General features: G+C 37.0%; 2 protein-coding genes across 8 annotated transcripts; both read left to right on the top strand.

Annotated features, from left to right (window-relative positions):
• Positions 1–39688: 39688 nt before the first annotated feature.
• Positions 39689–45714, top strand: LOC127809978 (uncharacterized). 4 transcript variants are annotated; one of them, XM_052349190.1, is made up of 3 exons: positions 39689–39917; positions 40151–40210; positions 40542–42936. In XM_052349190.1, the coding sequence occupies exon 3, from the start codon at positions 40586–40588 to the stop codon at positions 42518–42520; it is 1935 nt and encodes a 644-aa protein (XP_052205150.1). In that variant the 5' UTR covers positions 39689–39917; positions 40151–40210; positions 40542–40585; the 3' UTR covers positions 42521–42936. The 4 variants fall into 4 exon arrangements, 3 of the variants coding, with proteins under 3 accessions (XP_052205150.1, XP_052205151.1, XP_052205149.1); XR_008025319.1 differs by lacking the exon at positions 40151–40210 and adding an exon at positions 45071–45714 and having other exon boundaries at positions 39691–39917; positions 40542–42682; XM_052349191.1 differs by lacking the exon at positions 40151–40210 and having other exon boundaries at positions 39689–39966.
• A 4147-nt stretch (positions 45715–49861) lies between these two features.
• LOC127810439 (uncharacterized) lies at positions 49862–54920 on the top strand. 4 transcript variants are annotated; one of them, XR_008025449.1, is made up of 4 exons: positions 49875–50018; positions 50191–50333; positions 50668–52808; positions 54269–54920. XR_008025449.1 is itself a non-coding variant. In XM_052349929.1 (2 exons), the coding sequence occupies exon 2, from the start codon at positions 50714–50716 to the stop codon at positions 52643–52645; it is 1932 nt and encodes a 643-aa protein (XP_052205889.1). In that variant the 5' UTR covers positions 49862–50018; positions 50668–50713; the 3' UTR covers positions 52646–54253. The 4 variants fall into 4 exon arrangements, 1 of the variants encoding a protein (XP_052205889.1); XR_008025448.1 differs by lacking the exon at positions 50191–50333 and having other exon boundaries at positions 49862–50018; XR_008025450.1 differs by lacking the exon at positions 50191–50333 and having other exon boundaries at positions 49902–50018; positions 50574–52808.
• The last annotated feature ends 17169 nt before the right edge of the window (positions 54921–72089 follow it).

The following is a 72089-nucleotide window of genomic DNA, read 5'->3' as shown; positions in this document are numbered from 1 at the left end:
TTACTACCTCGCATGGCTGCCACCACCCTAGCCCGAAATAACGTCGCTTCGGGCTGGCCTTGCTGATAAAATCAGCAATTCTTCCCCTCGCGCACGCCTACTCTCCCTCAGTCTCGATCCCGTACTAGCCACCTGCACACGCGCACACATTACCGCTCGCGCTAGTTACTCCCTCGATTATATAATGCCTCCCATTAATTTTAAACCAACCCCCATCTCACTTTCCGAATTCGCACAACCCCCAAACTTCCAAAATTTACGCACACACCCCTACGTTATAAAAATTGCCTATTTCACTTATATCCATAACTTTTCAGAAATCACCCCAATCTAATTTAATTTTCACATTTATTATTATTATCCTTGCTATTATTATTAGTTCCATTATTATTATTATTAAATGAAACGAACTAGCGTTTATATTACTTACACTCTGAAACTTAGCGTGTAGGAATTAATGCCAAAATGACTGGACCCATTATCGGGTCGTTACACATACATTTGTCATTCTCTTGTCAGAAGGAGCCATTTTTTCTTTTCCTTTAGACATTAGATTGACCTCTTCTTTTGCCTAACAAATATAAATAAAATATTCAAAAGATTAAAAAAATCTTATATAATCTTATATAAATAAAATAAATACAATGTTTGATTTGATTTTGTACTTACCGCATAAACACGGATAACATTAAGGTCGTGCTCATCACGGATGACCACACCAACATTTCTAGATAGGGTTGTAGGAGTAGGCTTATAGAAATGGATTGTGAACAAATTAAAATCTATATAATAAAGTGGTAATAATAAGAGTATATATTTCAAGTATTAAACATAGTTGTTTACCAATTTCGTGTTAAAGAAGATTGTCTTGGGTTAATATATTCCTTTGATCTTTCTCGTTCTTGTCCCAATTGGTATGAAAAACATGACTTCTATTTTTTTTCACACTCTCGTCGTGCATGTTGGGCCAATGCAGCTTTTGATAACACATTATCATTGTGTGCCTAAAATGAGAATATTATATAAATAGGTGCATAAAATGTGAAGATTATCCCATTTCTTACTTCCCTTTCATCATGTATTTTTTCTTCATTTTAACTAACTTTTCCTCTTCTCTCGATTGAGTTGTTAGTCACATAAGAACTAATACATGTATTGATGAAATTTAAAAAGAGAGGAAAAAATAATTTAAAAATACATTAAGCACACAGAATTATAAACTCACTATGCACTTATTGGTTTAAAGACACTATTCATTTCTTTAACGTGTAATGTTTTCTATTTTTCTTATTCTTTTCTTAAGAACTTCTTATAAGAAAATTAAAAATTTTAAAAAATTATATTATGTAGTTTCCTTCTGATCACATATTCGTTTTCTTCTCTTATATTTTTATAATACTATGTTGTAAATGCAATATGTGTTTTTCTTTTATTTGTTTTCTTCTCTATTTAATAGACAAACATATAAAAAATTTAAATTAATGTTTACTTTATCATGCTTCAAAAAAATATTTCACATTAAATAAAAAGAATTTTGAATAAATATCTGAAAAAGAAACTTTTTAAAAATGTACATAAAAAAGAATACATGACACAATGCAATTCCTAAAAAAATCTATATGACAATATTTGAAAAAGAAACTTTTAAAAATTGTTGAGAAATCATACCACGAGATGTACATTTTTCTTTTCTTTGCCAGAAAGGATAGCATTTTCTGTTTCCTTTGATATTGCTTTATTTTTTTCCTTTACCTTTGCCTATAATAAAAAATAAGTAGAATATATTTATAAATTATTTTTAAATGATAAGAAAATACATATCCAATGTTCAAGTGACTTTTAGGTTTACCTCACGAATGCGAATAGTATTAAGGTCATGCTCATCGCAAATAATAACATTAACATTTCTTTTTGAAGAAATCAAACCTATACATACAAACACTTTAGAGTGATGAATAAAACCTTATATACATAAATAAAAAAAAATAGTAAACAGAGCTGATATTACGGTTCAGTGTAAGTCTCAACCCACCGATAAGGTATGAGAAAAAAAACATTTTATTAGAAGAAAATTAGATATGATAAGTTTTTTTTTTTAAAAAAAAAAAAATAAGCCTTACATTATAAGAGAGGTACTTAAATTTGTATGAAGAAAAAAAAAAAACTTACTTCACAAAAAATAGTGATATTGTCCATAACTGTTGTACTTCAATCTAAAAATGTTTGGTTATATAATTTTAGACATCAAAAAATAAAAAATTAGCAATAATAAGAGTTAACATGGATTTCATTGGCAATAAAATGTTATTTCCAAATCAATTGCTACCAAATCAGACGATAAAAGTCAATATTTTATTTAAATAAATAATTGACATGGATAGAAAATATTTAATAGGTTACAATCAAAAGGAAAAGAAAAAAAAATATAAACCAAAATAATAAAAGGCCAACCCAATGTTTAGAATAGATGTATTTTAACAATCACATTAAAATGATAAAATTTAAATCAGAGTACAATTTTATAGAAATGAAATTAAAACCAAAATAAAAATCTGATATGAATAATTATGTAATATCCCGGTGGTAATTTGGGAATAATAAGTGATTATTAATTTAATCGAGAGTAGTTAATGATTATTAATTTACTTTGGGAGCAGTTGGTAATTAATAATTCTTGTATTTATGGTGACTATCGGTTATTTGTGAGTTTAAAAAAAATATTAAGTTATTTGGAGATAAATAATAATTTATGTTGTTTTGAGGAAATAGGAAATTAAGGGTAATTAATTAAATTATTTGGGATTATTTATGGAAATAGTAAAATAAATTAATTTAGTGAAATTTCTAAAAATTAGGGGTGTAACTGTAATAAGAGAAAAATTGGATGTGGGGTGCAAGTGCCAATGTATGGAAGTTCGGGGCGTAAGGGAAATTATTAAGGGGACACGTGTGTGATTAATGGAAAGCTGTGGGTGCTGGTGTAAAAGTTGAAAAGTGGTTGGAAGTCACTTTAAATTTAATTGAAGGCGTATATATGTTGAAAGTGGCGTGTGGCCCAAGCGGTCGTTTGTGAGGGAGGTGTGCAGTAGGTCGCGAGATTGATTCCACATGGGTGCGCGCGAGTCTGGGGGTTTTGCCCATTTTATTAGGCTAGAAGAGGGCCGAAACGTCGTTTCGGCCCAAGGCGGTGGCAATGTGCGCGGTTGCTGGCTGCGCCACGTGGCAAGCTCTCAGCCACCGATTCCTTTTGCTCAGGAAGCCTTTGTTTTGCTTCGTTTTTAAGCTTGATTTCAGCCATTCTGTGAGCTGGAAACGAGGAAGAAATGGGAGAAAGGAATAGCGGTCGCAAGCAGTGAAGAATGAAGGGAGAAAATAGAGAAAAATTCAAGATTAAATGAGATTTAATCAAGGTTTAATTATCCAGGTAAGTAAAGAAATATGTGATAATCATTTTGTACGGTTGAAATTTCGTTTTAGACCCGATTTTATTAATTTTGGGGGTTTATGCGAATTTGCAGTGTGTATTAATTTGGTTGCGTGGGAGCATAAAAACGTTGTAATCTACTAAAACGAGGCAAGCTCTTTATTCCCTTTTTAATTCTCATTCGATTTATAAAATTTATCTCCTCCCTTAACTCGACTTAGTCCCATAAATTAATTACGTTCATTATAAATGGTTATTGTGCGAATTTTGCTTAATTAATTTAATTTATTTTTTAAACCCACGCCTTCCCTTAATTCGTTTCAACTTCGCGTATTAATTATACGAAATGGAGATTTAACGGGGATTTAATTAGCATGATTTAATTTAAATTAAATATGAGACTTGTTTGGAATTTATTTGTTGTGTGCCTGCGGGGGTTTGTACCGCCCCTATTCCTTTCAGAACGATATTGAACCCAACTTAGGGACTCGGTTCCTAGATGTGCAGGTTTGATTATGGATTTCTTGGGTATGAGTAGGCTAGAGCTATCGAGTAATGGGGTAAAGGTCGGTTGTTTGGTGACGTTGGAATAGACTATCGTACGGCTCTAAGGTGGACTATCGGACGAACACTCCTAGTCACTAACCTTTGACCGGTGCCAGACACTGCTGACTAGCTCTGTCATTATGTGATTTACTGCATGATTCGTTATATTGTATTATTGTTCATGGTTTGATATGCATATGGGTACGGGATGCATGTTGGGGTATTCATTTATTGAGTATGCTTGGACACAAACATTCTAGAGTGGTTAGATTGCATCTGGCACGGGCATATGCATCGCGTGTGATTTACTATGTGGGATGAGCATGGCCTGATGCCTGGATGTATGGGCGCCAGTGTATCTAGTTGATGCTCACTATGCCATTGCATGTTATGTGCATTGCATGGTTACTGGCAGTTCATAGATCTTAGATAGGAGGACCGTTCCGATGGAGCTTATGGCTCGGTTATTCTACAGCTCGGGTGTCGGGAGGACCGACACAAGCATTCGGGTGACGGGAGCAATGACCCGGGACGGCGCGCACAGGTTTGTTGGAGATATTTGTTGCTTTTCAGGGCAGCGGCAGGTTGGTATGGAACTTGGGTGTCTTGTGTCTTGTGTGAGCCCCAAGGACCGATACGTGCTTTTATTTACGCTTTTATACTGTGTTAGGCGTCTCATGGCTTATGTGTGCTTAGGGGTTGGTGTCTTGGGGAGAGTTTACTGGATATATTCAGCCTACTGTCTTTCTTTCTTTATGATTGCTGAGTCTCTCGACTCACTTTGCTTTCTATTATTCCAGGTAGTGACAGCGTGGGTTAAGGGTAAGAGAGATAGCATCTAGCGTCAGAGTCAGTATGGTGTACAGACAGTTCCTTCAGTCCCCGTCAACTCTGATATTTGAGTAGAATTTACTCCATCATGTTTGATTGTGCTAGGTCATTTCTCGTGTCTTATGTATGTCGGCACAGGAGTCTATATGCATTTATTTACCATATGACCGCTGTGTTAGCGGGGTACCTATAGTGCATGCATGTGTGTAGCTTAGCTTCCGTTGCTTTAATTCTTGTGTATGCATGCTAGGGTAGTTCATGTCTTGTGTTTTATTCTTTCTCCTTCCTCAGGCGCTTCCGTTTGGGTAGTCCGGGTGGTTGGGATATTCGGGCGGGGGTGCTTACAAGTTATCACTTGAAAAGTTCAAACATAAATTTATGCAAAAAAAAACAAAAAACAAAAACAAATTTCAACAGATAACAAAGTCATTTTATAAGCAATAATGAATAATTATTTCATGAAGGCAACTAAAGTAATACACACACATATACATTCACCAAAATTTTTTAAAATACAACATAGAATATTATACTCCCTTAAAAAGGTGCAAAAATAAATAAATAAATAAACTCTCTTGCTATATTATACATAAATGTTAAAACAATCAATTTCTTATTAGAATCACACAACAAATATATTACATTTGAATGGTACAATTTTTTTTAAGTGTGTGAGTTTATTTTTTTGTTGCAGGAAGATTAGCTAAACAAATCACCCCCACTCTCACTTTCTTTTTAAACAATTCCTAAAAAACATTTGGTGCAATGGAAGTATGAAGGAAGAGACTTTGGAGATTTGAGCACAGTTAAATGGCAAAAGTATTTAAATTTTTAACTGTCGTAACTACCATTGACTACAACACATGGGTAAGAACAGTTTAAGTAAGACGACATAATGTGAAAAATTGACATATGATAATTAATATGTTTTATAAAATTAAAAATAAAATAACATTTATTATTTTCTAGTGCCATGTATTCACAATTTAGTTATATAATAATATATGATTAGATAATGTGAAATTACCATTAGATTGAATATTTTTCCAATTTGATTCACCATTAATCTTGGGTTAAGTGGGCTTTTGGGCAAATTGGGTCTTGATAAAGGATTTGCTTGGTTTTAGGCTTGATGTTTTTAAGGTATAATAATAATAATAATAATAATAATAATAATAATAATAATTATTATTATTATTATTATTATTATTATTATTATTACTATTTTATTTTTAACATAAAAAGTGATATTTTAAATTTGAAATCAAAAAATAGAGAAATCGTCCTACATTAAAAATAATTTTATTTTTATTTCATGAAGTGACTGTTTTTAATTGTTTACAATTAAGAGCATCAACATGAAAATTTAATTTTTTATTAAAATTAATATCAAAAAAATTCTCAATTAAAACTAAAACTATATTACATGGAATAAAGGTGAAAAATAAAATCCAACATTAAAATTGTAAATTAAATATAAAAAAATTTAGCAGCTCTGTAAATCATAGCTGTACATCAGTGTCATACTCAAATAAGAAACACGGTGTAAATAACTTCACAAGTGACTAGATCACAGATTCACAATCCTAGAAAGCTTTGACAGCTACAACAATTGTGCCATTTGTTATGTTATAAGTTTTAAGGACATAATAGTGGAGCTACATGAATATAACTTTGCCTATCCCACCTATAATATGATTTGTTCATGAACAATGTTTTTAAACTGTCATTGAGACTAAAAGTTAATTTCAGCAGTGAACTGATTGTTGCACAGGACATATAAGTGAATATCTTAAACCCATATTGCAGCCCCCATAAATCATCATTTCTTTATATCCGCATAACTCAAATGCAATTCACAATCACAAAGATATCCCAAAAAATTCCTTTACAAAAAATAAGAAACAGAAAATCATGTCCAATTGAGAAATTTTTTTAAATAGATATCCAAAAAATATGTTCTTCAAATTTACACTTATACTGAAAAATGAATAATGCTATTGGTACATCTTTGTGTACTTCTTGGACTATAAAAATGTATATCAATGATAAAAAAAAGTCTCCCATGAGAGGCACATGAAGGTGAGGGGTATTTTGATCATAATACACTTTTGTGTAACTTAAGATGTACAAAAGTGATGTACATGTAACATGATTCCTGAAAAATATCTTTGGTTTGTTTTTTTTACTGTTTTCTTTAACAAAAAAGTGGCATCCCTTATTTTTCATATGAAAATGAGATTTTCACCCTAATCAAAATCAAAACTAATTATATTTGTATTAATATTAACAAATATAATATGTCATTTTTTTGTTAAAGAAAACAGTAAAAAATCACTATATTATAATTTTTCCATTAACAAATCACTATATTAAGATTAAAATCACTATATGTATTATATTAACAAATATTATATTTGTATTTACATTAACATATTCCCCCATCATTTTAATCTTAAAGCCTCAAACTAAAGAAACTATATACACGAAATACATAAAATACACACACACACTGAGTGATGCAACAAGGAGCTTCAGGCAATGGCGGCATAGAGGCAGCTTGAGGTGTCAACGACTTTGAGCAACTTGAGGCCGTGGCGGCTTTGAGCAGCGAGGAGGCCGCGATGGAACTTCAGGTGGTGACAACTTTGACTAGCGAGGAGCCACGATGGAGCTTTAGGCGGTGAAAACTATGAGGCAACAGACAGCTTCGGTGGATAGTTGAGGAAGTGGGAGAGAGGGGTGGGTGGTCTGTGAGAGAGAGAAAGAGAAAGAAAGAGTGGGAGATAGTGAGTGAGGGAGTGGGAGAGAGAGAAAGAGAGATGGAGAGTGGGAGGCAGTAAGTGAGAGAGAGAGAAAGAGAGAGGCAATGGGTGATCATTGAGTAATGTGAGCTCTTTTCATTGCGCTGCAAAACTGTGTCTATCAATCATATTATACATTAATTCTCCATCAAATGAATCTCATCCATACATTTCATTTGTGTGTCTCTAATATTGGGCAGGAAGTGAAATTCATCCCAACCATTGACCAACATTCAAAACTCATCTTAGCCATAGGATCAAAATGTATCTCTGATACATTTTAGACATTTTCAAAAATCGTTCCGCTTTATTATATAGATATTATAAAAGAAAAGAGCAAATGAGCAATTCAAATAATATATATGATATATTATATTGAAAGAAAAATACACTTTCATTATATATAATATGTGATGTATTATATTGAAAAGAAATTGACAATCTCCTCATATATAAATATGTCATCATGGAGAGAATTTGAAGTGTGTGAGAAACATTTGGCCATTTGCAAGTTGTTGCTACATTTTCTCTTGGCCATAAACTCTCTTCCATCTTATTCTAGTTGGAATTCTCTATGCTATTACTCCTATTTTTGTTTTTTATTCCATTGTTGCTAGTGTAACGAGTTTAACCCATAAAGAGTCTATTAGTTTTTGGAATCCATTTTAACTTTCATCTCTTGCATTTAGCTTGGCTAGCACATAAGATAAGTTGTAGGATTCATTTCTTACCCGGAATGTGAACTAACTAAATCCCTCGTGTTTTTGAGGGACGGTTCGATCTAACCAACTATTTATTCGAGAGCTGTTTGTGTATAACCATTGCTACCTCGAAGAAGATTTCAGCCTCTACACTGAACTTCAAACCATCATGAGGTATATATGCTAAACCCCCTATGGCATGGTTTGATGTTGTATTACATATGGTCATGGAAAACCGAGTCTAGCAAGGTGGTTTTGAACTTATTTCCCACTATGTTCTTATTTATGTTTTTGAAAAGTTTTGAAAACGATAAAACCCTTATATTTATACACCAAGAGATGGCGTTTCCTTTCAAGTGTGATAAAAGAAATCATTGGCCAAGGCATGAATGATTGAAAAAGAGTTTTTTGATATGTCATCTAATCACACTAATTATGATCAAAGTAATTGAGTTTGCGATTTTATGATTCCATGACTTTCACTTAGTTGAGATTTTATGTGATGGAAGGATTGCATTACATGTTAATAGACTTCATTGCCACTTAGATTATCCTAATATGTTACTAGACGTCACTCAAGATCGTCAGAATGTCTTAAAAAGATGGAAAGATTCTTAAGACATATCGAAGTGTTCAATTGATATAAAAGGTGTTTGATGTCTACTTGGCAATGAACTTAAAAGTCACACACCAAAAAATAAAGAGTCCAAAATTGAATCTATGTCACTTATAATATTCTCAATGCCATTAATAGTTAATGGTGGGTCTTGTAAAGTCTTTAAGAGTTAATGGCGAGATTCATTAAGTGTTAATAGATCACATGCAATATATGAAGGACCATATAACATACAAACAAAATTGTCAACTACTTTTACAATCGGTCCAATTTCTCTAAAGTTGGGAAAATTGTTAATCACTTGATAGAAAATGTCGATTGGTTCTATTTTTGTCAGATTGTGTGCGTAAGTTTCGAGAAAAACTGGTTTTGCCACTACCCTACTTCCAGCTATCACCCATTTGAAGGCATGTTGTGAAGAGGTGTTACACTATAATTGGCTCTTTTAGTTCAGCTGATGAGAAGTGATTAGAAGAAAGAAATAAAAGATTAAGTTGTTTTGACATATTAGACTCTCGACTTTCTTTCTTGAACTACTTGTTTCTTCTTACTGTTTATTTTCTTCTACTTTCAGCATCATAGTTGTAGATTTTGCTTAAGTGTTGAGCACACTTTAAAGACCAAAAGAGAACTAACAAGTACTGGTAGCTTGGGGTCTTTTAGCTAGTGCTTAACAAAGATTTCAAGTTGGTTTCAAAAGAATAACTTGGTGTGGACTAACTAGGCCCTCCATGGCTTGAAGAGGATAAGCTCTTCACGTAGAAATGAAACACCTTCTCGGTATCTTCTAACCAAGTATGTACTGAACCATTCAGTTTATTGCATGTGATATGATAATGCATTGCTTAAACATCTAAGTATTCATATGGTTTGCATATCGATTTCAGGAGATGAACATTTTAAAATACACACATCCATATGAGTTCACTAACAATTAGATCTTCAAATCATTTTTTGAGCTTAATTGTTTCAATCTTTTACCATTTAAGACTTGTTCTTATTTTGTAAAATATATTTCAACCTTATTGTAACAAGATCTCATGTTGAGATTCTTGTGTTTAGTTGTATATTTTTAATTCTACCTTGAAAAAAATTTTCCTAGCCAAGAGAGCTAAGACGCTAGCAGTTGTATTAGACTGTGATTTGAAATTCTATTTTTGAGTTAGTGGGTTTGGAAATCTCTAGCGAGAAGCTAGAGTAATAGATGTAGGCTAATGATAGTTGAACTACTCTAAAATCTTATTACCTCTTATGCTTTTACATTTTTTCAAAACCTTTTATTACATTACACTTCAATTACAAAATTTTCAACCTTCATTTTACTCATTGTTTTAGAAAAACACTCTTCAAAATAGAATTTTTAAAATGCTCAATTCACCCCTCTTGGTTGTATGGTGTCATATAAGTAAAGTTTGTCTAACATATATTACTACCCAATCTTTGACTCATTAGTGTCAACCCCTCAAACTTATTCAAACTAGTTCTTGCCATTACCTTGGAATTATTTAGTGCAAATTCAAATCTTGTTGACCGTGTGCAGAAGGCATTTTCTAGTTGGATTATTAGGGGTGGGGTAGTTCAAATTCTGGTATGCCCAAATGAACTAGCCAATCTTCTGTTCAATCGAAAACTGGTTGGGCCTAGTGGATATTATTAAGTTTAATTTTATATTTTGAAAATGTTAAAAATATTTAAATGTTATATTTTGTTATTGTTTTGTTTTATAAGTTTAATATTAAAATAAATTTTGAATTTAATGATTGTTTAATTTATATAGAGTTAATGTTAAATAACTTAATTTAGAATGTTGTATTATACTGATTGTTGAATGTTGATTCTTATTTAATTTTTTTTTAAAAAAATATTTGGATGATATATATAAGTATATGCTTTTTTAAATTTTATATTTAAAAACTAAAAATAGGAATATATATATTAATTGGTTCAAATCAAACCTATCTAGTCCTTACTTTGCTTGACTTTGCTAATTCGATTTGGACTAGATGAACACTCCTAATTGGGAGACCATGCCTGCCACGATGTGTGTGGGATCTTTGTGGGTTGTGCACCGCATGGGATTGATGCAATGCTATGCCCACCATGTTATGCAGTAGGGTTTATGCAAACACTATGTGTCATTTGTGGCTTGTGTAAGACTCCACCTACCACGTATGCAGCTTTGTCTAGTTTATGTAAATGAGACAATTTGTATAGATTCATGAAGATTAGTTGTGTCAAAGATTTGGATATCTCATATTGTAAAAAAAAAGAAAGAAACTCTTTGATGTCAGACCTAGACAATTATTTCTTTAAATGTTAAACAAAAACGATAATTTTTCAAGCAATGCTATGTTAAAATCTCATCACCCAAGTATTTTACTATTCATTATAACTCCCCTAGTACCCTACCCTTACTTTGGTCGCATAAAGGTTTTCACCCCATACCCAGCCCTAACGAGATGTGAGATAGGGTTAAACGCCTTAAACCTAATGCTTTTTGCTATAAAAAAATTCAACCAACTTGATGATGTGCAATAAAAGTTTTTAGTGTAAAAAAAATTCAATCCTTTTGGCAGTCCACTATCAGATCTAATTTTTTAGTGTAAAAAAAATTTAATAAAAGTTTAGTAAAAAAAAAATTACAACTCACTCCAAAATCTGTGATGTGCAATTCTCTGCTCCTAGTCATAACCCATTTATAAGTAAAAATTGTAAGCTCAAGACCAAATCCACCCAAATCCTATCATTAATTTCAAACAAGCTCAAGCAATAGCTTCCTCCCTTATAATCGATACCCTTATCTTTCTATTTTGAAGTTTAAACCCTAGAGATTGAACCCAAGTTATCTCCCTTTTTGAATCCTTTCCCTACTGATGTTGTTCTTCGTGACTCCCTCATCGTCCTCCTCCTCAATTTTTCAGTCGTTGTCATTGGCATCTATCTGCTTCTCCTCAATCCAACCAACTTGACAACTACTCGCCTTCTCTTCAGTGGTGCCATTTTCCTCCTCATCCTCCCCTTGTGTGACCTAAGAGGTACGTCTCACTTTTTTGTCACACTATTTTTTTTTAATTTTTTGTATGAATGAATAATTGATGAATGGTGGCTCTCAATTTTTTTTTTGTCCCTAAATTATCAATTAATTTTGTGTTTATATTTCAATATTCTTTTATCTCTCTGTTGTTATTATTATTATTATTATTATTATTATTATTTGGAAACAACCTCTCTATTTTTCTTGTGTTTTCCCAAATTATCAATTGATTTTGTGTATATTTCAATATTTGTGAAGCCTTTGGTGATCTTAAGGGAATTGTGTTTAATAGGTTATGGGATTCCTTTAGTTTCTTTTTTGGTTAATTGGAATTGGACATAGGGTGTCGGCTTGCTGTTTTGAATTATAATATATTTGTGAGTTATGTTTTTCATTTACTTGATGATTTCAATTTGTAATTTACATTACAAAAAATCTAGAAAGAGGGTCGCGAGCGGGAAAAGAGGGAATTGAAAGAGGGGGTGGGGAATTCGGGGGGGTTAACAATAGGCAAATGATCGTCGCTATTTTTTTAAAAAAATTCAAAAAATTAAAAAAAATTCAAATATTATTAAAAAAATCATAAAATATAAATAATATGTATGGAGAAAAATATATTTTATACTCAATAATAAACATAAAATAATATACATAAATAATAAACAAAATACTGAATTTGGAGTATCTTACTTTTATGTAATTCACACGGTTCAACAAGTAATTAAATTAAATTTTAATTTAAAGGATTTAAATTTTTTTCCCATTTAGCAACTAAATTATTCCATCACTAAATTATTTTAAATTAAATTTTAATTTTATTTTCTTTTAGTGACGGAATTATTTCGTCGATAAAAGATTTAAATTTTTTTCCATTTAGTGACTGATTTGTTCTGTAGCTAAATAATTTTAAATTAAATTTATATTTTCTTTTCTTTTAGCGATGAAATAATTCCATCACTAAAAGATTTTAATTTTAATTTTTTTTTCATTTAGAGACGAAATTATTCTAACACTAAATTATCTTAAATTAAGTTTTAATTTTATTTTTTTTTAGCGACGAAATGATTCCATGGCTAAAAGATTTTAATTTTCATTTTATTTTTTTTATTTAGTTATGAAAATATTCCGTCACTAAATTATTTTCAATTAAGTTATAATTTTTCGTCGCTAAATTAACAAATTTATTAAAAATTTTAAATTAAAAATTATATTTTAAAATTAAAATCATGAAAATTATTTAGAAATGGCCTATTCGTCACTAAATTTTAAAAATATTAAAAACTTTTAAAAATATTAAAAATTATTTAGTAACAGGTCTTTTCGTCGCTAATTCTATCACTAAATTAAAAAAATATTAAAAAAATTTAGTGACGGAATAAACTGTCGCTAATCCATCGCAAAAATTTAGCGACGACTATTCCGTCGCTAACTTGTCGCTAATTAGCGCCGACAAAATTATATCGCTAAATTCCATTGCTAAAAAATGTTTTTCTTCTAGTGTTAAGAATAAAAATTATGTAAGAATATTTTTCACAAATTAACCTTAATTTATTTTAAAAAGCACTTGTCTTAATCTTGAGTTGAATATTTCAATTGTTCGATTATTGAATTGTGATATTTTTTTGTTTGTGTATCTTATAATTTAGAATGAAACAACAACCTTTTGCATAAAAAAGAAAAATATTGTTATCATTTTTCAGAAAGAGAGATCATCAAACTAGTGAAAATACTTCAATTCCTACTGTGTAAAATCAATCTAATGAATCTACGTCAATTGTTACTATGCAACTTCTTTCAATTTCATCTCCTTGTAAATCAAACTTCTCCATCTTCAAATCTAAAATTTCAATAGTCTTCTTGTATTGAGCAGGATCCAAGAAAAATAAAGCAAATTTGTGAATATCTCGTTAATGCAATGGATGAAATTAAACGAGCATATATACTAATTGGGCCATATTAATCATCACTTTTGAATTACAAAAAGATCACTTTTGGAAATCAATGTTCCAGTTTTCAAAAAAATTGGTTTCATTAATTTAGGTGGTTGAAATATTCACCTTTAGAAGATAAGACATATTGTTTCTACGGTTTTCTACTTCTGAATGATGGTAATTCATCAAATATTTTGACGCTAGCTACTGTGGGATTTGACAATTGGAAAGGGTTAACTAAGGAAATAAATGTGCTTTTCTTACTCATGTTGGTTCTATACCTTTATCACCCTACTAGAATTGTGTGAGAATGGCTGAAGATTTAATGAATTCGTCTCAACATATTGATAAGGTAATTAATGCACAAACAAAAGTGTTGAGGTATGATACCCAACAAGTCCAATGCAAAGATGTTATTGTCGGGTAAGTTATCTATCATAGATTTCGGCCCAGAATTGATAGTTTTTTATAAAGAGGTCCAATCCCACAAATAGATGGCCAGACAAAAAGATGGCTCAAGTACATTTACCTTGTGCTTGAGGAAAGTTGGGCTTGGCCCAGCTGCTCAAACCAAGGACCAAGCCCATTAGTCTAAGCCCACAATGCCTTATTTGAAGCCTACCATATACATATACTTTAGCTTAACCTAGTTTTTTCATTCTGTTGAAGATAGCCGCATCTGTTTTTCTGGCCGATTCCAATGCAGGTTTGTTTCTCCCCCTATCTTATCTCAACCTATCGGATAACCCTATGGTTATCCTCATATTTGGAGATCTCTATCTGGTTCTTAGGAGGTTATCTTTATATTATGAAGATAGGGGGGTGACGAAAGAGAAACAAATGCAAGAAAATAGAGAGCCGAGAGTGAGAAGAAAGCTCAGTGGCCTTTGAGTGTTCTCCTTGGTGGGGTTTTTTCTTTGTCCTTGTGTGGGTATGTCATTCTCTATTAGGGGTTTTACGATTGAGGCAGTTTCGGGTGTCGATTGAATGCAGTTTTTTGGGTTGCACTTGGAATCGATTCTGGGTTACCTTTTGTGGGTGTCAGACCGATCAACACTGAGCCTTGCAAATTCACCTTCTTCTTCTCCATTGCCGAGCATCAACAGGGAGTTTTTTGTTCTTGTTGTTCAGTTTCTGTTCTTTGATTTTTTACTTATTGATTTTGCGATTTATTTTCCCTAATGTTCAGATCTTGTGGTTGTTTTGTGAGGCATAATCCCTACAGAAAGAGAAATCTAAAAAAAAAAAAAAATTATTTGTGTCTAAAGTCTTGAGTTATAGATGTCTGGTTGCTAGTACTTCAATGTTGTGCCTTTAGAGGTCATGATAAATCTTCATCTTCATTGAAGCGTGAGAATTTTATCCAAATACTAAAAGCTTTTGCATAATTGAATATAAAAGTTGATAACGTTGTACTAGACAATGCTTCGAAAAATGCTCAATACATTACTTCAAATATTCAAAATGATATTTTGCACATTATGGCCAACAGAGTACGACAGATGATTCGTGAGGATGTTGGAAATAAACGCTTATGTATTCTTATAGATGAAATAAAAGATGAATCTAACAGAGAGCAATTGGCCATTATTTTGAGGTTGTGGACAGTCATGGTATTTTGACAGAATATTTTTTTTGCAATAAAAAATGTTAGTAAGACCACATCATTAAACCTAAAAAATGAGATATTCGATATTCTTGTTCGGCACGACCTTTAGGTTAGCAAAATGAGAGGTCAATGATATGATGGTGCTAATAATATGTGCGGTACTTGAAATAAACTTCAAGCATTATTTCTTAGAGATTATCCATATGCATACTATGTTAATTACTTTACTCACATGTTATAATTGACATTGGTTTATATAGCTAACGATATCAGCGTTATTTGAGAATTCTTTTCTCATTTGAACAATGTTATCAATATTATTAATTATTCTTTTTAGCGCATTAGTGAGTTGCAAAGTGCTTGAGTATTGAAGAGCGTGAGTTTAGAAATAAAGCCAATCAAACAAGTAATGTGCAATACGCTAGAGCAACACGTTGGAGTTCTCATTATGATTTTGTAAAAAGCATGATAGACATGTACTCTGCAACTTGAAAGGTGCTTGAATATTTTAAAGTTCATTGTCCAAAAGCAAGTTCTTGAACTAAAGTTCGCGGCGCTTACATATACTTTACATGTTTTGAATTTGTGTTCAACTTGCTTTTAATACACAAAATTATGAGAATAATTAATGTTCTTTGTCAAACCCTTCAGAAAAAATCACTAGATATTTTGTGTAAACACCCCCGCCCGGATATCCCAACCACTCGGACTACCCGAACGGGAGCATTTACGGAAGGAGAGAAAATGAAATACAAGACAACAACCACCCTAGCATACATACACAAAAATAAGAGCAGCAGAAGCTAAGCTATACACATGCATGCACTACAGGTACTCTGCTAGCACAGCAGTCACAAGATAAATAAATAAATATAGACTTTTGTGCCGACATACATGAGACACGAGGAATGACCTAGCACAATCAAAAAGTAATGGAGTAAATCCTACTCAAACATTAGAGTTGACAGGGACTAACGGAACTGTCTGTACACCATACCGACTCTACCGCTAGAAGCTGACTCCTTTGCCCTTGACCTACGCTACCACTACCTGGAATGATGGAAAACAAAGTGAGTCGAGAGACTCAGCAAGCATATAGAAAAGAAAGGCTGAGCATTTCTAATAAACTTACCCCAAAACACTAACCCTCAAGTACACATAAGCCATAAGACACACAACACAGTATAAAAGCATAAATAAAAGCACATACCGATTCTTAGGGCCCACACAAGACACACGACACCCAAATTCCATACTAACCGGCCGCTACCCTAAAAGGCAACAAATATCTCTAACAAACATGTGCGCATTGTCCCGATGAAGGGAAACCCATATATATTATATAGATATTAAAAGAGAATTTCCATTCTATGTAATATATATAATATATTATATACAAAAGACAAGAGCACTCCCAATATATAATATATATGATATATCATGTGTACCCTGGCCAGGGATTTATACAATCATAACCACCACTAATAACCATCTGGCATTTATATTTATGGGACTAATGATGTAATACTTGCAATATATAATAAAATATGTTTTCATATTTAAAGTTATATCTTCATTCATAGCTCTCCAATCATTAATATGAATGAGTCCTTAGATTTTTTATTGAAGGTCTTATTCTTAAGTGTTGAGAATATGTGACAATTGACCTTTGTAATAAGGATGTCTTAATGGTTATTCGCAGTCCTTAGACTTCTCAAATAAGGACTATGATTAGTCGAGTACGGACTGACACATGAGATATTACCTTTGATTAGTATGAGATACTAATGATAAAAAATGGCGAGTCGCATGTCATAATCCATGAAATGGATGTAGTATACATGTGGGTAGGTGTTAGAGGAATGCTTACTGAATGTGACGCACGTCATAGATCACATGGCTCGGAGGATCTGTGATCTATCACAGTCTTCGATTGTGTTACTGGTCCTTAGCTCAGAAGCAACACAGTTGTCTTGTATGTTGTTGTCAAGAATTTTTCATTGCTAAATACCATTCGATTACCAGGTTGGAGATGCACTGCATGGTTCCTGTGCCGTGGCATATGGAGATCTGTGATTGCTAATGGGATCTGTAGACTTCCGGCGTGAGGTGAACATCCTATGCGATTAGTGGTGGTTATGGTTGTATAAATCCCTAGCCATGGTACACATGATTGAAAATGTGCTTCTAATGTTGGAAGATGTTTCGATGTGTCATCTCAATCACACCACACTAGATCTTGGCATAGCTATCGAGTTAGTGAGTTTGATCAATCCATGACTCTTACTCGATCGGGTTGTTAATCGATGAAAGGATCATAGTACACGGGAATCGGAAGCCTAAATAGGTTCTCAAGAAGTATGATTTCATTACTGGTAGGATCGCCCTGACATAATACTAGTTGTCACTCAGGGTTTTTCGAGTTACATCGGAGAAATGGAGAGATCCTCGTTGTAGACCAAAGTGTTTGGTTGGCGTCAAAGGGTTTGACATGTCTCGATTGTTACTTAGTGGTGAACCTAGAAGGTCACACGCATATCTAAGTGTAGTGGTCAATTAAGTGATGAAAGTTATAATCTTCATTAAGGGTTAATGATTTTTTACCAGGATATTAATAATGAGAATGGTTCCCATTGGATAATTAATTCTTATATAATATTTTATGTATAATAGTTATACATATATTATATTATATTGAGAGAAATAATTTAAATTAAATATATGAAAATTAAAAGAGAATTTCCATTATCTATATAATATATATGATATATTATTGAAAAAAGAAAATAGCATTTTTATTATATATATAATATATATGATATATTAGTAAAAAGAAAATATGCACTTCCATTATATTTAATATATAATATATTTTATTAAAATGGGAAGAGGACTTCAAATAATATATATGATATATTATTGAAAATAAATATGCACTTTCATTTTATATAATATATAATATATTTTATTAAAAATGGAAAGAGCACTTCAATTTCTATATGATATATTATTGAAATGGATTGAGCACTTCAAATAATATATATGATATATTATATTGAAAAGAAAAATACACTTTCATTATATATAATATATGTGATATATTATATTAAAAATAATATGGTCATCTCCTTCTATAAATAGGTGATCATGGAGAGAAATGTAGGTATGAGAAATCATTTGGCCATAAACTCTTATACTTCTCATTTTTGTTGGAATTCTCTTAGCCATTACTCCCAAATTTTCGCTTGATTCCATTGTTGCTAGTGTAGCAAGTCCAACCTAATAGAAAGTCTACTAGTTTTTGGAATCTATTTATCTTTCATCTCCTATACTTAGCTTGGCTAGCACATAAGCTAAGTTGTAGGCTTTATTCCCTACTTGGAGCCTGGACTAACTAGGCCCCTAGTGCTTTCGAGGGACGGGTTCGGTCTAATCGATTAACTGTTTGGAAGCTGTTGGTGTGCAAGCATTGCTATCTTGGAGAAGATTCCAACCTCTACACTGAACTACAAACCATCGTAAGGTATATATGGCATGGTTTAATTTTGTATTGCATATGGTCATGGGAAACCCCAACTCTTGGTGTATCGATGCAAATGTTTTATTGTTTTTAAAACCTTTTTTAAAAAACATAAATAATAACGCAACGAAAATAAATTCAAGACCACCTTGCAAGATTTGGTTTCCCATGACCATATGCAATACAAAATTAAACCATGCCATATATACTTTACGATGGTTTATAGTTCGGTGTAGAGGTTGAAATCTTCTCCAAGATAGCAACGGTTGCACACCAACAGCTTCCAAACAGTTAACCGGTTAGACCGAACCATCCATCGAAAGCACGAGGGGCCTAGTTACTCCACGCTCCAAGTAGGGAATGAATCCTACAACTTAGCTTATGTGCTAGCCAAGCTAAGTGTAGGAGATGAAAGATAAATAGATTCCAAAAACTAATAGACTTTCTATTAGGTTGGACTTGCTACACTAGTAACAATGGAATCAAGATAAAAATTAGGAATAATGGCTAAGAGAATTCCAACAACAATGAGAAGTATAAGAGCTTATGGCCAAATGATTTCTCATACTTACATTTCTCTCCATGATCACCTATTTATAGGAGGAGATGGCCATATTATTTTCAATATAATATATCACATATATTATATATAATGAAAGTGCATTTTTCTTTTCAATATAATATATCATATATATTATTTGAAGTACTCATTCCATTTCTATAATATATCATATATAAATTGAAGTGCTCTTTCCATTTTTAATAAAATATATTATATATTATATAAAATGGAAGTGTTTTTTTTCTTTTAAATAATATATCATATATATTATTTCAAGTGCTCTTTCTATTTTAATGAAATATATAATATATTATATAAAATGAAAGTGCATATTTCTTTTCAATAATATATCATATATATTATTTGAAGTGCTATTCCCATTTTAATAAAATATATTATATATTAAATATAATGAAAGTGCATATTTTCTTTCAATAATATATCATATATATTATATATTAGGAGTGCTCTTGTCTTTTTTATATAATATATCATATATATTATATAGAATGAAAATTCTCTTTTAATATCTATATAATATATCATATATATATATATTATATAGATAATGGAAATTCTCTATTAATATCTATACAATATATCATATATATATATTATAGATAATGGAAATTCTCTTTTAATTTCCATATATTTAATTTAAATTATTTCTCTCAATATAATATAATATATGTATAACTATTATACATAAAATATTATATAAGAATTAATTATCCAATGAGAACCATTCTCATTATTAATATCCCGGTAAAAAATCATTAACCCTTAATGAAGATTATAACTTTCATCACTTAATTAACCACTACACTTGGATATGCGTGTGACCTTCTAGGTTCACCACTAAGTAGCAATCGAGACACGTTAAACCCTTTGACGCACCCCAACTCTTGGTGTATCGATACAAATGTTTTATTGTTTTTAAAACCTTTTTTAGAAAACATAAATAATAACGCAACGGAAATAAATTCAAGATCACCTTGCAAGACTTGGTTTCCCATGACCATATGCAATACAAAAATTAAACCATGTCAAATATACCTTACGATGGTTTGAAGTCCGGTGTAGAGGTTGGAACTTTTCTAAGATAGCAACAATTGCACACCAACAGCTTTCAAACAGTTAACCGGTTAGACCGAACTGTCCCTTGTACGCACGAGGGGCCTAGTTAGTCTACGCTCCAAATAGGGAATGAATCCTACAACTTAGCTTATGTGCTAGCCAAGCTAAGTGTAAAAGATGAAAGATAAATGGATTCCAAAAACTAATAGATTTTCTATTAGGTTGGACTTGCTATACTAGTAACAATGGAATCAAGAGAAAAATTGGGAGTAATGGCTAAGAGAATTCCAACAAGAATGAGAAGCATAAGAGTTTATGGTCAAATGATTTCTCATATATTCATTTTTCTCCATGATCACCTATTTATAGGAGGAGATGACCATATTATTTTCAATATAATATATCACATATATTATATATAATGAAATTGCATTTTTCTTTTTAATATAATATATCATACATATTATTTAAAGTGCTCATTCCATTCCAATAGTATATCATATATAATTTGAAATGCTCTTTCCATTTTTAATAAAATATATTATATATTATATAAAATGAAAGTGCATTTTTCTTTTTAATAATATATCATATGTATTATTTCAAGTGCTCTTTCTATTTTAATAAAATATATTATATATAATGGAAGTGCATATTTTCTTTTCAATAATATATCATATATATTATTTGAACTGCTATTTTCTTTTATCATATAATATATCTCATATATTATATATTGAAAGTGTTATTTTCTTTTCCATATAATATATCATATATATTATATATTGGGAATGCTCTTGTCTTTTCTATATAATATATCATATAAATAATGGAAATTTCATATATTTAATTTAAATTAATTCTCTCAATATAATATAATATATGTATAACTATTATACATAAAATATTATATAATAATTAATTATTCAATGAGAACCACTCTCATTATTAATATCCCGGTAAAAATCATTAACCTTTAATGAATATTATAACTTTCATCACTTAATTAACCACTACACTAGGATATGCGTGTGACCTTCTAGGTTCACCACTAAGTAGCAATCGAGACACGTCAAATCCTTTGACGTCAACCAAACACTTTAGTCTACAATGAGGATCTCTCCATTTCCCCGGTATAACTCGAAAGACCCTGAGTGACAACTAATATTATGTCAGGGGGATCCTACCAGTAATGAAGTCATACTTCTTGAGAACCTATTTGGGCTTCCAATTCCCGTGTACTATATTCCTTCCATCGATTAACAACCCGATCGAGTGAGAGTCATGGATTGATCAAACTCACTAACTCGATAGCTATGCCAAAATCTAGTGTGGTGTGATTGAGATCACATATCGAAACACCTTCCGACATTAGAAATACCTTTTCAATCATGTGTACCCTGGCTAGGTATTTATACAACCATAACCACCACTGATCGTGTAGAATGTTCACCTCACGCCGGAGGTCGACGAATCCCATTAGCAATCATCTATCTCCATACGCCACTGCACAAAAACCACGCAGTGCATCTCCCACCCGGTAATCGAATGATATTTAGCAATGGCAAATTCTTGACACCGACATACAAGACAACTGTGTTGCTTCTGGTCTAAGGACTAGTAACACGATCGAAGCCTGTGACAGATCATAGATCCTCCGAGCCATGTGATTTATCACGTGCGTCACATTCAGTAAGCGTTCAACTAACACATACCCACATGTATACTATATCCATCTCATGGATTATGGCATCCGACTCGTCATTCTTTATCATTAGTATCTCATACTAATCAAATGTAGTATCTTATGTGTTAGTTCGTATTCGACTAATCATAGTCCTCATCTGAGAAGTTTATGGACTGCGAATAACCATTAAGACATCCTTATTACAAAGGTCAATTATCACATATTCTCAACACTAAAGAATAAGACCTTCAATAGGATTAGCTGTTCGGTGACGGTGCGACTGTCGTATGGTCTATCTTAGGCCGTTAGATGGTCTCTCCTAGTCACGGATCGCTGACCGGTGTTAGGCACTGCTGACTAGCTCTACCGTTATGTGATTATAGCATGCCTGATTATGTTTTATTCTTGTTGCATGGTTTGGTATGCACATGGGTACGGGCTGCATGTTGGGATTATCATGATTTGGTTATGCTTGATCACGGTCATCCTAGTTTGGTCAGGTTGCATCCAGCACGGGCATATGCATCGCGTGTGGTTTACTATATGGGCGGAGCATGGCCTGATGCCTGGATGTATGGGCGCCTTGTATCATGTTGATGCTCATTACGCATTGCATTTTATATGCATTGTATGGTTACTGGTAGTATTTAGTTCTCGGACGGTAGTACCGTTCCGAGGGAGCTTATGGCTCGGCTGTCGGGAGTACCGACAGGGATACGGGTGATGGGAGTACCGACCCGGTATAGTGCGCACAGGTTTGTTGGAGATCTATGTTTCCTTTCAGGGCAGCGACAGGTTGGTATGGGACTTGGGTGCCAGGTGTTTTATGTGGGCCCCAAGGACCGGTATGTACTTTTATTATGCGACACTGTTGCGTTTTTGCATCACACGGCTTGTGTGTACATGTGGGTTTATATTTGGGGTGATCTCCTCTTCTGTTTCATTTATAGCCTTCCTTTCCTCATAAACTTGCTGAGTCTTGCGACTCACCTTACTTTCCATCATTCCAGGTAAGGGTAAAGCAAAAGTCGAGGGCAAGGACCGCGCCACCTAGCAGCCAGCCGTGTCGGTAGGGTGTACAGTTTGCTGCCCCTGTCTTCTCTGATGTTTGTTAGGAGTTCTGACTCTCATTTTTTATTGTGCCGGGTTGTCCCTTGTATTTCCTACTCGTTGGGACAGGGTTTGTGTGTATATATATATATACTCCGTGCCTACTGTTCTAGTAGGGTACTTGTGGGCATGCATGTATATTGTTTTGCTTCCGCTGTTATATTTTTCGTATGTATGCATGCCAGGGTATTTTTGGTCTTATGTCTATTTCTCTTTCCTCTATGTAAGCGCTTTCATTCGGATAGACTGGGCAGTTGGGATATCCGGGCGGGGGTGCTTACAGTGTTGGTATCAGAGCGTCATTGAGTTAGTTTGGGGGACAAGTAGTTGTACCCCAAGGCTGTTAGGTAGAGTTAGAGTGTTAGGTCGTGTCCTTAATTTCGAAATGCGTTATAATTAATTTTGGTTATGTAGGACTCATGGACGCATGTCGTGGACGAGGTCATGGTAGACCACCGACGCGAGGTAGAGGACACCTTGTTCCTACTCCTGAGGTACATGCGACAGATACAGGAGATGAGAGACAGCCAGGGCCTCTGGACATGCAAGAGACATTGGTAGGTCTTTTACGGGCCATAAACGTACTGGCGACATCTCAGTTACATCTGGAGCGCAGTCATGATGGTAGGACCGCTATGGCCCAGGCGTCACATTCAGGTACGCCGGGAGCAGGGGACAGTTTTGGTGCCGCATTACTTAAAGACTTTATGGCCCTACGTCCACCTGAGTTTAGTGGAGGCGCCAACACGACAAAGGCCGAGGATTGGCTACTGGCTGTGGAGAAGCATTTGCGATCTATAGGCTGTGCAGAGGCCCATAGGGTTCGACTGGGGACCTTTCTGTTACGAGGAGATGCCGAGCGATGGTGGGAGACCACCAGACAGCGATATGGTGATGGGGGCCCGACATGGGCACAGTTTGTCGCGGAGTTCAATGAGACTTATGTATCAGCTTGGGTCAGAGAGCAGAAGGTGTTTGAGTTTGTTGACTTATATCAGGGGAGTAAGACAGTTACACAATACGAGACTGAGTTCTTGGCATTATCTCGTTATGCTCCAGAGTTAGTGACCCCTGAGTCTCGCAGAGTCAGCAAGTTTCAGAGGGGGCTTCGACTAGAGATTCGTCACGCCATGGCTGGCGTCGAGGCACCCAACTTTCCTATAGCCGTTCAGCGGGCCCATGCCGTGGAGCGGGACCGATTGGAGGCTCGATCGGACCAATTAGTCATGAAGAGTGCAGGGAGCAGTAGTAAAAAAAGAAAGTGGGATGCGGGCAATAAGAGTTTTGGGCTTCCACAGTGCCAGCAGTGCGGGCAGAGACGCCAAGGGCAGTGCCGGGATGTACGTCAAGACGTGTGTTATCGTTGTGGTCAGCCGGGACATTTGAAGAGGGACTGTCCACAGGGGCCCAGACCGGCTACACTGGCCCCACCAGCTACATCGGCCACAGGGTAGGATGTCATTTGCTTTCGCTGTGGGTAGAGAGGCCATCGGGCGAATGTGTGCACCCAGCCACCACAGATTGGAGGGCCACGGACGGGAGGTGTGGGGCTCAGACCATCTCGGAGACAGTTTACACCTAGGGCACAGGGTCCAAGAGCACCACTACCCTTACCAGCAGCACAGCGCCCAGGGCTCACAGAGAGGGTACGGATGCAAGGGAAGGCGTTTGCGGTGACAGCCGCCGAGGCAGCTGAAGGCAGTGACACGGTGCAAGGTATACTTTCTCTCCATGGCCACGATGTACGTGCCTTATTTGATACAGGTTCTACCCACTCTTTTATAGCACCCCATTTGTTGCATAAGATCCTGATCCCGTGTAACCCCTTACCATATGATTTATCTGTTTCGACACCGGGAGGGACGGTATTGTTGGGAAGTGAGATGGTCAGGGATTGCGAGATAGAGATTCATGACTAGGTATTCTTGGGAGATCTTATTGTTTTGGCGATCTAGGATTTTGACTTATTGTTGGGTATGGATTGGCTCTCACGGCACTATACTCGAGTTGATTGTCGACGGAAGGTGATTTCATTTGAGCACCCAGGGAGACCTGTAACATACTGAGGTGTGAAGCCAATGGTGACTACGCCGATGATATCGGTTATGCACGCCGAGAGGCTTATACGATGTGGGAGTGAGGCCTATTTTGCATTTGTGACTGTGATAGCTGGGGAGAAAAAGGAGTTGGCTGCCTATCATGTGGTGCGAGACTTTCCAGATGTGTTCCCAGATGAGTTTTCGGGACTACCACCGCACCGAGAGATTGATTTTGCAGTCGATTTGATGCTAGGTACGTAGCCCATTTCAAAGACTTCTTATCGTATGGCTGCTAATCAATTGAAAGAACTCAAGATGCAGTTGCAAGATCTTTTGGAGAAGGGGTTTATTCGACCGAGCACATCGCCTTGGGGGGTTCTAGTATTATTTGTGCATAAGAAAGACGGGTCTATGCGACTGTGTATAGATTACCGACAGCTTAATTAGGTAACAATTAAGAATAAGTACCCCCTACCTCGTGTGGATGATTTATTGGATCAATTGCGTGGTGCATCGATGTTCTCCAAGATAGACTTGCATTCAGGTTATCATCAGGTGCAGATCAAAGATGAGGATATTGCGAAGACCGCATTTCGCACACGTTACGGCCATTACAAGTTTGTGGTCATGCCATTTGGGCTGACCAATGCACCTGCAGTATTTATGGATCTGATGAACAGGGTATTCAAGGAATATTTGGATTCCTTTGTCATAGTTTTCATTGACAACATCCTCGTTTACTCACCGAGCCTTAAGATACACGAGGCGCATCTGAGCGTGGTTCTGCAGAAGCTCAGAGAGGAACAGTTATATGCCAAGTTTTCTAAATGTGAGTTTTGGCAGACCCGAGTGGTATTCTTAGGACACGTGGTCTCAGGTGAGGATATCTCAGTAGACCCAGAGAAGACCAGAGCCGTGATGGATTGACCGAGACCGATGACAGTGATAGGGATTCAGAGTTTTCTTGGCCTTGCCGGGTATTATCGACGATTCATAGAAGGTTTTGCACGGCTTGCATCACCCATGATGAAGTTGACAAGGAAAGGCGTCAAGTTTATTTGGGACGAGTCTTGTGAGAGATCCTTCCAGGAGTTGAAGCGGCGTTTGACTTCGGCGCCAGTACTGATGATACCCAGGTGTGGTGAGTTATTTACTGTATATAGTGATGCCTCATATGCAGGGTTGGGATGTGTTTTGATGCAGGACGGCCGAGTGAATGCTTATGCATCCAGACAGTTGAAGAGGCACGGAGAGAACTACCCTACACATGATCTGGAGTTAGCGGCCGTAGTGTTTGCCTTGAAGATTTGGAGGCATTATCTTTATGGTGAGAGAGTCCAGATTTACACTGATCACAAGAGTCTTAAGTACCTCTTTTCACAAAGGGAACTCAATATGAGACAACGTCGTTGGTTAGAGCTGCTTAAAGATTATGATTGCGAGATCCTCTATCATCCAGGTAAAGCCAATGTGGTTGCAGATGCATCGAGTCGTCGTGGAGCATCAGTTGCAGCTATAATGGTGTAGGAGTGGTTCTTATTGGAGCAGATGAGTGATCTTACTATCTCAGTGGCATCAGACAATCCTACACTCTATTGTGCTGCCATGAGTATCCATTAGGATCTAGAGGGTCAGATTCGCGATCGACAGCGACAGGATGTGGAGCTTAGCGAGATCATGGCTGATATGGAGAGATTTGATCCATTGGGGTATAGCCAGAGGGACGATGGCTTGTTATTATTCCGTGGACGGATTTGTGTGCCGAGTGACAATGATATCAGGCAAAAGATCCTAGAAGAAGCTCATCGTTCTCCCTATACTATCCACCCTAGGGCGACGAAGATGTATCAGGGCTTACAACGTCAATATTGGTGGAGCGGCATGAAGAGAAGCGTAGCAGAGTTTGTATCGCGATGTTTGGTGTGTCAGCAGGTTAAGGCTGAGCACCAGAGGCCCGCGGGATTGTTACGACCTTTATCTGTGCCGGAGTGGAAATGAGAGCTCATAGCTATGGATTTTATCTCGGGATTGCCACGATCTAGCCAGGGGTACGATTCGATATGGGTGATTATCGACCGGTTGACTAAATCAGCGCACTTCCTACCTGTTAAGAAGACCTATCCTATTCATCGACTGGCCACGTTATACATTGATGAGGTGGTGAGACTGCACGGATTCCCAGCTAGCATTGTGTCAGACATGGATCCTTGATTTACCTCACGATTTTAGGAGGCGTTGCAGAGTGCTATGGGGACCCAGTTGACTTTCAATACAGCATTCCACCCTTAGACTGACGGGCAGTTGGAGTGGACCATACGGACCTTGGAGGACATGCTCCGTGCCTATGTACTGGATTTTCATGGAAGCTGGGATAACCATTTGTCGCTAGTGGAGTTTACCTACAATAATAGCTTCCAGGCCAGTATTGGGATGGCATCATTTGAGGTGTTATACGGGCGACCGTGTAGATCACCGCTTTGCTGGACTGAGATTGGGGAGCGAGCGTTGCTTGGAGCGGAGTTGGTAGAGCAGACGTCAGAGAAGATCCAGTTGATTCGGGCTAGAATGAAGGCAGCTCAGGACCGTCAAAAGAGTTACGCAGACAAACGACGCCAGGATTTGGAATTTGATGTGGGTGATCATGTTTTCCTTCGAGTCATGCCGATGAGGGGTGTTCGACGCTTTGGAGTATCTGGTAAGTTGAGTCCTCGTTATATGGGACCGTTTGAGATATTTGAGCGAGTCGGACCGTTGGCTTACCGATTAGCTTTACCCCCTTAGTTAGCCCACGTACATGATGTCTTTCATGTTTCTATGCTTCGCAAGTACGTGGCAGATCCCGGGCATGTTATTGACTATCATCCGCTCGTGGTGCAAGAGGATGCATCATATATCGAGTTGCCTGCTACCATTGTGGATCAGAAAGAGAAAGTGCTCCGCAACCGTACGATTCCCTATGTGAATGTCCAGTGGCAGCGACATACCCCTGAGGAGACTACGTGGGAGCTAGAGGAGGAGATGAGGCGACTTCACCCTCAGTTGTTTGCCTAGCCAGGTACGAATTTCGGGGATGAAATTCTTTTAAGGGGGGGAGGATTTGTAACGCCCCGTTAATGGTGATTTAAATTAATTTTAGGGTTATTTGATTTAAAAGAAATATTAAAATAATTTGTTGTGATTAAATAAAATTAAATTATGTGATTTTAAGGAAATAAGAAATTAAGGTAATTGATTAATTATTTTAGGAATTTCTGGAATTAGAGAAAAATTAAAATAAATTAAATTGTGTGATTTTTTATAAGTTTCGGGCATTATTGTAATTAATATAGGGGGTGAAAGTGTGATTTATGGAAGTTAGGGGTGGCTGGTGCGAATTGTGGAAAGGCCAAAAAGTCACTTTAAATATAACCTAAGTCCTATATAGGTTGAGAAGGCGTGCGGGCGCGAGTGGGCGCGCGCGAGGCAGGCATGGGCGAGGTCTCGGCTTCGAATCGCGGGGGCTACGCGCGAGGGAGGAATTTTTTGGCTGAATTAATTCAGCCACTGGACGTCTGAAACAACGTCGTTTCGCTTAGAGGCGGTGGCCGCCCCAGCGCTGCCACATGGCAGCGCCTCCTCTACCCATTTTGCCCTTAATTTAAGCCGATTTCAGCGGCCATTTTGTGCAATTGAGTAGTAAGAAAATTTCTGAAAAAGCAGCAACGTGCTCGCGTGAGAATTTCAGGAATTTGAAGCTAAAAATCGGACTAAACTCCATTTAATCCCAGATTTAATTATCCAGGTATGTAATTAAACTAGTAATTAATATTCTGTGCGATTGAAATTTTGTTTAGGGTCTAATTTTATTAACTTTAATAATAATTAGGATATTGCAGTTTGTATAACTTTGACCGCGTTTGGTCAAATCGAGCCTAAGACTATCTTCGGAAAGGCAAGTTCTTTATACCCTCATTGTCGATTCTTTCGATATCAATTTATTTGACCTCCATTCGTTGATTTCAGTTGTTAATAAATTATGGAATTTAAAACGGTGTGTTTTAAAATTTAATTTATTAAACTGGCCTTGAGGGTTTTATTCGTTGATTGCCTACGGGGGTTTGTACCACCCCCAAGTCTATGAGAATGATGTCGTACTCACCCCGGGCTAGGTTCTTAACTGTCGGGTACTATTATTGGATTTTTGGTTATTTATTGGCTAGAGCGGTTGTGCAGTGGGGGTAAGGATTAGTTGTTCGGTGACGGTGCGACTGTCGTACAGTCTATCTTAGGCCGTTAGATGGTCTCTCCTAGTCACGGACCGCTGACCGGTGTCAGACACTGCTAACTAACTCTGCCGTTATGTGATTATAGCATGCCTAATTATGTTTTATTCTTGTTGCATGGTTTGGTATGCACATGGGTACGGGCTGCATGTTGGGATTATCATGATTTGGTTATGCTTGATCACGGTCATCCTAGTTTGGTCAGGTTGCATCCAGCACGGGCATATGCATCGCGTGTGGTTTACTATATGGGCGAAGCATAGCTTGATGCCTTGATGTATGGGCGCCTTGTATCACGTTGATGCTCATTACGCCATTGCATTTTATATGCATTGCATGGTTACTGGTAGTATTTAGTTCTCGGACGGGAGTACCGTTCCGAGGGAGCCTATGGCTCGGCTGTCGGGAGTACCGATAGGGATACGGGTGATGGGAGTACCGACCCGGGACAGTGCGCACAGGTTTGTTGGAGATCTATGTTGCCTTTCAAGGCAACGACAGGTTGGTATGGGACTTGGGTGCCAAGTGTTTTATGTGGGCCCCAATGACCGGTATGTGCTTTTATTATGGGACATTGTTGCGTTGTTGCATCACATGGCTTGTGTGTACATGTGGGTTTATATTTGCGGTGATCTCCTCTTCTGTTTCATATATAGTCTTCATTTCCTCATAAACTTGCTGAGTCTTGCAACTCACCTTGCTTTCCATCATTCCAGGTAAGGGTAAAGCAAAAGTCGAGGGCGAGGACCGCGCCACCTAGCAGCCAGCCGTGTCGGTAGGGTGTATAGTTTGTTGCCCCGGTCTTCTCTGATGTTTGTTAGGAGTTCTGACTCTCATTTTTTACTATGCCGGGTTGTCCCTTGTATTTCCTACTCATTGGCACAGGGTTTGTGTGTATATATATATACTCCGTGCTTGTTGTTCCAGTAGGGTACTTGTGAACGTGCATGTATATTGTTTTGCTTTCGCTGTTATATTTTTCGTATGTATGCATGCCAGGGTATTTTTGGTCTTATGTCTATTTCTCTTTCCTTTATGTAAGCGCTTTCGTTCGAATAGACCGGGCGGTTGAAATATCGGGGCGGGGGTGCTTACATATAGGCTTCCTCGGAACGGTCCTCCCGTTCGAGACCTGAGAACTACCGGTAACCATGCAATGCACATAAAAATGCAATGGCGTAGTGAACATCAACGTGATACACTGACGCCCATACATCCAGACATCAGACCATGTTCCGCCCACATAGTAAACCACACGCGATGCATATGCCCGTGCTGAATGCAACCTAACCAAGCTAGATTGTCCGTGTCCAAGCATACTCAATAAATGAATATCCCAACATGCATCCCGTACCCATGTGCATATCAAACCATGAACGATAAAACAATATATCGAATCATGTAGTAAGTCACATAATGGCTATAAGACCCCGTTTTGGCATAAGGTTGTCACGTAATTCAAGTGAGATTAAAATACCGAAAAGTGGGTTTGATAGTAAAATAAATTGCCAAATCAACTGCATGGAATGCCATGGAGTATAATTGGCTATGGAAAATAGTATGGTCTCGATGAGCATTCCGATGTAGGATTTATGGAAGTAAAAGAAATTTAAATTGAGATGGTTTTCGGTACAGCTAAAATACAGTTTCGTTTTATGTTGAAATACCGAATTATCGTAGGAAACTTCTGAAAAATCAACGGAACCCTAGGGGGCTCCGATTTTTCATAACGATCAACTCTAAAGTGGTTTTATGATGAACAAAGGTCCAGTGATGGTGCATGGACCAAATTGTACTTATCGAGTAAATTTAGAATTATTAATTATGGATTTAATGTATTGTAATGCAAATTAATTTCTCGTTTTAGTATAAAATTGCAATTATGGAATTGGCAAATGAAATAGAGATAAAAAGTGAGATTTAAATGTATAATTTATATTATTATATTATAATATAAATTATATATATATGTGTGCGTGCTGTGTGTGCGCCATGTGTGTGCTGTGCGTGCTGTGTGCGCACAGAAATGGCATGCGAATGGAGGCGTTGGGGGCAGAATTGCGGCTTGATGGATTCGATTGTCGTGTGTGCGGGTGTGATGGTGGCAAGCTTCTACGAAGCTTCCTGTCAGCCAAATTGCAAGTGTGGTGGCTTGCCTATATATAATATATAATATATATATATATATATAAATATATGAGAGGATTGAGAGAGCATGGCCGAGAGGAGGGGAAGAAAGAGATGGAGAGTCCGAGAGTGAGAGATCGGATGAGGGATAGAAAGAGAGATGAGGCTGGCCGAAGGAAGCGAGCAGCAAGCGGCCATGGCAGCCATTGCTGCGACGTTGCAGCGAGGCAGAGCGCTGCCAGCAGCACCGTTGCTGTGCGTGGGAGGCCGGGGGCGATGGTGGTGGCCGTTGGGGCGGCCGGTGACAAGCAACGAAGGCGGAACCGAGGCGGGAGGCCGCTGGGCAAGGCGCGCGCATGGCTGTTCGCGAGTTGCAGGCTGTCCGTGAAGAAGAAGAAGAAACAGAGGAAGAAGAAGAGAAGAAGAAGAAGAAGGGAAGGAGAAAGAAGAAAAAGAAAGAAGAAAGAAGAAAAAGAAAAGAAAGAAAGAAGAAAGAAGAAAAATGGGCATGGCAGGAAGCAGCCGCGGGAGAGAAGATGAAGAAGAAGGTGAATAGTGAAGGAGGAATAGAAAAATAGAAAAAAAGAAGAAAAGAAAAGAAAGAAAGAAAAGAAAAGGAAAAAAAAAGAAAATAAAGAAAAATTCTGAAAAATAGATGTATTAATATTTCGGAGATCTTGGTAAGAAAAATGGGTCGGGCACACATTTCGAGGTCAGTGCACACATATCGAGAAAGCCCGAGAGGTTAAGTTAAGGTAAGTAAAATTTTCTAAAAATTTTTAATAAATTAGGAAAGTTATTTTATGAATTGTTATAGTGAAATAATTGAGAAATATTTAATTTAGATTTATTGAGGAAAAATAGGAAGAAATAGGAAAAAAATAAAGAAATTGCAAGAAATTATAAAAAATAGGTTTTAATACTTATTTAAATAAATATGATGATTAATATGCTTTGAGACTTAAGTTGAAGTGACTTGTATGAGTTTTGATGTTGGCACGTAAATCGAGATGATGCACGTAAATCGAGATAGTCGCACACTTGAGGTTAAAAGCATGCTTCTCGAGGTTTAAACAAATTTCAAAGGTAAGCTAGTTTTCTCAAAACTTAATTTATTTATGAAAAATATTTTTTGAAAACGTGCCCTATTGTTTGAATGAAATGCCTATATGTTGAAATGATGTATGTTTCAAAGTATGTTTTGGCATGTTGACATGTTATGTTACGATGCGTTTGCACGTAGGTGCATTGACATGTTTTTGATGAGATGCATACATATATAAACGTTACCATCCATCATGCATTGCATATATTTGAGAGTACGGACAAGCAACGTCAGCTCAGGCCGGTTTGTAAGTTATTACGTCTGCTCAGGCCAGTATGAAAGTTGTTAAAGGCTTGTCGGCTCAAACGGCCAAGTGGAAAGGACATTGTTGCATTTTGCACTCACGCATGCAAATTTTTAAATGAATGCTTACTTAGATGATTCATTATCTAACTTGGGTTTTGCCCCTAGAATATTCAAACATTCCAGATGGAGATTGTAGCAGAAACGAAGATGAATGAGACCTGAAATGACACTTGGCAAAGTGCATGATGAAATGAATGTTAACGAAATGTATGATATGTAGCCTATGTATTTAAGTTCTGCTACTTTGTTCTCTGAACGTTTTGAAAGTCCATGATGTAAGATATGATTTATGATTGAAGTTTAAGGAATGATAATGTATAACCCTATTTAGGGTTAATGTTTGTTGAGAACTTATGTTATGTATTAAGTTATGTTGAGAACTTATGTTCCATTAGTGAATAACCTTGTATTATGGATTAAGTTCAAGAAGTGATGATGTAAGAGTTGATTTATGAACAATGTTAAGATGTCAAGTTCGATTCTAGTTTCCACATTTAATGTATATGATGATTCTCTTTAAGATAAATGTATGCAGATTTTGGGATGGATAAGAGCAATTATATGGTTTAGTTGTAGTTTTAAATCAAAAAAAATTATTATTCCAGAATTGTCCTAGTTTAGTAGCGCCTGAAAAAGCGGGGCGTTACAATGGCAGAGCTAGTCAACAGTGTCCAGCACCGGTCAACGGTCAGTGGTTAGGAGTGTCCACCCGACGATCCATATCAGGACCATACGATAGTATACTCCAACATTACCAAATAGCCGACCACTATTCCACTACTCGATAGCCCTAGCTGAACCATAAATAAACCCAAAAAATTCATAAATAAACTCGCACATCTAGGAATCTAGTCCCCAAGTCAGGTTCGGCATCATTCTAAAAGGACTAGGGACAACACAAATCTCCATAGGCACATAACAAATAAAACTCTAAAAGTCCCAGATTTAATTTAAATTAAAACAAATGAATAATAACTCAATAAATAATGCTAGACGCCGAATTAGAGTAAGGGAGAGGATAAAATACAAGAAACCACAGAGTCTCTTATGAGAATTAAAGAATAGGAGGAGAGGGTTAGGAGCTTACCTTTACACGACCATTTCTTGCCTTTATTGCACTCCCGCTGCGAAATAAAACGTTTTCTTAACAATAAATAATAATAACTTACATTAAGTAAATTTAACCGTGTAACACGAATAATTTAGCCATATAAAAATTATCAAACATATAACACCTCTAATAATTTTTACCCACATACCTGGTTCCCTTGCATGCCAAAATAATCCCAAAACCCATTTATTTTTTCTTTCTTATTTTTCTTTTCCTTTCTTTTTCTTCTCTTCTTCTTCTTCTTCCTCTTCTTCTTCTTCCTCGTGCCTTTTCCCCTGCGCGCGCACCAGCAGCAGCCTGTCGCGGCCGAACTCCACCAGCCGCCGCCACCTACCTTGTTGGCGACACCATTGACCACCCCCAATCACCGCGCCACCACCAGTCGGCGCCTCTGCCACCGTCAGCCGCACGCTGCTGCCCGCATCGCCCCCTCGCTCAACTGCGAAGCTCGAGGCCATGGCTGCAGCTTCGCTTGCTTCTGCCCGCTTTCTCGCGCCACCGCAAACTGACTCTGCCATCAACCTCGGTCGCAGCTGCTACACCTCTATCGCGACATCTCGAAGCTCGTCGTTGCTGCTGCTTCACTCGGTTGCCATGGCCAAGCTTCACTTGGCCAGCTTCCTGGCCACCGCTACATCACGCCTCATCTGGCCGCCCATCTCTCCCTCTCTCAATCTCTTCATCTCTCTCACTTTCTCTATCTCTCACTCTCTGCTTTTTCCCCCTCTCGGCCAACTCTCTCATTCCAAATATCAGAGATAACACTTAGGAAGCTTCCTTAAGCTTTCTCACGCACACCACCATATATACATATAAGCATATTAATTAATTTAATTTAAATTAAGTTAATTTGATTTATTCCTTTATTATTATTATGATTATTATTATTATCTACATTTTTTGGTACCTTAATTCCTCAAATACCAAAATTTGATAATTATTATTGTCTCCAAAATTTCAAAGTGTTACATTTTGGTTGTTATGAAATATGTTTTTACTGTGAAACTTATTCTTTAATAATTGGGAGAATAAGGTTGGGAAGAGTTTCTTCAAGAAGTAAAATGTTTTTGTTTGACGCACAACATTCACATAGCTAATGATGTCTTCATATCTAATTGGTTGTTGTAGTGATGAGACTACAGTTGAGCACTATTATCATTTTGATGTTTTCAATGAAGCAATAGATTTTGTACTAATAGAGTTAAGTACACAATTTAATAATAAATCATTTGAATCATTCAATTGTGATAATATTTGTATGCTTGTAAAGAACTTATATCCTGAAAATTTGAGCACTCAAGATATTCGTGCTTTGAAATATGAGTTATGGTATTGTGTTCATGATATTATTCCTGAACAAAGATTCACGTATCTACAGTTGCTGAATTGTGCCAGGAGTTGATCGAGAGTAAAATGTTAGATATATACATTATGATAACTAGATTGATTTGTTTTGTATTAACATTATTTGTTTCTACTGCAACTATTAAGCGGTTATTTTCAACAATAAAACTTTTAAAGATGACATTTCATAACAAATGAAATATGACTTTCTTACTGGTTGTATGACACTTTATATTGAAAGAAAACTTGTTCTCACAATTAGGGATGACAATTGCAACCGAAATCGTGGGGAACCGAATCGAAATCGAACCGGTCAACGCGGTTAAAAATCGTTTGACTGGGTAATGGTTTGGTTCGGGAAAAAATCGAACACTATTTCAATGGGTATGGTTTGGTTATGGTTTTCACTAAAACCAAACCAAAACTCGAACCGAAACCGAACCGAATGGTGGGTAACCGAACTGAACCGAATATATATATATAATATATTATATATATAATATAATATGTATATATAATATATATTATATACAACCCTGCCCACTTGAACCTAGCCCACCTGAGGCTAGCCCATCCCAACCCAATTACCTTGCTTGCAAACCATTTTCCCCTTCTCTTCTCCTTCCTCTCTCAACCTCACTCTCACTCTCTCTCACCCCCACTGCCTCTCGCTCGTCCGCCCGCCCTCGCCCTTGTTCTCTGCATGTCTCTTGCTCTCGCTCGCCCTCGCTAAATCTCTCTTGCTCTTGCTAAGGCTCGGCCCCTACTCTCGCTTGCCCTCAATCTCTCTCACATTTTCTGCCTCATTTCTCTTGCTCCTCTGCGCGAGCTTGCCAATCCCCCTCGCTCTCTACATCTCTCTTGCTCTCACTCGCCCTCGCTAGATCTCTCTTGCTCTCGCTAGGGCTCGGCCCCTCTTGCTCTCGCTCGCCCTCGATCTCTCTCACCCTCGCTGCCTCTCACTCTCTGCCTTATCTCTCTTCATATTAATTTATTTTTTATATTTATAAGTTTGTTAGATGGAGTTGACTTATTCATTTCAGATGGATATGCATCAATTTACGAAGAATATATTAATATTGTTGATAAAGATATTAACTTTCGTAACTAATTTTTTTAGCTTAAATTACAATTTAATTATGCACATTAATTTATTGATTTTAACAATTGTGGGTTTGGAAATGTGATTTTATATCTAATAAGTTTTGTAACTTTATGCAAGAGTAAGGTAACTTTATTAGAATTTATTTTTGTTTGTTGTGAAATTATTAAAAAATTTTATGAATGCTATTTGTCTTTGTTTGTTGATATGGATTAAACTAAAAAAACCATGGTTAAATCGAAATCGAATGGTTTGATTATGGTTTTAAATTTTTAAAACCAAATGGGTAATGGTTTGGTTTTGGTTTTAGTAATTTAAATTTGGTTTGGTTATGATTTTGGCAAAAATCGAAACCAAACCGAACCATTGCCAACCCTACTCACAATAGGTATAACTTTCATTGTAGATGAATTTTTTGTTTTAAAATATCGTCGAGCACAAGTTTAGTGAAAATTTATTATACTGACTTTTTAATTATATAAGAATTTTATTACATTAATTTTTTAAAATTTTAGTCTTTCCCAACATAGATTCATAAATTTGCCCCTATAACTACACAACAAATCTTTAGTTTCATCTAATGTGCAAATAAAAAAAAAAAAAAGAAGGGTATATCTCTTATACACGTGCAAATAGAAAAATGCATTTCAGATCGTATTTGCATAGATTTATATTTTTTAAATAAAATAGAAAATGATATTTTTGAATTCACCTTATTGGGAATGTTTCATAATTTCAAAATGACTTATTTGTTTAATCAATAAAAAATATATTAATTATATATTCATATATTTTTATATATTTATTTACAAATATATAAAATAGGTAATATTGTTATATATTTATTCTCGAACTTGGCCTAACTTTAATCAAATAGTTTTAACCCCCAACTAAGCCAAAGTAGGATAAATTTTTACGAGTTCAAGTTATTTTGTCAAATCTATAATTTATAGATAAAATAAAAAAAATATTGTTGTTTTATCTAAAATTGTGGGTCGATATGAAAATCTGAGCAATGAAATAACCACTTTGCTTTTGCCGGATGAAAGTGACAAAAAATCATTATTCAATTGAAAATTATAAAGGATAATAATATTTCAAAATTTTAATTTATATTCTAAAAATAGTAAAACAAAGAATAAAAAACACAAATTATAATAAAATCGATCCTTATATTACTATTCCTTCAAAATTCAGTGTTGGTTATGCGCATTAACGTAAAATTGTTTTCTTATATATTTATTTATTATTTTTTTTGAAAATTATTACAGTATATTTTAGTTACCAAAAAAACACTAAAACATGACTTTTATCTATTTTATTTCACCAACTGAATAACTACTTTGAAATCAGACCGAAATGAATCTTTTAAGTTAAGATTGCCAATACAAAAGTTAATAAAGACCATCATGCAATACAAAACTCTCAGCCATTTTACCAGAAACCCAAACATGATCTCAAATAATCCCACTAGCGATCATTGTAAATAACAAAAACCAACCTCATTCACCTTTAACTCAGGAGGAATGAGTCCTTACGAACTATAACATTTTGTATTAAACGATAAAAAGGATTAGATTAATGGGTCTACGCGAATTTTTCAAAAATCACCTATTTTAGCTTTCTTAAATCAAACACGCTTCATCCAAAAGTTGTTTATCTATATTCAATTCAAAAAGTATTTAACTTGTGTTATTTTTTTTTTTAAACTATTCTCGATATATACTAAAAAAATTTTTGGACTTTTGAAAAATTACACAAACACACTGGGCTATTAAGTATTAATTGATTAGTAACCCACAAACAACCTAAATATCTCAGGCCATCCTAAAACTGAAATCCACTGCTAGCGCCCAAGCCTCACACCCTGAGAACTAACCGCCTAATGGCTAATAATTGCACACCACCACCTAGTCTTCCATATATGTCGACATGCAGCCCAAAAAAGACCCCTGGGGCTATAGCAACATGTAAACCAAACTGATTTTTGAGTACTCGCTCTTAATAGAATGTTGTTACATGATGGTCTAGGCCGTGAACAAACATTGAAATGTGAATTGTATCAATTTATTATAAAATATTTTTTAGGATAAATGTTTGAAATGAAGAGATATAATTCCGACTACCATTTAAATTAGATAGATGTTATACGGTTAAACTTAATTTACGTAATATTACAAATAACCCATCAAAAATTCATATGTCAAATTACTCTTATGCCACACTCCCATGTCTAATACGTCACCAATAATCATGACAAATAGAATCAATACATTTCACTAACTTTATTAAAGAAAAGAAGCCCACAATTCTATTGTTACCCAAAATGTGATTTTCTAACAATATTTACTTCAAACAACACTTACCCATAACTTATGTAGATAACAGATAAAAATATTAACCAACTTCTCAAGTGTTGTCTAATTAGCAAACCAGCAAAGTGAATTCCTAAACCCCGGAGACTAATAGGCTTGACCACCTAATTCCAATTCACTTAATTCGGCCTATGATGATATCATCCCAAGACCCCCAAATACGATTACAATAAAAAAAGTTTTTTTTTTATTTATATTTATTATTTATAACTAAAAAAGAAATTCATCATAGCGCCGTTTAGATACAAAAAGAACACCGTAGCAATACTATAATATGGGTTTTTAATTATTTTATCTAAAAAATTAGGTAAAAAGTCATTACTAGTAACTGCAATGCAATTAACAGGGAAAAAAAGCTTACCCAATCGTGGGCAGTGCAAAATTCATAGATGCTTTTCTAGGTTTTTTGGATGAACTTGAAAGATCCCTGAAATATGATCAAAAGAGGGGAAGTGGGTTGATTTTGATTACTGAAAAGATAATTAGAAATTAATGTTCATGACTGGAAATTGATATTTAAATGATCAACCTTCCCCTTCCAAATATTTATTTCATTTTTTGGGTTTTATTGCTTTAATATTTGGAAGACGACTCCGCCGAGTCTCCGACACAACCACAGTAGAAAACTAAGGAAGAGCGAGAAAGAGGGCAAAACCTACTCGCTTACTTGCCTGCCTGCGTTTATCGGGTGAAGGTAAGAACGCAATCGCGCTGCGATTCGGTTCTTTTTCTCCTCGATCGTGGTAATTTTATGTACTAATTTGCTCCTGTTTTGAGTTTACTTTCAAACGTGCAATTATCTGGTGTTTTCCTCTCGTGGGTTCTCGTGATTTATGAGTATTTTGTGAAATTCCACTGTGGGTACAGGAAATTTGTCTCTTTGGTGTTATTAGGATGCGGGTGTTGACAATTTGTTGTTTTCATCAGATGGGTGTATGGAAATATATGGATCTGGGGAAATTCTTGTACGGTGCTTGGCTGTATATGGTAGGGCGTTATATAGATATATATCTTTGTTGCAAGTAGACTTCTATACTTCTCTTGTTTCAGGGCGGTTTAAGATTTCTCGGTTAATGACCTTCTATATATGTAGTTTTGTCTACTTCTGTTATTTTGCGTTCCTTTATGATTATTAACGGTTTCTATGTTGTGCTATTTGAACGTGGAAAGCTCATTTAGGTGCTGTGAGCTTGGTGATGATCTTGTTATCTATGTTTCTACTGTGCAATGTCAGATGGATCTCTCTCTCGCTCAGCTTTCAGTTGATTTTGAGTAGGAAATAACTTGGAACTGCTGTTCTTTGTTTGTTTCTAAATAGGTGGAGAAAGTCAGGTACTTTGATTTAATTTTGAGTTGGCCTAAATGGATCCAGCGGCTGAAGAGCAATTAGATTTTGGAGATGAAGAGTATGGAGGGGCTCAAAAGATCCAGTATCAGGGAAGTGGAGCAATTTCTGCTCTTGCGGACGATGAGATGATAGGTGAAGACGATGAATATGATGATCTCTATAATGATGTTAATGTTGGAGAAGGCTTCTTGCAGCTGCAGCGTTCAGAAGCACCAGGGCCAACACCGGGTGTGGGTAATGGGGGATTCCAGACACAGAACACTAGTCTTTCCGAAACTAGAGCTGAAGTTGCAGGAACTCAGCAGCCAAGTGTTCATGGGGTTGCAACTGAAGGGAAGCATTCAAATCCTGGGATCCTTTCTCCTGAGTCAAAAGGGGGGCTGACAGCTGATAGGGGACAAGTGGGAACTACTGATATTGCTCAAGCTAGAATGGTTCAGGGGATAGCTGATGGTGCTCAAGTAGGACATATGGCATTTCGGGGGCCAACACCTATCCCCAACAAATTGGGGATTGATTCTACTAAAATGTCAGGAAAAATGGTCCCCGAGTCTGCTCCATTGCCAAACCCTAGCACGGTTGGTCCTAGAAGTGTTCCACAGATACCACCTAATCAGGTGGGCATGAATCCTAATGCCAATGTGAACCGTCCAGTGGTTAATGAAAATCCTAGCCGACCGGCTTTGGAGAATGGAGGAACCATGCTCTTTGTGGGAGAACTACATTGGTGGACTACTGATGCAGAGCTCGAGAGTGTGCTATCACAATATGGAAGGGTAAAAGAGATTAAGTTCTTTGATGAGAGAGCTAGTGGCAAATCAAAAGGCTATTGCCAAGTTGAATTTTATGACCCATCTGCAGCAGCTACATGCAAAGAAGGAATGAATGGTCATGTTTTTAATGGGAGAGCTTGTGTAGTGGCCTTTGCTTCTCCACAAACCATAAAACAGATGGCTGCTTCTTATATGAACAAAAACCAAGTCCAGCCTCAGTCTCAGTCACAGGGAAGGAGGCCCGTGAATGATGGGGTGGGGAGAGGTAGTGGAATGAATCAACCTGGTGGAGATGCAGGGAGGAATTACGGGAGAGGGGGGTGGGGACGAGGAGGTCCTGGGGGTGGACCCATGAGGGGAAGAGGTGGGCCTATGGGAGCGAAGAACATGGTTGGAAACACTTCTATTCTTGGAAGTGGTGCTAGTGGAGGAGCATATGGGCAAGGCCTTGCAGGTCCCCCTTTTGGCGGCCCTCCTGCCGGTTTGATGCCTCCTCAGGGTATGATGGGTGCTGGTTTTGATCCGACATATATGGGTAGAGGAGCAGGGTACGGGGGCTTAGGGCCTCCATTTCCTGGGATGCTTCCTTCATTTCCAGCTGTTAATGCAATGGGACTTGCTGGGGTGGCTCCTCATCTCAATCCTGCCTTCTTTGGCAGAGGAGTGGTTGGTAATGGAATGGGGACAATGGGGCCCACTGGAATGGATGGGCATCATGCTGGAATGTGGACTGACACAAGCATGGGCGGGTGGGGAGGAGAAGAATATGGGCATAGGACTAGAGAGTCAAGTTATGGTGGCGAAGATGGTGCTTCTGAATATGGACATGGAGAGGGTAGCCATGAAAAGGAAGTAAGGTCAAATGTGGCTTCCAGGGAGAAGGAACGTGGTTCTGAACGTGAATGGTCAGGAAATCCTGAGAAAAGGCATCGGGATGAGAGGGAGATGGAAAGGGACCGGTATGAGCGAGATCACAGGTACAGGGAGGAGAAGGATAGTTACAGGGAGGTCCGGGACCAGCGGCAAAGAGATCGTGACATGGGCTACGAGGATGACCGTGACAGGGGACAATCTTCGTCAAGATCTCGAAGTAGGTCTAAAGCTATGCCAGAAGATGATCGCAGACGATCAAGGGATGCAGATTATGGGAAGCGGAGACGCCTTCCATCAGAGTGACAGAATCAAGTATTTGATTCTTCTTAGAGAGGTCCTTCTTGATCTGGCCTCTAGTATTCTCGCTACTCCATGTCTCTTCATCTGGTTGCTAGAATGCATCTACCATCACTATTTCTGGTTTGATTGGCCCCACATGCAGAGCATAGCTTCTGGACTGAAAACGTAAGTTCTGCTTGTGTGGGTCAAAGTAAAATAGTTCCTGTTTGCTTTTACTGCCTTAAGACCTAATTTTATGCAACATTTGCAGTGAAGTCTAAGATGCTTTATTCCTTATAATTGCCCTACTAAGTGGATTATGCTTCGGAGGTTGGACTGTTAATACCCCGAAATATCTATTCTCCTTTTGTTGGTATTTCTTGCACTAATTTTGGGAGAGTAATTCTTCTTCATGGCTAGTTGACCTTGGGATCCTGAAACCTTTTGTTATTTTACATGATTGCTTGAGTTGGGTTTCCTTTTATTTTCTCCGTGTTTATGGTTTTCCCTTCTGCTCAGTGAAATAATTAACTACTGGTAGATGGATCAGCCTGGAATATTTTCATGACTGTTGCAGTTTCCTTTATACTCTTAGCCCACTAAAATGTTTGAATCTATGTGAGATCAGTTAGAAGCAGAGAAATTCAATTCTGTTTCTTTGGTTGGAAAGATTTCTATTATGTTTTGTTAGTGTTAAATCTGTGTGTATTGGTGTGTCTATGCATACATACATGTGTACATGAATTTTGTTTTACCTTTTTGATTTGAGTGAAACCCACTTGGAGTACGCTTGCAACTTTTAAATCACCATTTTCGTTATAAATTACTTTCTTTCTCGTTGATTTGTTAAAATATTCCCTAATGGACTTTACTTTGGGGCATTTAAAGTTGAAAACAGAATTTCTGAGTTTTATTCTGGGTTGGTCTGCCATGGCAGGCTATGAGGAAATCTTCTGTGAACAGCCAAGAGGAATACATTCTTTGTTAAATAGCTACTAGTTTTTTCATCTGTTTTGGTCCAGGAGAATGACTATTCAGCTTTTATTGCCTCTCTTGACTTATTTATGGCAGTTGAATATTTCTTCCTTGTTAAAATTTGCTCTAGAAAATAAAAAATAACTGAAGTAAGCGAGATGCTTGTTTAAGTGTCTCTTTTTTCTTCAGAATGTGGAGAATTCAAGTGTCCATGTGTTTTATGATTGCCATGGTTTCCATCTGCAGCAGGACAAGTAATTTAAGACTCGACTTGAACAACTCTACTGTTTATAAATATTTAAATTGATTTGCAGCTTTGATCTGATCTTAGATTTTCAACTGTATCTGGTTTCAGTTGGAATCAGTTACTTTTTGTTTGTTGAAACATGTTTTCTTACAAGTCTTTGAACATACTTTCTGTGAGTTTTATGTGCTGGAAGGTCAATGTGTATTGACAGTGCTGTTTAGCTTTAGTAGCTATTGTATTATAGATATATTGTTGAGGTCTATGCAATGGAAGGGCTAAGAATTTTATGCTCTTATTACCTCTTAGATCTGCCATCTGTCCTTTATTCTTTTTGCAACTGGTCAATGAAGAATGAGCGGTTGTTTTAACCTGAATGCTAGTCATTGATTGAACACCCAGTTGAAATATGCCCAACTTGCATTGCTCTTTCTGGTGGACCTTTCCTCTGCTGTCTTTAGAATCTCAATCTTCTCAATTCCACTAATGTAGTCTTGTTTTCTTCTATAATGAGTGTAGAACTAGTAGCCTCCTTCTTGGTTTTGGTAGGAATTTCTTGAGCTTGGCATCCATTCTCTTATGTGCTTCAGTTGGACCGTCTGAGGATCTTCAAATCCTTTGTGGACAAAAGGACAAGAAAACTTGGAAGGGGTATAGTGAAGAATAGATGTGTGAATTAACATAGTTTGTTTAGTCGTGGAAAAAACCGCTGATGGTACTAGTGAGGAGCGCTTGAGGTATGAAGTATAAGATATACGCTTCCTTGCAAGCAACTGTACATTGGGACAAACATCATCGACATATATAGACCTTGTGGGCCCATGTTTCATTTATATGGATTTCATATATGCATGTATGTGGAAAAGTGGGAAGGTACAAGTTGAAAGTCACATGATCCTTGCAAAGATTTCCATCACCCCATCATGCATAAAGTGTTTGGGAACAAATATAAAACATCAAAACTAGGTCTTTTATGTTGGCACTTGTCATAACTGACACAGCATACTTTGGATGCATTATAGCTTGATGGTTCATTAATGTCAGAAATTAAGTGGGATGTGTCAACTTGATAAAGCCTTTCTTAGGATCTTGTTTCCTTACAATTTACAAATTTAAAGTATCATGCTACCTTTGATTTAAGGACTGAATTCAAAATATGCATTCTTGTGGTATGGCTGACAAAAGTGTCTATTATGCCTAATAATATCAATGGAATTTATATAGAGCTTGATATCAACTCATGATTCAATGCTCTTTGTAATATTCTATTCATGACAATCAGTGGTTGGCATATTGCAAAGTCTTCATTATTACGTTTTTGACTTTTGACATGGGGATTCTTTTATCGTCATCAGGGAGTGAATTGGCAGCTTTATATTTTTTGTGATTGAATCAGCCTAAGTTGATTATCTCAAGGAGGATGGGCTATGTGAGCTGCTTTCCCTGGATTTCTCTGAAAATCTGTTGGTCTGCTATTTTGCTAAAGAAGGCTTAAACATATTACCTCTCATTTCTTTTCCTCAAAGCACTTTTTTTGCTCCTGGAAGAAAATGTTAAAAGTATCCAATTATTTTACTTTTGAATAAGTGAAGGATAAAGGAGTTAAGTGCTTGGATGCAACCACAATCCCTGCCAGTGTTCGTGCAGATCACTTTTTTCTTCTTGTGAACTGGTTTTGTTGTATTAAATTCGCTACTGATGATGACCTGTGTCTCATCAGTGTTCTGTACAATTTGTGTAAAAATTATGAGGTCCTTGCTTGTAAATGTTTGATCTCTTGTATCAAAATATGTTTGTTCTTTCTGTTGGGAGTCTTGTTAGTTATCAGTACTGTGTAACTTGGATTCACCATTTCAATTGTAAGTGGTCATTGCTGAACTCGAGAAGTTTTTGTTTCTCGATGGTTCTTCCTTCAAATGTATTACATCTGGATCATGTAAAGCGCAAGATGCAGTTTTGATTGGGGACAATTTTGCTGTATGCATTCCATGATTCCTATATTCAGTAGGGTTGTGAAAATTTTGAGTTTCAGATTCCATGTAAATTCAACTTTCTAGTTTGTGGTCTTCCTTTTGGTGGAGATGAGCAATATCATTCTTGATGGTGGTACAGATTCTTCTATTATCCGCTTGACCGTATCATTCTCCTCATTACGTCCTGCTAATGCTTTGGAATGAAGTTCCTGATCATTCTACAACAGTACAACTTATGTTCTGGTTTGCTTCTGATCTTTGATGCTCGGTACTGCTTGATATTTCTGGGGGTCAATATTTTATAACATTATAGTTGTTATTTTGTTTTTGGTTCTATCTTTTGTTTCCATTCAAGGGGTTTTTTATGTTTATGCTGGCCCTAGATGCTCTTTGATTGAAATGTTAACTTATGTTGACATTCTTCTACCAGATTGTTTGTTGAATGGGCTGTGGATATATATTTTTTCTATATGCTTATGTTGACAGAGTTCTGCCCGCTTTTGCCATCCACTAATCTAGTGCCTTTTTTAATTATTAAAAAATAGATTTTTTCCAAGGTTAACTACCTACTGATTCTGTTTGTGCTTTTCCCTTTTTTTTTTATTCTACTGTAATATTTATTATGAGCCTGATATGATGTTTTCGTTAGTTATTAATAGAAAATTATTTTTAGATTTTAGAAATTTTACCAGTAAAATGACACTCACATCATAGCCATGCTGGATCGATTATATATTTGCATTCACAGCTAGCTGGTATGAGCTGTTCCACGCTGAAACGGATAATCTATGTCAACTTGGGGTTTCCACAGTAGATCTTATCATATGGGTTTCAATATTCTACCAAACAGTATTAACCTATCTTCAGTTTTCTACATTTAAAACATTTTATTCTGTCGATTATCTTTATTTGTTTTACCTTTTCTGTGCTGCTCTACATATTGTTTTCTTACTTCAGCATACCCTAAGCAGTTATATTTCAATTGTGCTGTTTAACAATCTCATTAATATCACAAAATTCATTAATATCACAAAATTTCAATTGCCAGACACAACGTAGCAAATTTGTATTGGCACCTAATTTGAAAAATTAATTTAAACTTTAACAGTGAACTTGCTTGCCTATCTGTAATGTTGTGCCCATATTTAGATGAGACACTTTGGTAACTGTCTTGCTGTAAATTTTGGATGATAACAGCTGCTCTACGCCTTATTCAATTTATGGCATTTTTATTGCTCGTCTGAGTGATGAGTTGGAATGATAAGCTAAGGCATAAGAGAGAAGAAAAGCATTTTGTCAAAGAAGATAATCTCTGTATATGTGCCTTCATTGGCACGTTTTGTTGAGAAGGTCTTTGCCTAGCAATGTGATAATCCCTGTTAGCATGTGTGAATCTCAAATTCGAATTACTAAAGATACATGCTGCTAAAATTACCAGAACAGACTTTCCTGTTATGGTGTGTCGTCCTGGAAAAGCATAATGCTGCAGGGGCCTTCAGCTTTTCCTTAGGAGATTGTCTAGGAGATGTATGCCTGCCACTTCTTGTTCGGTGTAGGGGGCTCCTCCACCACGCAACTGTTTGGTCATAGTCCTGAGCTGAACTTGGGAATGACCCTGGTTAACGTATAAGAGGATGTTCTTTTTCTTCTTTTTGTCCTGATTTTATGAGTGGGGAGTCTATTATTATGGTTATACTGTTTCTTGGGTGGGTTATTTGCCAATCTGAACCCCAAAACTCTGGCACGATATTTTCTTTGATCACACAATCTCAAAAGCAGGAAGTTGAGTTTGAAAACATTGTGCTTTGAGATCAATGTTGATGCCAATATATTGTGATTAGGGTTCATGTGTTATTATTATCTGGTCATTGTTTCTCATGCTGTGCAGCATAAGAGAATCCCAAAATTGGGTACACCTCAGTGAATGTTTTTTAGTTTTTTTTTTTTTTTTTGCTCGGTATATTGTATCTTTTAGTTCTGAATTCACACCTTCCCAGCTATATATGGATTTGGATGTTGAATTTTTACTTAATGTTGCAACTCTGATACAGAGAGAGGGCTAGAAAGAGTTGCGTTTCTTGAGTTTGAGTCAAGGTTATGAAGTGCTTTATTATTCTGTCATTTTATTTTTTGAGTGTTGCTATGCTGTTCTTGTGGAATTTACTATTTAACTTGTGCTTATACAGTGGGGGAAGTTAGACCTTTAGATGCTTAATTGTGGTAATGGCAAGAACTTGTGGGTATGATTCTTTGATGGGTTTTTAAGGTAGTAGGTACCGTCTCTATTTCTCTTTCTTGTGGTGTTATGCACTTGGAGAGGAGTAAGTGCCTGAGAGGGATGATGATGTTCTGGCTGACTCTCTCTCTCTCTCTCCTGGTCATTTTGCTCTCTCCCTCTCTGCTTTGCTGAATTTGTGTAGAATATATTATTTTTACAAAAATGTTTGCTTTTGCTAACTTTGGGTAGAGGAGACTGAGCATGCGGGAATTAAAGGCTTGAATTGTTGGTATTGTGGGTAATTTTAGATTTCTTGGGAGTGATTTTGAGGCCAGGCCAATCTGGTTGTGCTTAGTGTAACAGTCCTCCTACGTGAATGATATGAATGTGTGTGTGTGTGTGTGTGTGTAAGTGGTACAGGTTCTTGTAGTCAAAACTTGTTTGATGAAGTAAACAGTTTTTAACCTTAATTATTGAGTTTGGATTTGGATAGTACTCTTTAAGTTTAATTTTGATTATTATTATTCTGGAAACGCTAATTTTACCTGTTTGTCCCTGTAAACGCTTTATATATTAACTTGAAACTCATTAGTAATATTTTCTTCACATAATTATAATTATGACTATTTGTTTTTTCTTGGCTGAGAATTATGATTAATTTTAAATAATAGAGTTGGATCATATCAAGTTTATGGGTCGTCTCTTTTAAACTTTTGGGGTATATTCAATGTTTAATTCCTTACAAAAATAACCTCCTTACGCTCGCTCTTTGCAATTTTATGGGTAGTCTTGATAATTCATACAATTTTATATCAATTGTATGATAATTATATATATGTAAGATGTTTAAATTTATTACATCATCATTTGATCTAATGTTTTATATCTTTTAATCAAAATAATTAATTATATACTTTTAACGAGAATATACATGGATTTATTTAAATTTCTTATAATTAATATCATATTTAACTATTTTTCATTTATTTTTTTGTCTATCTTTTTTCTCATTAATACAAATATATTTGTTCTGTTTTATCCATATTTTTCATAAGATTAAATATTTATTTTAAAATTTAAATATATTAAAAGAGTTTAAATTTCGTTGTTTAATTTTTTTTTTTTTTTACAACCTGTCCTTATTTTCATTTAAAAAAAAAAACATTCGTTAGGTTATTAGTAGATTATGTTAAAACTCATTTGGCACGTTAGCAATTTATTATTGAATATTGAATTTAATCTCATAGAAAATTACTTAAGATTATTTGTTCTTCGTTTATATGCTGATGCTAAATATTTTGTGTTTCTTATAATAAATATATAATATTTTTAGCGACAAATGAGGTTATTTAGAAGTTCAAAATAATATAGAATAAGTGCATATTTTAAGAAAATAATATATGTTAATTATTTATCTAAATTCATAAATACTTTTTTTGGGCCATTTAATTTCGATAAAATTGAAAGATGGATTTGATTCTTGGAATAGGATGAAAGAGAGAGTGAGAGAAGGTTGAATTTGATCGACATATTATGTTGTTCGTATCGAATAATTCTTATATTGCTTGATGTTGTTTATGGAGGATGAGTGTGTAGATCTCACACCTCTCGTAGAGCAACATAAGAATTGTTTAATGTAAATAATAGAATAAAATTGTGGTTCGTGATTTTGATTACTGAAAATTAATGTGATTTAGATTATTCAAAAGATAAGTGAGAATTAATTTTAATGATTGAAAATTGATATTTAAAAGATCAACCTACTAAGGCATGAAAATGCATAAGAGGTGCTGTTTCGCGTTTCCAAATCATTTTCAAAACGCAAATTGTTTCTCGTTTCAAACCCGAAAATACTTTTTTTTTTTTTTTAAAAATATTATTATTTTCTTATTTTCATTTCTATTTAAAAAAAAAAATTCATTTTGGATTCCATTTTCCGTGCAAGAACCTACAACCTTCCTTCCCCTTCCAATATTTTTATTTCATTTTCGAGTTTTATGGCTTTAATATTTGGAAGACGACTCCGCCCAGTCTCCGACACCACCCCACCACCGTAGGGCAAAACCTCCTGCTCGCTTTCTTGCCCCTCTGCGATTATCTGCTGAAGATAAGGTGAGACCGTAATCGCACTTTGATTCGATTCTTCTTCTTCTTCTTCTTCTTTTTCATTCTGATAATTTGTATACTGATTTTCTCCTGTTGTGACTTCACTTTCATATTGATGTGCAATTATCTGGTGTTTTCACTCTCGTGGGTGTTCGTGATTTATGACTACTTTGTGAAGAAACTCCACTGTGGGTATTGGAAATTTGTCTCTTTGGCGGTGTTGTTAGGATGCGGGTGTTTGACTATTTGTTGTTTTCGTCAGATGGGTAAAATGGAAATATGTGGATCTTGGGAAATCTTTGTAGTGCTTCGCTGTATATGGTAGGGCTTTACATAGATATATATCTTTGTTGGAAGTAGATTCTGTAGTTCGCTTGTTTCAGGACGGTTCAAGATTTCTCAGTTATTGATATATGTGGTTTTGTCTACTTGTGTTCTTCTATGTTCCTTTGTGATTATTAATGGTTTTCTTTCTTGTGCTATTTCAACACGGAAAACACATTTAAGTGTTGAGAGCTTGATGATAATCTTGTTATCTGTGTTTCTTCTGTGCAATGTCAGAGGATATCTCTCTCTCTCTCTCTCTCGCTCGGCTTTCAGTTGATTTCGAGTAGGAAAGAACTTGAACTGCTGTTTTTCTTCTGTTTCTAAATAGGTGGAGAAAGTTAGGTACTTTGATTTAATTTTGAGTTGTGGCGTACATGGATCCGGCGGCTGAAGAGCAATTAGATTTTGGAGATGAGGAGTATGGAGGTGCTCAAAAGATGCAGTATGAGGGAAGTGGAGCAATTTCTGCTCTTGCGGATGATGAGATGATAGGTGAAGACGATGAATATGATGATCTCTATAATGATGTTAATGTTGGAGAAGGCTTCTTGCAGCTGCAGCGTTCAGAAGCACCAGGGCCACCTCCGGGTGTGGGTAATGGGGGATTCCAAAACACAGATTCCAGTCTTCCTGAAACTAGAGATGAAGTTGCAGGATCACAGCAGGTAAGCATTCATGGGGTTGCAACTGAAGGGAAACATTCAAATCCTGAGATTCATTCTCCTGAGTCAAAAGAGGGGCTGACAACTGATAGGGGACAAGTGGGAACTACTGACATTGCTCAAGCTAGAATGGTTCAGGGCATGACTGATGGTGCTCAAGTAGGACATATGGGATTTCGGGGGCCAACACCTATCCCCAACAAATTGGGGGTTGATTCTACTAAAATGTCAGGGAAAATGGTCCCCGAGTCTGCTCCATTGCCAAACCCTAGCACGGTTGGTCCTAGAAGTGTTCCACAGATACCGCCTAATCAGGTGGGCATGAATCCTAATGCCAATGTGAACCGTCCAGTGGTTAATGAAAATCCTAGCCGACTGGCTTTGGAGAATGGAGGAACCATGCTCTTTGTGGGAGAACTACATTGGTGGACTACTGATGCAGAGCTCGAGAGTATGCTATCACAATATGGGAGGGTAAAAGAGATTAAGTTCTTTGACGAGAGAGCTAGTGGCAAATCAAAAGGCTATTGCCAAGTTGAATTTTATGACCCAGCTGCAGCAGCTGCATGCAAAGAAGGAATGAATGGTCATGTTTTTAATGGGAGAGCTTGTGTAGTGGCCTTTGCTACTCCACAAACCATAAAACAGATGGATGCTTCTTATTTGAACAAAAACCAAGTCCAGACTCAGTCTCAGTCACAAGGAAGGAGGCCTATGAATGATGGGGGGAGAGGTAGTGGAATGAATCAACCTGGTGGAGATGCAGGGAGGAATTATGGGAGAGGGGGGTGGGGACGAGGAGGTCCTGGGGGTGGACCCATGAGGGGAAGAGGTGGGCCTATGGGAGCAAAGAACATGGTTGGAAACACTTCTATTGTTGGAAGTGGTGGTAGTGGAGGAGCGTATGGGCAAGGCCTTGCAGGTCCCCCTTTTGGTGGTCCTCCTGCTGGTTTGATGCCTCCTCAGGGTATGATGGGTGCTGGTTTTGATCCGACATATATGGGTAGAGGAGCAGGCTACGGGGGCTTAGGGCATCCTTTTCCTGGAATGCTTCCTTCATTTCCTGCTGTTAATGCAATGGGGCTTGCTGGGGTGGCTCCTCATCTCAATCCTGCCTTCTTTGCGAGAGGAGTAATCCCTAATGGAATGGGGACGATGGGGCCCACTGGAATGGATGGGCATCATGCTGGAATGTGGACTGACACAAGCATGGGTGGATGGGGAGGAGAAGAATATGGGCATAGGACTAGAGAGTCAAGTTATGGTGGCGAAGATGGTGCTTCTGAATATGGACATGGAGAGGGTAGCCATGAAAAGGAAGTAAGGTCAAATGTGGCTTCCAGGGAGAAGGAACGAGGTTCTGAACGTGATTGGTCAGGAAATCCCGAGAAAAGGCATCGGGATGAGAGGGAGATGGAAAGGGACCGGTATGAGCGAGATCACAGGTACAGGGAGGAAAAGGATAGTTACAGGGAGGTCCGGGACCAGCGGCAAAGAGACCGTGACATGGGATATGAGGATGAAAGGGACAGGGGACAATCATCATCAAGAACTCGAAATAGGTCTAAAGCTATGCCAGAAGATGATCGCAGGCGATCAAGGGATGCAGATTATGCGAAGCGGAGACGCCTTCCACCAGAGTGACAGAATTGAGCATTTGATTCTTCTTAGAGAGGTTGCTAGAATGCCTTGCCTCTAGTATTCTCACTGCCTTTTGTCTCTTCATCAGGTTGCTAGAATGCATCTACCGTCACAATTTCTGGTTTTATTGGCCCCACATGCAGAGCGTAGCTTCTGGACTAACAAAGTAAGTTCTGCTTGTGTGGGTCAAATTAAAATAGTTTTTCCTGTTTGTTTTTACTGCCTTAAGACCTAGCTTTTTCCAACATTCGCACTGAAGTCTAAAGATGCTTTGTTCCTTTCAAGTACTTTACCTACTGGTTTATCCTTTTGGAGGTTGGACTGTTAATGCCCCAAAATATCATTCTCGTTTTGTTGTTATTTCTTGCACTAATCCACTTTTGGGAGATTATTTCTTCTTCAGGGCTTGTGACCTTGAGGTCCTGAAACATTTTGTTATTCTACATGATTGCTTGAGGTGGCTTTTTTTTTTTTTTTGGTTCTCAAGTGTTTTTTTTTTTCTGAGTGAAGCAATTAACTACTGCTAGATGGATAAAGCTGTTAAGTTTTTGTGACTGTTGCAGTTTCCTGAATGAGTGAGCAGTTGTTTTAACCTGAATGCTAGCCGTTAATTGAATATCCAGTTGAAATTCATCCGCCTTGCATTGTTCTTTCTGAAGGTCCTCTGCTGGCTTTAAAAATCCCAATCTTCTCAGTTCCACTAATACAGTCTCATTTTCTTCTATAACAAGTATGGTACTAGCAATCACATGCTGTAGAAAATTTTCTATCTTCCGGTCTCATCATTATTGATTTGTATAGGAATTGCTTTTCTTGAGCTTGGCATCCATTCTGTTGTGTGATTCAGTCGGACCATCTGAGGATCTTTAAATCCTCTGTGGACAAAAGGATAAGAAAGCCTGGGAGGAGTATAATGAAGATTGGATGTGTGAATTAATATAGCTCCTTTAGTTGTGGCAAAAACCACTGATGGTACTAGTGAGGAGCACTTGAAGTATGTAGTATAAGATATAGTCTTGCTTGCAACCAACTGTACATTGGGACAAACATCACTGACATGTATAGATTGTATTCATTTGTATGGATTTCCTATATGCAGTATGTGGAAATGGGAAGGTAAAACTTGGAAGTCAGATGATCCTTATAATTGTTTCCATCACCCCCCTCTTGCATAAATTATTTGGGAACAAATATAAAACTTCAAAACTAGGTCCCTTTTTTCGCACTTATCATGTCTGAGACAGCATACTTTGGACACATCTCTGATGTGAGATGTAAATTTCTACCTCTTAGGCACTGTAGTTAGATAATTTTTAATGTCAGAAATTAAGTGGGATGTTTGAAGTTGATAAATCCTTTCTTAGCATCTTGTTTCCTAATATATTTAAAGTATTATGCTACCTTTGATTTAAGGATTGAATTCAAAATATGCACTATTATGGTATGGCTTACTAAAGTGTCTATTATGTTAAAAATATCAATGAAATTCATATAGAGCTTGATATCAACTCAAGATTCAATGCTCTATGTAATACTCTATTCATAACACTCAAATGTTGGCCTATTGCGAAGTCTTCCTTAATAAAATTTTGATTTTTGACGTGGGGATTCTTTTATCGTCATCAGGGAGAGAATTGGCAGCTTTATGTTTTTTGTGATTGAATCGGCCTATGTTGATTATCTCAAGGAGGATGGGCTATGTGAGCTGCTTTCCCTGGATTTCTCTGAAAATGTGTTCGTCTGCTAGTATGCCAAACAAGGCTTAAACATATTATCTGTCATTTCTTGTCCTGAAGCACTTTTTTGCTCCTGGAAGAAAATGTTAAAAGTATCCAATTATTTTACTTGTGAATAAGTGAAGGATAACGGAGTAAGTGCTTGGATGCAACCACAATCCCTGCCAGTGTTCGTGCAGATCACTTTTATCTTCTTGCGAACTGATTTAATTGTATTAGGTTCATTACTGATGATTACCAGTGTGTCATCAGTGTTCTGTAAAGATTTTGTAAAAATTATGAGGTCCTTGCTTGTAGATGCTTGATCTATTGTATCAAATTTTGTTGATTCTTTTTGTTGGGATTCATGTTAGTTATTAGTATTGTATAGCTTCGGTTCACCATTCCAATTGTAAGTGGTCATTGTAAATCTCGAGAAGTTTTTGTCTCTCGATGGTGCTTCCTTCAAATGTATATACATCTGGATCATGTAAAGTGCAAGATGCAGTTTTGTTTGGGGATGATTTTGTTGTATGCATTCCATGATTCCTTCACTCAATAAGGTTGTGAAAGTTTTGAGTTTCACATACCATTGTAAATTCAACTTTCTAATTTTTGGTCTTCCTTTTGGTGGAGATGAGCTGTCATTCTTGGTGGAGGTACAGATTCTTCTTATATCTGCTTGACTATATCATTGTCCTCAAATACTTCTGGCCTAATGCTTCGGAATGAAGTTCCTGATCATTCTACAACTAATGTTCTGGTTTGCTTCTGATCTTTGATGCTCAGTACTGCTTGATATTTCTGGGGTAAATATTTTATAACATTATAATTGTTATTTTATTTTATTGTTTTTGGTTCTATCTTTTGTTTCCATTCACGGGTTTTTTAAATTTATGCTGGCTCTAGATGCTCTTTGATTGAAACATTAACTTATTTTGACATTCTTCTACCAGATTATATGGTGAATGGGCTGGATATATATTTTTTCTGTATGCTTCTGTTGACAGAGTTCTGCCCGCTTTGGCCACCCACTAATCTAGTTTCTAAAAACTAGATTTTTCCAAGGTTAACTACCTAGTGATTCTGGTTGTGCTTTTTCCTTATAGAAAATTATTTCTTAGATTTTAGAAATTTTACCAGTAAAATGACTGTCAAATCATAGTCATGTTGGATCAATTATTATTTACAATCACAGCAAGCTGCTCTGAGCTGTTCCATGCTGAAACGGATAATCTATATCAACTTGGGGTTTCCACAGTAGATCTTATCATATGCATTTCAATATTCTACCAAACAATATTCTCCTGTTATCAGTTTTCTACGTTTAAAACATTTTATTCTGTTGATTATTTCTATTTGTTTTACCTTTTCTTTGCTGATCTGCATATTGTTTTCTTACTTCAGCACACTTTGAGCAGTTATATTATTTCAATTATTGACTTTAAAATTGCATGCATTTTGAAGGCAGTGTCTTTTAGTTTATGCCATTGTGCTGTTTAACAATCTCATTAGTATCACAAAATTTCAATTGCCAGACACGACGTAGCAAAATTGTATTGGCACCTAATTTGAGAAATTAATTGAAACTTTAACAGTGAATTTGCTTGCCTATCTGTGATGCTGTACCCATATTTAGATGAGACACGTGGTAACTGTCTTGCTGTAAATTTTGGATGATAACAGCTGCTCTACACCTTATTCAATTTATGGCATTTTTATTGCTCGTCTGAGTGATGAGTTGGAATGACAAGCTAAGGCATAGGAGTGAAGAAAAGCATTTTTTTCGAACAAGATAATCTCTGTATATATGCCTTCATAGGCACGTTTTGTTTTGAAGGTCTTTGCCTAACAATGTGATAATCTCTGTTAGCATGTGCAATGCGAATCTCAAATTCGAATTACTAGAGATACATACTGCTAAAATTACCCTCACAGACTTTTCTGTTATGGCGTTTTGTCCTGGAAAAGCATAATGCTACAGGGGCCTTCGGCCTTTTCCTTGGGAGATTGTCTAGGAGATGTATGCCTGCCACTTCTTGTTCGGTGTAGGCCCACCTCCACCGTGGAAACTGTTCTGTCATAGTCCTGAGCTGAACTTGGGAATGACCCTGGTTAACGTACAGGAGGATGTTCTTTTTCTTCTTTGTGTCCTGAATATATGAGTGGGGAGTCTATTATTTTGGTTATACTTTTTCTTAGGGTTGGATTTTGGGTGGGTTATTCCCCAATCTGAACCCCCAAACTGTGGCAGGATATTTTCTTTTATCAGTGTTCACAATCCAAAAAGCAGGAAGTTGAGTGTTAGAACATTGTGCTTTGAGATCTATGTTGATGCCAATATATTGTGATTAGGGTTCATGTATTATTATTGAAACAAGCAGAAAAGGAATGCTTGATTGAAGAATCTAAATGTGCTGAGAACAAGAAGTTAAATACTCTACCTATCCTTATCTTTTCTCTTAGAAAATAGGAGATGAGATAGGATATTCTATCTCCTAAAATTTAGGAAATACTATCTCCTAAATTATAGAGATAACCTAAAATTCTAAACATACACATTCAAACTTTAAATTATAAGATACAATAATTCAATCTATATGGCTGGATGACCTTATCCTTCATAAACAATCTTCAACTTTGAATTTCGTCCAACACACCCCCTCAAGCTGTGGAGTAGATGCACATTATTCCCAGCTTGCCAATCAAAAATTTGAACCATAGTCTCACCATAGCCTTTGTGAACACATTTGCTACTTGATCTTTGGTGGAAATATAAGACAAGACTATCCCTCCTTCTTCAATTTCTCATTTTATAAAACTTCTGTCTATCCTCACATGCTTCATGCGATCATGTTGAACAAGATTTTTTACTATGCATATTGTCGACTTACTATCACTGTAGACCCTTGTAGGTTGAGCCAAGGGTATCTTTAGGTCCTTCAATAGCCTCTCTAACCATATCACTTCACATATTCCTTGAGCTATCGCTTGAAACTCTGCCTCAGCACTGCTACGGGCCATCACAAATTATTTTTTGCTTCTCTATGTCACAACATTTTCCCATACCTTGGTACAATATCTCGTTGTTGACCTGCTGTCCTCATTTAAGCCTGCCCAATTTGCATCCACAAATCCTTCAATTCCCTTTTCTTTTGTTTTTCGAAATATTAATCATTTTTCAGGTGTTCCTTTAAGATACCTTAGTACATGAAATACTGAATCCCTATGTCTTTGTGTGGGAGAGTGCATATATTGACTTATTTTACTTACTGCATAGACAATGTCAGGCCGAGTCAAAGACAAATAAATCAACCTTCCCACCAAGCATTGGTACCTCTCATTGTCTACGAGAATATCACCCTCTTTTTCTCTTGATTTCCAGCCCTTGTCTAGTGGAGTGCCAGTAGGTCTGCATGCCAACATCCCGGTGTCCTTTAGTAAATCTAGGGTGTACTTTCTCTGTGATACAAATAACCCTTCTCGACTTCTAGCCACTTCCATACCCAAGAAGTATTTCATCAACTCGAGATCTTTGACTTCAAATTCTGCCTTCAACTGCCCTTTCAAAGTTTCAATTTCTTGTAGATCATCTTCTGTTACAATGATATCATCAACATAAACAATTAGAATAGATTTCTTCCCATATTCTGTGGTTTTCACAAACAACGTATAATCAGCTTGTCCCTGTTGATACCCAAATTAAATTAAGGTCATGTTGAATTTTTTGAACCATGTCCTAGGTGACTGCTTTAATTCATATAGAGATTTTCTCAACTTGCACACATTTCCTATGCCAGCCTCCCCTTCAAAACCAGGTGGGATCCTCGTATATATTTCCTCATCTAAGTCCCTATTAAGAAATGCATTCTTAATATCAAACTGAAACAGTGGCCAATCTAAATTTACTGCAATAGAAAGAATTACCCAGATAGAATTCAACTTAGCCACAGGTGCAAAAATCTCCTCATAATCTATCCCATATGTTTGAGTGAACCCTTGGGCCACTAGTCGGGCTTTATACCTTTCAATACTACCATTAGCATTGTGCTTCATAGTAAATACCCATCGGCATCCAACTATCTTCTTGTCTAAAGGTCTCTTCTTTATTTCCCAAGTGCCATTTCCGACCAGGGCCTTCATTTCCTCCATAACCGTTGCTTTCCATTTAGGATCCTGCATTGCTCCTTGGATATCTTTTGGAACAACTATACTGTCAACTTTAGCAATAAACCCTCTGAATTTAGGAGACAACTTAGCATAGGTCAAATGATTTTTCAGTGGGTATTTTGCACAGGACCTTACCCCCTTTCGCAGAGCTATGGGCATTGCCCAATCCAGTCCGTCCTCTGGTGCTGCATCACTGCTAGTGTCATGCTCCTTGTTGAGAGTTTCCCTTGTTTCAGGGCTGTCTTTTAAACATTCTTCTTCAGTCCTATATGCATCTTCTGAAGGACCAGCAGCTGTTGGTAGAGATGATTGACATTGCTGTAGCTTAGTTTGGTCTTTTGGTCGGCGGGAATAAAAAAACAAAGGGTTAGCTGGTGGTTTGGTATTGTTTTGACCAGAACAATGGCCAGATACTGCTATGTTAGAATCAGTTGTTAATTCATGGACTGTTGGAGCTGTATTTGTTGTTGTAGGAGTCACTGTTGGTGTGTTATTAGATATTTTAATCATTTCTCCCCCTTGAGAATACATTGGCAGTGAAAGAGTGAGAGGAGAAAGTGGATCAGTGAGAGGATCCATAGGTGATTTGGACTGATAGTAGGGAATATCCTCATAGAATGTAACATCGGAGGAAATATAGTATTTTCGGTTCATAGGGCTGTAACACTTGTATCCTTTTTGTGTAGGAGAATAACTAATAAAGAGGCATTTTAGGGCCTTGGGATCAAGCTTAGTACGAGAGGAACTGTGATTGTGAATAGAAGCAACACAGCCAAACACTTTAGGCGTAAGGGATTGGAGAAAAAAAGCATGTGGATATATGGCACAAAGGGTATCAATGGGGGTTTTGAAGCTCAAGGTCTTGGAGGGTAGATGGTTTATAAGAAAAGCTGCTGTAAGAACTGCCTTCCCCCAGTAGGAATGAGGGACATGGGTTGTGAACGTCATTGCTCTTGCAACTTCTAAGAGATGCCTATTTTTCTGTTCGGCCACACCATTTTGTTGTGGTGTGTAAGGGCAAGAGTTTTGATATAAAATCCCATGGTCAAGCAAGTAATTGGTTAGGTCATGAGAAAAATATTCCTTCCCATTGTTAGTCCTAAGAATGTGAATTGAAGCTTGGAACATATTCACAACAAATTGATGAAATCGTTTGAAGATACCACTAGCTTCGGATTTCTCCTTCATAAGGTATATCCAACATGCTCTAGAGTGGTCATCTATGAAGGTTATGAACCATCTAGAACCTGAAATATTTGGGAGTTTAGAGAGGCCCCAAATATCACTATGGATTAGATGGAATGGAGATGAAGGTTTGTAAGATTGGATGGAATGATGGACTTTAGACTGTTTTGCAAGAGTACAATGCTCACATGAAAAAATGTGATCTTTATTAATGAAGAATTGGGGATACAAAAATTTAAGGTAAGGGAAACTAGGGTGTTCTAACCGCTTATGCCATAACATAGCTTTGGCATTAGCGTTAACATTGAAAACAAATTTATTTGAATGAGCAACTTCTAATGAGTTCCCGGGCAACCAATAGAGGCCATCCCTAGTTTCAGCATTGCCAATTATCATTCCCGAGGCTTGGTCCTGAAATAAACAGTAGGATGAAAGAATATCACTTTGCAATTCATGCCACTTGTAATCCTACTTACAGATAATAAGTTGTAACTTAATCCTGGAACATATAGAATTGAATCAAGTTTTAACTTTGAAATACACACTTTATCAAGACCCAAAGCAGGAGAGGTAGAACCATCAGCCATAGAAATCTCAATCAGCTTTCTACATGGCTTATATTTGGTCATACATTCCATGGAACTTGACATATGGTCAGATGCTCCTGTATCTATTATCCATACATCTTTAGGAAATTGTTTCGACACTAAAGAGCAGTGAGAGTTACCTTGCAGAGCAACGAAGGTTGTAGGTTGAGGATTAGAAGAATCAGCCAATCTTGTTCCTTGACTAAGCAGCCTGTATAATGTCTGTATTTGTTCTTCTATCAGATTTAAGTCTAATTTTTATCCTTTTTCTCCACCAGATTTTGGCCCATCTTCATTAGATGCAGCAACCACATAGGCTGATCTGCTGCCTTCTCGTTTATTCCTTAGTTTCCAATCGGCTGGTTTGCCATGGATCTTCCAACAAGTCTTTCGGGTGTGGTATGGTCTCTTGCAATGATCACACCATTGCTTTTCTCTCCTAGAATATTTTTGACCAAAATCCCCTTGCTTAACAGTAATAAGGGTTGAATGTTGGTTAGTCAAATCAGCAGTCGATTGAAGCATAACCTTTCAGTGGCTTTCTTCTCTTCTAACTTTTGCAAAAACTTCCCTTAAATTGGGCAGAGGTTTAGTGCCTAAGATCTTGCCACGTACTTCATCTAGATCACTGTTAAGTCCATGGAGAAAATCGAAAATTCGATCTTTTTCGATCATCTTATTATATTTAACACTATGAGCAGCACTCTCCCAAGTAATAGTATAAAACAAATCCATCTCATGCCATAACTCTACCAAAGTATTAAAATAATTTGTAACACTTAGATTACCTTGTTTGGTATTCCTTATGGCCGACCTTACCTCAAAGTTTTGAGATGAATTCTCCAAATCTGAATACATCTCTTGCATAAAGTCCCAAATCTCCTTGGTTGTTTTGTGGAAGTGGTATGTCCTTCCAATCCTAGTCTCCATGGAATTTATCAACCATGTCATGATGGTTGAATTTTCTGCCTCCCATATGGCATAAGAAGCGTCTGTTGGCGAAGGAGTTGGAGTCGCACCAGTCAAATATCTAGCTTTCCCTTTACCCTTGATCACCAATAAAACTAATTGAAACCACTCCCTAAAATTACTTCCATTTAACTTATGGTCAGTAATTTGTAGTGGGTGATTGTCAATTGAATGGCTGGACATGTTAGGAACGGATTGTGAAGGAGTCGAATGGTGAACAACATTTGGGGAACTGGTGACTGAAGTTTTTGTAAAGGTAGGGTTTTGGGTTGCATCGGCCATGATTTTCTTTTTCGAAAAAAAGAAAGAAACAAAACAGCTACTTGGCCTAACCTAGGCTCTGATACTATGAAACAAGCAAAAAAGGAATGCTTGATTGAATCTAAATGTGCTGAGAACAAGAAGTTAAATATTCTACCTATCCTTATTTTTTCTCCTAGAAAATAGGAGATGACATAAGATATTCTATCTCCTAAATTATAAAGATAACCTAAAATTCTAAATATACACATTCAAACTTTAAATTATATGATACAATAATTCAATCTATATGGCCGGATGGCCTTATCCTTCATAAACAATCTTCAACTTTGAATTTCGTCCAACAATTATTGTCTGGTCATTGTTTCTCGTGCTGTGCGCAAATACTGTCTTTTAGTTCTGAATTCGCACCTTCGCAGCTATATATGGATTTGGATGTTGAATTTTTACTTAATGTTGCAACTATGATATAGAGAGAGGGCTAGAAAGAGTTATGTTTCTTGGGTCAAGGTTATGACGTGCTTTTTTATTCACATTTCATTTTTTTGAGTGTTGCTGTACTGTTCTTGTGGAATTTACTATTTGACTTATGCTTGTACGGTGCGGGAAGTTAGACTTTTAGATGCTTAATGATGGTAATGGCAAGAACTTTAGATGCTTATTGCTCTTCTTTTGTGTTGTGCACCTGGAGAGAGAGGAGTAAGTGCCTGAGAGGAATGATGGTGATCTGGGTCTGCTCTCCTTTCTGACACTTTCTCTTCTAGTCATTTGACTCACTCCCTCACCGATTTACTGAATTTGTGTGGAATAGTTTATTTTTATGAAAATGTCTGCATTTGGTAATTTTGGATAGGGCCATAGAGTAGACGACTAACTATAGATATATAATAAAGGATTTGTTGTTAATGTGGGTAATTTTAGATTTGGTGGTAATTGGCGGCAGTGGTTTTTAGTTCAATTTGGTTGCTTATTATATAACTAACAACCCTCCTCGTACTGTAGAATGGAGCGTGTAAAAAGGGTCTCTTCTTCTGCGGGCTTTCTTCGATTTCAATTGCCGCCTCAAGGCCTCAATTCCGTCAAAACTAAAAAGTTTTTTCTTTAACAACAATAATTAGTTAATTGTTTTAAGGGTTTGAAGTGGAGAGTCCTCAAGTTTTAAGTCTAATTACCTGCGTAGTATGTCCTCGTAAGTGGGTTATAAAGACTTGAGAAATTCATAAAAGAACATTTTAATTAACTCTGCGAACAAGTTATATGTATATCTGTGTATATATTCCGTTAAAAAGTATATAATATATTTGCACCTGCATTTTTATATTTTTACGATAAACTTCGAAGAGAAGGTAACATCTGGGTTTGGAACATTCATTTGTCATTTCTTCTCGGCCGAAATGGGCCTGAAATGCATGGTGAGATCACATGGGTCTTCTTCATTCTTCTCTTCCTCGGTTCCTCCTCCTTCACCTGTCTGTTGCTGCTTAAGTTTGTGGCCCTCACGGCATGACGCAGGGATAAGTACGATAAAAATAATGGAAGTATCGAGGATTTGAATTTTTATGATGTTTTAAAAGATAGAATTATTATTGAAAAAAAGTATTAGTTGAAAAGTAATAGTAAAGTTAGAAGATAAGTCGTTTACGTGGAGACAGGGTCATGGTAAACCTTGTCGCCTTTCTAGAGATTCTATCTGTACGATGTAAATGTATGGTCTACGAGAAAAGTAGCTATTTTTCGAAAATTTACTTTAAGTGTGTATAAGTTGTGATTGCATCTAAATTTATCTAGGTGGCGAATAAGGGGAGATGTCACTCTCCCTAGAATTATTTGGGCAAAACTCGGATATTTGAGTCATAAAAAATAAAATAAAATTAGCAGAGTTGGAGTTGTGACTCTTGAAATTATTATTATATTTTTTTTTCTTTCGAAGATGTATTATTGATATATTAAGTGTTATATATATATAAATAAAATATTATATGTAATTCCGAAACGAAACGCTGTCAAAGATTCCGGTATCAAAATATCTCATTCCACTGAAAAATTCAAATGCAAAACAATATTGACGCCCTTGAGTTACAAAGCTTTTCTGTTCTCAATGCCATATTCATTTCTATATATATATATATATATATATTTTAAATTATGTATGTATTTTTGGCTTGGAAGAATATTAGATAATTTTCAACATTTGAGTTTTGGGCATTTGCTAATATTATATGTAGCTAGCTAGCCTTCCTAAGTCCTAAACTAATTTTGAAGCTTTTAATATTGTATTAACATTAACTTTTAGTATTAATTATTAATTAATTATGAAAATAATTAAATTGGTCTTCAATGGTTACGGGCACTCTTTTGTAGTTATAGACATGTATCTTCATACTTACTTGTGTAAGGAATGTTGTCTATAACATATATGACAAGGATATATATTTAATTAAACAGTAGAATTAGGATGGCAACCGCTACGCACGAGGGCGAGTCTCTGTGTGACAAGACATTCATTATGGAAGTCGACGGAGCATCGCTAGTGAAAAAAAGTTAATAGAGTAGTAGAATTAGGATGGACCACGAACAATATTGGCGCTTCTGTCACAGCCTTTTTGTCTCAAAGATCTCGCCCTTTCTGACTCTTTGCCCCTCTTTCTTCCTTAAAATCATTATTCTTCTTCTTTGATCTCTGTCCGTCGCAAACACCAGTACTGCCAACCATTCACTTCACCGTCACTTCCTGCGCCATGTTATCTCTCTATAGCTCTCTTTTTGTTCTCCCTAGCTACAGCCAACACCACCCTTCTAGCATTTGGCGAGTCACCCTTTTTGTCCCCCGAGTATGGGACTAGAGCAGAGGCCGGGGGGGGGGGGGGGGGGGGGGGGGGGGGGGGAGTTCGAAGAAGCCAAAAATCTCAGAGTCGATGGACGAGCTTGAAACAGTTCCTCCTGACCATTAGTTCACCTTTAACTTGGGGATAATTCAGAACTCTTGACTCTTGAATTTTAGTCACTCATTCGCGGAGGAGGGTGTTGGGCTCTAAGTTTTTTCCGGCCATTAGTCCACATTCGACTTAGAGATGACCTTGCGCTTTTGACCCTTGGATTTTAGCAACTTCTTTGCAGAAGAGAGTGTTGGGCTCTGGATTTTTTTCGGCCATTAGTCCATATTGGACTTGGGGATGGTCTAAGTCTCTTGACCCTTGGATTTTCTTTTGAATAATTGTTGACTTTTGTGAAATTATTATTGGATGGAGATAATCCAAAGTCTTGCCATTAGTCCTAAAAAGAGTACAAAAAGGCTAAGGACATTCTTTTTCTTATTGATAAAACTTTATCAAGTTTTGCACATTCTAAGTATGCTTCAAGGGATTGCTTTCCATATCTTCTAGTCAATATGCCCCCAGACTTAGGGATTCCACCACCCGGTACGGTCATTCCCAATTTAGGGTTAACTTATTTGCGTCCCGAGGATGACTCATGTCAAACCGTTGCAGCACAAGATCTCCTGGCATGAAACTTCTGACGTGCACTCGTCGATTGTAGTACCTATCAATGCGCTAGTTATTCTCAACTTGTCGAATCCGTGCTAGATCTCAGAGTTCATCCATCAGGTCCAAGTTGCACCTTAGCCCTTGCTTGTTCACCTCAAGATCGAAATGCTCCACTTGGTAGCTAGTTACCCCTATCTCAATAGGAATAAGAGCCTCTAATTCTCCTGGCATTAGAGTATAAGGATTATTTGTGGCATCCTCCCTCGTTGAAGTCTTTGCCCAACACTTGAAGCAAAAAGAGATATTGCCAATTCCACCACAACCATGACCATGATACAGAAGATTGCATCCAGTTAAAAGAAGAGATTCAGGAGCTTATCAACTGAGGCTACCTTTGTGATTTCATTGGCCGAGGAGACACGAGCTCAGGCAGGGTAAAGTCCAAGCCAGAGAATATGGGGAGGTCTCCCACTTGTAATCGCTTTCGAGAGAGAACTCGGACACCGCCCCGGAGAGAGGGAAAACAACCTGAGGAGGAGTTGGGATAGAAGTGCATTTTGTACACATTGACAGCAGGAACGATTCCCGGGCCTCAAGATAATTGGTTGGGAGTCCATAATAGGCTAGACTCCAACACTCCCAATAATGCAGTAAAGGATGAGGTGATCATCACTTTCTTTGAAGAGGATATTCCAAGCCATCCTACTTTCTTAGACCCTTTGGTGATCACTGCTCAGGTAGGAGAGTGGGAGATGAGGCGAATCCTAGTGGACCCTGGAAGCTCTTTGGAGATTTTCTACAAAAGGGCATTCTTGGGAATGAGATTTATGCCCAATCAGCTAAAGCCAGTTCGAGTCCCATTGGTAGGTTTTGATGGAATAGTGATACATTCGGATGGGCTGATGCAGCTCCCCTTGACGGTCGGTAGTGGCTCTTGTAGATCCAGGTGACGCTGGACTTCTTGGTCGTTAATGTGCCCTTAACATACAATATAATCTTCGAAAGGTCTGGGCTTAGTGCTCTAAGAGTGGTACCGAGTACGTATCACATGGTGTTCAAATTCCCTACTCCAGGCGAGATTAATGAGGTAAGAGGAGACCAACGGTAGGCTAGGGAATGCCACGTGGCCTCCTTGAATGCTACTATTGCCAAGAGGTTAGAGTCAGACTCAAGACCGAATCAGGATGCTTTTCCTCAAACTAGTCAGGGCCAGATGGAGCTGGAACAAGAAAGGGCCTTGAGTATAGGAGTAGAGTAGAGGCTAATGAAGAGGGTGAGATAGAGTTCTAGTGCCCCTCCTAGCGTGGTCACCAGTTTCATCTTGGAGGGTCCGGAGAAGCCAAAGACCTCAGAGCTGGTAGACAAGCTTAAGGAAGTTCTGTTGGGGGAAGAGTCTGATCAAAGAGTGCGGATCAATTCTAAGTTACAGGAGCTATTGCGATCTAAAGTCCTATCACTCTTGAGAAGGTATCGTGATGTGCTTGCATGGTTTACACTAGACATGCTTGGGATAGACCCAATAGTCATGACCCATTGTCTGGGGCTTTACCCGTATTGTATGCCGGTAAGGTAGAGGAAGAAGAAGTTTGCCCCAGAGCGGGCCAAAGCTTTAGAGGTTGAGGTGGGAAAACTTATCGAGGCCATCACATCTGGGAGGTTGACCATCCAGAATGGCTAGCTAACATTGTTCTCGTCTCCAGGGGGTTGGGAAAACGGAGGCTCTGCATTGATTTTAAGAATCTCAACAAAGCCTGCCCGAAAGATAGTTTACCCTTTGCCCAAAATTGATAGGTTGATTGACAGAACAATGGGGTGTCAGTTGATGAGTTTCTTGGATGCATTCCAGGGATGCCACCAAATTCAACTACACCCTAATGACCAGGAAAAGACCGCATTCATCACAGATAAGGCCACATTTTGTTATCGGGTTATGCCCTTCGGGCTTAAGAATACCGGAGCTACGTATTAGAGGTTGGTTAACAAGTTATTCAAAGCTCAGCTTGGTCAGAATATGGAGGCTTATGTGGATGATATGTTGGTCAAGAGTCTCTTGGCTGAGCAGCATCGAGACGACTTGGAGAAGTGCTTTTGTGTTAGACTGGGAGATGCTATGGCACACACCAAGAGGGGGGTGAATTGGTTATTTTAAAAACTTAATTGAACTTGAAATTTTTTTTTAATACGAATTGAGGTTTTAGGATTTAAAACGTGAAGCATATAAAATGACAGATGTAAGTTTACAAAGATAAATAGATCAAAGGGCACAAGTACAAGAAACACAAGGATTTATAGTAGTTCGGCTTAACCCAAGCCTAATCCACTACCTTAACTCCTCACTAAGAATTTTGCAAACAATCCACTAAAATCCCCTACTTAAACCAGGTAGGTCCTCTAGTCCAAAATTAGGAATTACTGTTAGAAAACATGATCTGATTATATGCAGCGAAAAATAAAATATGATTTTATTGGTATCACGTTTTTCAAATCTTATAGTTAAATCGAAGACACAAAACGAAAAGTTACCTCGAAACGAAATTTGATTTCGTAGCCGATAACTCGCCTGATATCTCCCACGCGTGAGATGCCGAGTCGGTCCACTCGAAATCATCAAGACTTTAATAGACTTGAGAGAAACAGGGACACGAAAATTTTCTCTAAAATTTTCGTTTTTGATTCAACGGATTGATATTTGGATTTTGGGTTTAATGTAATATTTATAGACAAAAAATCCAAAAACCCTAAGTGCTATTGGACCGGGCTTTAGGTGCTAGCAAAAAGCCCAATCCAATTTAATAATTAAATAAATAATCATATTACTTATTTAATTATTCTTATTTCTTTAATAAATAATTGCACTTATAATTTAGTAATTCCATAATTACTAAATTTGCCCCATTTTTCTTTTAAAACGATTTCTATTAGGTGGGACCTTCTGGGTTCACAATTAAATTGGCAACGAGAATTAATCAATTATGAATTCTCATAAATCATGAGTGACATCTAACAATATGTCATGATTACCCAATTTAATGTGAAGCGAGAATGTGAACCTTACACTATGGTGCCCTGCAATACAATCCCTCTATCATGCTATATCCTGACGAGATACGAGATCACGGTCAGCAAGTCAAATATCTCGATCTCGTCATATGACCAAATCCAACAATCACACTTGACTAATATGACACAACCTTTAGGGAATCCAAATTCCGTCGTTATATTACCTCGGCCAAGGATTTATCATCAAGTGACCACTGGATCACATAGGATACCCTCCTCGTATATCTCGAGGTGATAGATTCCATGTCTGATGCACACATACTTCGTGTGTCACTGAACTGGGCACATAGATACGTACGGCTATCCCTGATTAGGACAACCATATAATATCACTGATATCCTAATCCACTAACACACAGATATCTATGTCATCTCAAGTTTAAGGACTAATGCAAATCCGTAGTTAATATTGAATCATTGACCCGTGAGATAAAACTCATGTGATTCAGTATTAACAGTCCCGTTCAGTGAACTCGTTCCTATAACGAGCACCCACTCATCTTCCTTCTGTATCTTATACAGAGTGGTACCAGACCCACCAATCTTGCCTTTCGGTATCTTATACCGAACAAGGAGGAAGATGATGTATCGGCCTTTGCGAGTTACTAATTATCCAGGTTAGGAACTCTATAGCCAGGAATATATTTATAGTATAACGTATTGTGGATTATCTGTCTCGATTATTCTTAACAATTAAGAATGGTATCCACTTTTTATTATACTAAAGGATATTTGTATGTTCAATTCAAACCATATTGCAATTTAAATTAAACATAAAACTTGTCATTAAATAGTGTTTAAAGAATTACAAGATCAAACCCTATTGTCACTGGAACTGGTTTTAAGGGCTTATATCTAACAATTACAACCCCTTGTTTCAACGAGCAAGTCCTTTAGCACAAAGTTAGTAAAATAAGAGTGATACAAATATAAACGAGATGCTAAGAGTTGGCACTCTTAGTTACAAGTTCTCTCACCATGAAAACAAGGCTTGAATGAATTAATACAAGTTAAAATCAAAGTCTTGAAAAGAGAAAAAAATGAAATACAATCACTGTAAATACAAACGAGAGTAACAGTAAGCTCAAATTATTTCATTCCCATCCATTAGCCATCTCTTGATTCTTCTTGAGTTGTATATATAGGCTTCTCAAAAGATTGAAGAGAAATGTAGCTGTTTATGACCGTTGGGATTTGAAAAACTAATCGTTGGAAGCTTTTTGCGAAAAGAGATAGTCGACAGAAGACAATAGATAGTCGACAGATTCATAAATAAAACAAGGCATAGTCGACTATTGTCTGACAAAAACTACTCATAGTCAACTATCACATTCACATAGTCAACAGATTCGAAAATATGAAGAAAATTTTGAATATCATATACAAACATAGTTGATAGCAGAAAAACCATAGTTGACTATCCTTACATGATAGTCGACAGAATGAAAAATAGTGGACATAAGTCATATATAGTCAATAGATTATACAGGCATAGTCAACTATCCTTAAGCATATAGTCGATTATTTACAGGCATAATCGACAACACTAAACCACATAGTCGACTATCCATTTTGAAAAAAATGAAAACTTAACTGATAACATGTAGAAGCACACTTGTTTAATTTATATTTTACCTTCCATTTACTTTAATACATAAATGTAAATAAGAAAGTACCCTCCATTTGAATTCAATAAAAATATCTAAAAATATCTCACATAATATACTCGTCAAGGTCCACAGAGAAGGGATTGCCATTTTTTAAGGCCTTGACTGAAGTCCAAAATTTCGCATGGACAGAAGAATGCCAGGAAGCGTTTGAGCAGCTAAAACAACATCTAGTCTCCTTCCTGGTCCTAGCTAAGCCACAATCGAGGGAGTAACTATATATCTATCTAGCTACTTCAAACAAAGCTGTCAATTCAGTTCTGGTGTTGGAGGAGGATAAAGTTCAAAAACTAGTATATTATGTGAGAAATAGGTTGGCCGGGGCCGAGACTTGCTACACTCTGACAGAGAAGTTGGCTTATGCTTTAATTATCTTTGCTCGAAAGTTGAAACACTACTTCAAGGCACGTCACATTATCATCCTATTTAGTCAGCCTTTAAGGCATGTGTTGGGAAAGCCAAACTTGTCTGGGAGGATGCTCAAATGGGGATGGCCTAGGGCTCTTAATCCTTGGATTTTTTTTGACTAATTGTTGACCTTTGTGAGATTATTACTGGATGGAGAGAATCCAAAGTCTTGCCATTAGTCCTAAAAAGAGTACAAAAAGGCTCGGGGCATTTCCCTTCTTATTGATAAAACTTCCTCAAGTTTTGCACATTCCAGGTATGCTTCAAGGGCTTGCCTTCCATATCTTCTAGTTGATATGGTTCCGGACTTAGAGATTCCACCACCCAGTAAGATCCTTCTTGATTCGGGGTTAACTTATTCTCGCCCTGAGGTGACTCACATCAACCAATCGTAACACAAGATCTCCTGGCATGAAACTTCTGACGTGCACTCATCGATTGTAGTACCTAACAATGCGCTGGTTATATGTAGCTTGTCGAATCCACGCCAAATTTTGGAGTTCATCCATCAGGTCCAAGTTGCACCTTAGTCCTTGCTTGTTCACCTCAAGATCGAAATGCTCCACTCGGTAGCTAATCACCCCTATCTCGATAGGAATAAGAGCCTCCGAGCCATAACACAGTGTAAAAGGGGATTTTCTTGTAACTGTTCGTGGTGTGGTTCGATAGGACCATAGTATGCTTTGGAGCTCATCTACCCATTGGCCATCTGCTTTCTCAACCCGAGCTCGGAGTCCCTGAAGAATGGTCCTGTTTGTCAGTTTTACCTGCCCATCAGCTTGAGGATGGGCCACTGAGGTAAAATGTTGCCTAATCCCCAACTCGCGGCACCATTCCAACACCGATCGATCCTCGAATTGGGTGCCATTATCCATTATTAGCACCATGGGAATATCGAATCGGTAGATTATAGATTTCCAGAGGAATTACTTTACCTCCTGGCCAGTGATAGTCGCCACCGGCTTAGCCTCCACCCACTTAGTAAAGTAGTCAATGACTGCTATCAAGTATCTGTTTTGTCTGACTGCTAGCGGGAAATGTTCGAGGATATCGACTCCCTACCTAGTGAATGGACAAGGCGACGCCAGGTTGGCAAGTTTGACTGTCGAGGTGTGAACTAAGTTTGATGTCCTTTGGCATCTTTCACAAGTTCGGACTAGCTGCACAACATCGCTCATCATTGTTGGCCAGTAGTACCCTTGCCGAAGTGCTTTTTGAGAAAGAGATCGAGCTCCAATATGATTATCACAAGTCCCTTCGTGGATCTCCCTCAGGATGTATTCGACATTGACGGGTTTAACACACCTCAGCAGCGGCTGCGTGAAAGACTTCTTGTAAAGGTTTGAGCCAACCAATAGGAACTTGGTAGCCTGACGCTTGAGTTTTCGGCTCTCTTATTCCTTTTTTGGTAGCCATCCCTTAGTTAGATGTGCCATGATAGAATCCATCCAACTTTCTGCTTTGTCTAAGAAAAACTATTCTGCTTCTGTCTTTATGCTCTTCTGGGGCAGTAACTCCATGTAGATAACTCGAGAATTCTTGGGGAATGAAGAAACAATTATCCTTGGGAGAGCATCTACCATGACATTCTGTGCTGGTTGATTTTCACCACCCGAAAATGAGCCATAAGATTCTTGGCTATCGCCAAGTACTGGGACATAAGTTCCTCTCGAGCCTCGAACTTTCCTGTTACCTACTGTACAATCAGATTTAAGTCAGAATATACCTCCAGATCCTTAACTCTCATATTCTTTGCTAGTATGAGTCTGGAAATGAGCGCCTCGTACTCGGCCTCATTATTAGAGGCATTGAACTCGAAATGGAGGGCATACAGCCTCGTTGTTAGAGGTATTGAACTCGAAATGGAAGGCATACAGCCAAGCCTAGCCATCGGGGCCCTAGAGCAGTAATCTAGCACTGTTGCCCTCGATACTGGAGCT

This window comes from Diospyros lotus, chromosome 9, assembly GCF_014633365.1.
Source record: "Diospyros lotus cultivar Yz01 chromosome 9, ASM1463336v1, whole genome shotgun sequence".
Lineage (NCBI taxonomy): Eukaryota > Viridiplantae > Streptophyta > Magnoliopsida > Ericales > Ebenaceae > Diospyros > Diospyros lotus.
This window is presented reverse-complemented; position numbering and strand designations above follow the sequence as displayed.

Bases quoted from the DNA above. Each gene is read 5' to 3' on its own strand.
- LOC127810439 (XM_052349929.1), top strand. From the start codon at position 50,714: ATGGATCCGGCGGCTGAAGAGCAATTAGATTTTGGAGATGAGGAGTAT.
- LOC127809978 (XM_052349190.1), top strand. From the start codon at position 40,586: ATGGATCCAGCGGCTGAAGAGCAATTAGATTTTGGAGATGAAGAGTAT.